The sequence below is a fragment of the Parasteatoda tepidariorum genome, chromosome 10 (genome assembly GCF_982258835.1).
Source record: "Parasteatoda tepidariorum strain Cologne lab strain chromosome 10, Ptep-v5.0, whole genome shotgun sequence".
Taxonomy (NCBI): domain Eukaryota; kingdom Metazoa; phylum Arthropoda; class Arachnida; order Araneae; family Theridiidae; genus Parasteatoda; species Parasteatoda tepidariorum.
This window is the reverse complement of record NC_141764.1, coordinates 15,762,266-15,834,354: the sequence shown is the minus strand read 5'-3', so window position 1 is coordinate 15,834,354 and position 72,089 is coordinate 15,762,266. Positions and strand designations below refer to the sequence as shown.

Sequence of the window (72,089 nt, the reverse complement as noted above, 5' to 3'; positions counted from 1 at the left end):
TACTAGATGTAAACGGTATCAAAACCGTAAATGTAAAAAATTTTCTTTACCGTAATTTTTACGGTTAACTGGATGGACAGGCTGCTACCGGTTATTTTACCGTAATTTAATAATGAAAATTCTAACAGTGTAGCATGAAGAATTACATTTGGAATAGACAAATATTAAATTGAATAAACTTGTAAAATAAAAATTCACTCTTTGTCTTAAAATCATATTTTTCAATTTTAAATATTAAGAATAAAAACACTACATTACAAAATGGTCAGAAAATCGATTTTTTATACATATAATTCATCAGTTTCTATCTGAATACATTGGAAAAGGAGTTTCTTATAAGTATTTCTAATATGAATAAAGAAGATACTACGTAATTCTTAGGGATATGAATTTAAATTAACTTCGAAAAGAGATTATTTTAGATAGTCATTTCCGTAGTTGTTGACAAGACAACTACTTTTAATTTTCATTCGATGCAATCATAATTTAAACATCAAACATATTATTAATGTAGTTTTCAATTTAGAATTTTAGTTTTGGATATGGGAACCTAAATATTTTGGATTTGAACTATTGAATCAGAATTAAAAACTTTTACAACATTTTTCATACAATATTCTTCTTTTTTCTTTCTTCCTTTTTTTTAAGGTGTGACGAAAACTATTTGATACAGTCATAAACCTTCACACGAAAAATAAGTTTAAAACAAGTGCAGCAAAAAAGTAAATTAGTTGAACTATTAACGCAATTTACATATTTAAGTAAGAGGTGTACGCATCATCTTCAGAATAACCTGTTTTTTTTTTTCAATTTAAATTGTCCAAATATGAATTTCATTGGTTAAAGAGCCACAGCATAAAACAATGACATAATTTCATTTCCTTCAAATAATCGAACCGAAATTATGGCTTAATAGCGCATTTATTGATTAAAAAAATTATTGGAATATTTGGCATATGGTTTTTATCTGTTTAAAAATCACATCATCTTCAGAATAACCTGTTTTTTTACCAATTTAAATTGTCCAAATGCAAATTTCATTGGTTAAAGAGCCACAGCATAAAACAGCGACATAATTTCATTTCCTTCAAAGAATCGAACCGAAATTATGGTTTAATAGCACAATTATTGATTAAAAAAATTATTGGAATATTTGGCATATATTTTTTATATGTTTAAAAATCCCATCATCTTCAGAATAACCTTTTTTTTTCCAATTTAAATTTTCCAAATGCAAATTTCATTGGTTAAAGAGCCACAGCATAAAACAATGACATAATTTCATTTCCTTCAAATAATCGAACCGAAATTATGGTTTAATAGCGCATTTATTGATTAAAAATATTATTGGAATATTTGGTATATGGTTTTTATCTGTTTAAAAATCACATCATCTTCAGAATAACCTGTTTTTATTTCCAATTTAAATTATTCAAATTCAAATTTCATTGGTTAAAGAGCCACATCATAAAATAATGGCATAATTCACTTTCTTCAAATAATCGAACCGAAATTACGGTTTAATAGCGTATTTATTGATTAAAAAAATTATTGGAATATTTGGTATATGGTTTTTAGCTGTTTAAAAATCACATCATCTTCAGAATGACCTGTTTTTTTTCCAATTTAAATTGTCCAAATGCAAATTTCATTGGTTAAAGAGCCACAGCATAAAACAATGACATAATTTCATTTCTTTCAAATAATCGAACCGAAATTATGGATTAATAGCACAATTATTGATTAAAAAAATTATTGGAATATTTGGCATATGGTTTTTATCTGTTTAAAAATCACATCATCTTCAGAATATCCTGGCTTTTTTTTGTTGTTTCTTTTCCAATTTAAATTGTCTAAATGCAAATTTCATTGGTTAAAGAGCCACAGCATAAAACAATGACATAATTTCATTTCCTTCAAATAATCGAACCGAAATTATGGTTTAATAGCGCATTTATTGATTAAAAAAATTATTGGAATATTTAGCATATGGTATGTTTAAAAATCGAGTCAAATTCGAACCATTAAAATTACATTTCTGTTAATGAAAATTTGATTAATAGATAAAAATTCCATTAGGAGGACTTTTTTTAGCCTTTTCTGTCATTATTTAATAGTGTTTAAAACAATATGGTATCTTTCATTTTTATAGCTTTTTTTTCTCTTCAAGACTAATACTTTCTGCTTGCCATCAAATCAGAATAGATTCAATCTATAGCTTAGATGATGGTTTGAATTATTTGATGAATAAATAAATGCAGATGCGAAAACAAAGCTGACAGGATGAGCGTTCGGAAGGCTAAATTAAACTTAATAACTGAAATCCTTTGGCTACTTCCTATATTTTAGGTGTGAATCGCCGCTCTTTGATGCTTAGTATTTCAGTTACTGCAATTTAATTCAATGTTTCATTCCTTTGTTTTTGTGACATTTTATCAGAAAATTAGCAACCAAAACGAGACGTTTTGGTTGCTAATTTTCTGATAAAATATTGTCTTGGATATAATAGAGTGCAATTTTGAATGTATACACAGTTTAAAAATTTTGTACAGATCTTATAAATATTCAGACGGCTTTAGTCTATGCGATATGTAATTTTAGTTGCATGATCCTTAAAACACATGATATTTTGTTAAGCATTCGTACATTTATGCTTTATTTTCAATATCTTAAATGCCACCTAAGGACCCAAAAATTCCCTAGATTTAACCATAACAGATTTAGTTCAAGCAAACTTTTGTTCATGTAATTTTTTGTCGAGGCGGCTTTAGTCCATGCGTTATGTAATTTTAGTTGCATGATCCTTAAAACACATGATATCTTGTTAAAAATTCGTACATTTATGCTTTTTTTCTTCTATATCTTAAATGCCACCTAGAGACCCAAAAATTGCCTTAAATTCCCAAGATTTAAACATAACAGATTTAGTCCTAGCAAACTTTTGTTCATGTAATTTTTTGTCCAGGCGGCTTTAGTCCATGCGTTATGTAATTTTAGTTGCATGATCCTTAAAACACATGATATCTTGTTAAAAATTCGTGCATTTATGCTTTTTTTCTTCTATATCTTAAATGCCACCTAGAAACCCAAAAATTGCCTTAAATTCCCAAGATTTAAACATAACAGATTTAGTCCTAGCAAACTTTTGTTCACATAATTTTTTGTCTATGCGGCTTTAGTCCATGCGTTATGTAATTTTAGTTGCATGATCCTTAAAACACATGATATCTTGTTAAAAATTCGTACATTTATGCTTTTTTTCTTCTATATCTTAAATTCCACCTAGAAACCCAAAAATTGCCTTAAATTCCCAAGATTTAAACATAACAGATTTAGTCCTAGCAAACTTTTGTTCATGTAATTTTTTGTCCAGGCGGCTTTAGTCCATGCGTTATGTAATTTTAGTTGCATGATCCTTAAAACACATGATATCTTGTTAAAAATTCGTACATTTATGCTTTTTTTCTTCTATATCTTAAATGCCACCTAGAGACCCAAAAATTGCCTTAAATTCCCAAGATTTAAACATAACAGATTTAGTCCTAGCAAACTTTTGTTCATGTAATTTTTTGTCCAGGCGGCTTTAGTCCATGCGTTATGTAATTTTAGTTGCATGATCCTTAAAACACATGATATCTTGTTAAAAATTCGTGCATTTATGCTTTTTTTCTTCTATATCTTAAATGCCACCTAGAAACCCAAAAATTGCCTTAAATTCCCAAGATTTAAACATAACAGATTTAGTCCTAGCAAACTTTTGTTCACATAATTTTTTGTCTATGCGGCTTTAGTCCATGCGTTATGTAATTTTAGTTGCATGATCCTTAAAACACATGATATCTTGTTAAAAATTCGTACATTTATGCTTTTTTTCTTCTATATCTTAAATGCCACCTAGAAACCCAAAAATTGCCTTAAATTCCCAAGATTTAAACATAACAGATTTAGTCCTAGCAAACTTTTGTTCATGTAATTTTTTGTCCAGGCGGCTTTAGTCCATGCGTTATGTAATTTTAGTTGCATGATCCTTAAAACACATGATATCTTGTTAAAAATTCGTACATTTATGCTTTTTTTCTTCTATATCTTAAATGCCACCTAGAGACCCAAAAATTGCCTTAAATTCCCAAGATTTAACCATAACAGATTTAGTCCTAGCAAACTTTTGTTCATATAATTTTTTGTCCCCGCATTATTTCCCCTCCAGACAAATGACTCGTTCCATTGCAATAAAAAAAAAAGTTTGAACTCTTTTTAACAGTTTGATCGATTTATTTTTTTTGATAATCCACAAAAGGCTTCAAAAGTGAATAAAAAGCTCAACTTGTTTTCCTCTCAAAGAGGAAGAAAACGAAGGGGAAAAAAAATCGGGTTTTGGCGATAGCAATCGTGATGTCGTAATGGCATATTCTCCAAGAAACCGACTTCGTTTCTAGTTCAGGAACTGTATTTATCCTCCAAAGAAGATAGAGAAGAAAATGCATGTAAAAAAAGAGCAATTCTTTCTTCTTCATTCCATCCAACAAACAGAAAGAAAAAAAAGAAAAGATCATTAAGGCAGGCCTTGAAGAATTCCTACTCGGTTGTTTTCTTCAAACCTTTTCTTTCCGCAGTCGCAAGTAATAATTTCATTTCTTTCTTTGCCGAATTTCCAAGCACTGTCATTAGAAGCACCAAGTGAGAAATAACAACCCACCAAGGGCAGAGACTCACGGACAACCGCTTGATTCTTTTCAAGTTTGGATTTCACATCATTCCCTGATTCGGCCCTTTCTGAAATACGATGGGTGGGAAAAAAATACGCCAGCAAATTAGCCAGTACGGAGTTGCCACCTACTATCCCAACTTTGTTTTTTTATATATATATATCTTCTCTTGAAAAAAAAAATAGAGTGCTTGGAAAATTATGGGATTCCTTTTTTAGTTGGGATTCTCTGCTTCTATTGGCCACACTTACCTCGAATCAAAACAAGCAAACAAAGGAAAAAAGGAGGATATAAGTTTAATGCGTTGTTTAAAGAAAGAATCATGTGTTTATATTTTGTTCTTTGTATGTCAAAGATATTTTATGCAATACACGTGCTTTTCTTAATAAATAAGAGATCCTGATTAGCGAGTAGAAAAGTTTAGATGCGTGTGGCTTAAGCATAAACGGTGTTAAAATTACATAGTCACAATTTTTCATCTTGCTTTAAAAAAAAAAGTAAAAAAAAACATGTGCCTTTCTTATTTTAGTAAAGCATTCTCGCAACAAACCAATATGAGCCCGTCATGGAGGTTATGTCTCCAAAGTTTCGTGTCTAACTACATGATTGTGGTAAAGTGGTCTGCACTGCGCACAGACCACCTTTAGTTTCCAAACAAGCAGGTATCCATCGATCTGAAGCTGAGAAGCGAAATGCATGTTTTCACAACGGCTGTTCAGAGCTTTACCCACTGAGCCATCCTGACTTTTTTGTTACTTTAACGATGTTTTTCGAAGCTCTGTTCGAAGAAAAATATAAAAAAACATAGTTTTTTAAGTGTCTTACACTTGAAGCAATTCAAATGATTTTTAACTACATAGGTAATCTTGCCGTGAAGAATTATCTAAGCATTAGAACAGACAAATAGCTAAAATATTTTAAAAGTTAATAAATTTTTTTAAAAATCGCCATTGGTGATATTTTCCGGAAAAAATGTCACCAATGTAAAATGTCACCGGTAGTGTTTTTGCTAAATTCCATCGAGGTGGGAACCTCGATGGAATTTAGCAAAAACACTACCTTATTCTCAGTTTTTTATGAGCCCTGGTAATGTAACATCGGAGTAAGTTTTTAAGATATTGAAAAATTAGACCACTAAACGCTTTTCATTTTAACAAAGCTGTGGCTTTTCTCCGTATTGACGTTTTGCACCATTTTCAAAATAAGCGCAAGCAGCGCTGGCTTTAGATAGGCCAAACTTGACCTAATAGTCATTAGCAACAGTTGCAAACTCACAGTAATATGTTATGCGCAAAAAAGCATTATTTCATATTACGACGGACCCTTCGAAAAGCAGCTTTAAGTTAAGAAAAAATGCAGAACTTGTATTTACTACTAACGAGGATGGTCATCAAAGCTTTACTCGTCCATGGGACAGATTTTTTTTTCCATACAGATAGGTGTTTGGGTTCTGACATCACACATAAAATTTATTTTGTCTATTTCGAAGTTCGTAAGTGATCAAAAATTCAATTTTTTCTTTGAACTTGTCGCCAAAGCTTAGTTCATTTGGCAGGCGACGAGCATTGGTGACTATAAAGGGTTATAAAATTTACTGCTTCGAGTTTAAACAAGTTCATGCATATTTCTTCATTCTATATGCATTTTTTAAAATGAATGAGAAAGCATTTAAAATTTTCCTTTTTGTTGGAATTTTTAATCCGATTTTTCCCCCACTGTATTTTCGACATCGTGCGTTTGGCAAAATTTCTACGATTCTGTGCAAAGTTTTTTGCTCAGTTTTTTGCCAAGCTTACAATTTCAATAATTTATACCTGCAACTAATCCGAAATAGACAGAATGTTTTACAAATATTTTGTTTCAAAACCAGAAAAAAAAAAAACTAATGGTATATATAACCGAAGAGCCATTACATTATGACCACCCTCCATCCATAATAATGGGCTAGCCCAGGTTTTCATGGTTTCTCGAACAGGAACAATGTTTTCATGGGGCACATTAGGACCCATAATCCTCATAGAACAATCCCTGACATCTGTAAGCTACTTGAACATAGTTGCAGACCAGGTTCACCCATTCATGGCAGCAGTTTTTCCTGCGGGGGAGGGTGTTTACTAACAGGATAATGCACCATGTCATGAGGGTCGAATCGTCATGGATTGGTTCGAGGAACATTCCAGTGACTTCGCCCCCAAATTCACCTGACCTTAATCCAATAGATCATTCGTGGTCCTACTTGGAAAATCAAATTCGCGCTGCCACGCTACCCCCGCAATGTCAGGGAATTGCAGGACCAGTTGGTAAGCGCTTGGAACCAGATACCTCAGACTACCTATCAGCACCTTGTGGAATCAATGCCACGGCGGGTCCTACATGTCATTAGCAGGATCGGTCATAATGTAATGGTCTTCGGTGCATATATATCTATATATATATATATATATATATATATATATATATATATATATATATATATATATATATATATATATATATATATATATATATATATATATATATATATATATATATATATATATATATATATCAGAAAGCACTCGGTTTTGCGGATATAATCGTGTGGGCTGAAGAAAAGATTATATCTTTTTTACCGGCTTTTAAATAAAATTTAATCCTTTTTTTTTTTTTTAAACTGTTGTTTGTTATTTTTTTACTTTTTTACTTATTATTCCCCCCCTTTTTTTTCATTTGTCTATTATTTTTCTTTGTTTTATTTTTCATTTTGAACATATATATATATATACATATAAATCAGCTTGAATTGAGAGAATCCTTTCAAGTTCCTTCCTTGGGAGCTCACTAGAAAAATCGTCGCTACTAAAGTAATTACAGAAACATGATTTAGTTTCGATAAGTCTGCAATTTTTGAAGCTGTCTTTCGTATTATGAATTGGTCCCACTCATTCAGGGGACTATTAAAATGAAACTGCATGTTAATCTTAAGATCCCGGGTAATTAGGTGATCAAAGTCTCTATTAAAATTTCATCGTATGCTGTTGAAATTTTCGAGATGACAACAGCAAACTTCATGGGACAGCTTCCAGTCCTATGAATGAAAATAATTCAATGTATGAAAAAATGTAGTCTATGCAAAGAAAAACGAGGAAGAAAAAAAAAGCGATTTTTCAATATGCAAGATTAAAAATTTTAGTGAAATAAATTTAACATCAGTTTAAATGTCTGCACTTTTTTTGTATTCATTTTTTCTCCTTCAAGTTTAGGTTGAAAACAGGAAAAAAAATAACTAAAAAAAAATGAATAAATGAATGAATAAATGAAAAATTTGATTTATACAAGAAAAACATTATTTTTACAAAATTTAAAAATAATCAAAATATTGTCGGTATGAATTAAACATAAATTTGAAATACTGAAAAGTATACTCAATTTTATTGTATTCTGATTTTTTACTGTTCAAATAAAGGGCGGTAAAACTTTGTATTATTGTGACATCAGTTATTCGAATAAATTTTTCAGTTAGAGAAAAAGTGATACTAGATAGCCTTACATTTCATATTAGTAAAAAAATTGATAGCTAAAAGCGAAACTTCAAATCAATAATTTAAATTTGTATAAAAGTAAAAGTAAAAAAAAAAGGAAACAAATGTTTCAAGAGTCTTAAGTTGCTTATTACTCATGTATTAATGATTTCAGAAATATTATTAATTATTGTAATTATTATTATTGCATGAATTAATAAAAACAATAACAATAAACTTGAAAACATTTGTTTGCAATTTTTGTAAAATTTCTAATTTTTCGGTTTATTAAATAAATTTTAATGGTGCAAACAATAAAAAAATTGAATATGATTTTAAAAAAGCTCTAAATGAGAATATAAAATAAATATAGTTTATTTACGACTTACGGGTGTCTACTGTGGAACCCTAAAAGCATTTCCTACAATAAGATGAAATTATATAAGTAAATAAATAAATAAATAAATAAATAAATAAAACTTCTTTTTTAAAAATATTCGATTTATTTGTCTAATTAAAATATAACAGTATAATATAACAGTATAATATAATATAGCCTAATTAAAATATAACAGTAAATATAACAGTAAGAAAATGTACTTTTCTGCTTATTTCTTGAAATTTAAAACAGGAGTGGTGAATCTGCATTGTTCGTTTGTGATTTATAGTGTATATCATAAAAACAATATTAAAATAAAGTTTAAAAATAAAGTTCTAAAAGATTTGCTAAAAAATTTGCAAGAAAAAACGATTTACTATCTAATTAAAAGTTTAGTCAAATATATGTCTTTTTTTTTTAGCTTGTTAACACACATTCAGCTTATTTTTTTTCCCAGCTTTATATTCGTAGAAAGTTTCCCTTTACACTAATAATGAAAAAACCATCATTGTGCCTTATTGCAGATTTAATCTAGCTGAAAGAAATAGTTTAAAATTTAAATCAGAAAAGATTTAATTTTTGCTTGAAATTTAAAATGGGAGTGCGAAATACATATTTTTTATTAGCGAATTATAGGTGTGTATTACAAAATAATTGAAACAGAACTTTACCGTGATAAGATATATTTCTAAAAAGATTTGTTCATTTTTTTTAAAGATTTATTTATAGATTTTTAACTCTTTTTTTAGCTAATTAAGTAAAATAATTGTTTAAATATTTCCAACCTGCACTAAAAGTTATATAATGCACAACTGATTACCATCAATGTGTGTCATTGCACTCGATGCGGATTCATCCTATCTGTTAAAAAGAAGTTGAAGTTAAAATAAAAATCTATTTATTTACCCAATTAAAAGTTTAGTAAAAATCATTTAATGTTTAGTAAAAGCAGAAGGGAATTCCTCTCTTTTTTACTCCGATTTATTTAACAAATTTGTTTTAGAACAGTTCCAACTTTCACTAATAGTAATATAATGCACAATTGATTATCATCATTATAACTTATTGTACTCGATTCAGATCCAACCTATCTGATAAGAAAGAAGGTTTTTCAATTCTTCGCTTTATCTTCAAAAACAGTTTTTGATTGGACACAAAAAGCAGGTTTTTATGACAATGAATTTGCTTATGCGGGATCGTTTTATTCTTTTTTTCCTTTCTCTTCTTTTCTATGCCAGTTCCGATCCCTCCCACCAGAGTACTTGTTCTAAGCTTTTTCGCTCTTTGAAAGACACAATGGCTCAAATTCACGTGACTATAGATTGGTGAAAAAAAACAGAAAGAGGAGTCACCACCATCCCCACGTGACCCTTTCTTTCCCACCCTGCATCCCACCCACTACACATAGGACCCGATGCCGGATTTTGGGTTTTCTAATTTCCTGTAGGGCCTAGGCCCTAACCAAGACAAGGACCTTGAGTCATTAAAACCTTCATGGTGCCGGAAAGGTTCGAAAAAGACCTTTTTTTTCGTAATATAAGGGGTGGGCAAGTTTGCGTATGAGGGGGTGAGTCAGTTATCTGTAAGGAAAGGGAAGTTTTTCCTATTTTTTTTTTTTTTTTTAGTCTCTTGCTTAAATAAATTATAGTTTGCGTAATTATGCGTCTGAAGTGAAGTAAGGAATCAGACGAAGAAAGGCGGCAGACAATCGCACAAGGTTAGAATTCCCGCCTTTTTGGGTGAAACATTATTGGGCGGGGGGGGACGTGTAAATTGGATTTAAAGGGGGGTTATGTTCATTTCCATTTATTTAACAATTTCTCGTCATTAAAAGTAATTATGCATTTATATCTTATCATTTATAAAAATAATTTTGATTTTAATTTGTAATTGTTTATTTCTAATGCAGATTTCTATAAAGAATGGCTTTGAAGTGTCAATCAGAATAAAATTGCATGAAAAAAAGGTTCACTTTTGTAACTGCATTAGTTTTAAAGTAAACTTTAAACATAAATAACTGAATTTTAAAATTTTTATTAGGGTAAAGGTTAAGTAAACTAGAGTGTATTCTCAAGTTAGCTAAAGAATGAAATATAGTTTGAATTTGGAGCATTTTTTTTTTCCATTTTGAAATATGTTCTGATTATTAAAAGAAAAATAAAGATTTAAATTTTTTAATTTGTTTAAAATTATTTTACATATTTTCTTTTCTTTTTCTTTTTGAAAGTGCTTAGCAACTGTACTTCTAACTTGAGTAGATCAAAACTAATTTGAAAATTTAAAAATCAAATAAACTTTGACTCGAAACAATTTTCTATAAAATTTGAGTAAAAATTTCTTTTTTTTCCTTTACATTTTTTAGTTTATTAAATAATCATGATTTCATTATGCATTTCACCCATTATAACTTCTAATGAAGTTATGGAAAATTTAAACAATTCTACCAAAATGAAACTGCATTAATGTAAGCTTAATATGCCTGTCATACTATTCTCGAAAAATATTTTGTCGATGGAATAATGTTTTGCTAACAAAGGACAAAGGTGTTAATTTCAGAACGTCTGTTGACTTCAGAAAAAACATTTTTTGTCAATTGTAGTAGTAAATATAATTACTAAATAAAATATTTTGTAAATCGCCAAGGATAAAATGATTTAGTAATCTCCCGAAGAAAATAATTTACCAATTACAAACAAAGCAATAGGCTATTACAATTGCGGAACAAATTGTTTTGTACATAATAATCAAGTATTTGAATGAATGCAAAATAATGTGTGAAAAGATATTAGCACAAATGCTGTGCCAATTGGAAGAGAAACTGTTTTGCCCATTATGGGACTTTTTTTGTTCTTTTTTTGTCAGTCTGATGACAAAATGTTTTGTTTACAGTTGCTGGAACTAGAAATTGAACACGAAAATCTTTCATGAATTACATCACAAAAGTTAAACCCAATTGTTTTGTCAACTACAAGAGAATATGTTCGTTCTTTTAAGACAAAACATTTTGTCAAAAATAAAAGAAATAATTTGTCAATTGCCGGCGAAAACTCTTGACAAAATATTATTCTTTTACACGGTAAATAATTTTGTCACACATCTTTACGACAGTTGACGAACAAATTATTTTATCAGTTTTGGGATGAAAATCTGTCCAATATTGATTCAAATTTAAAAGTTTCAAAACTGCTTAAAATTTATAAAAGGTCCAATCCCGAAATTTTAAACACATCTTTTTTCAGATTTTTTGGAAATTCTGATGCCTATAAGGAAGATTTTTAATGAACTCATTTATTTACATACGTGAAAAAGAAAGAAAGTAAATACATTGAAATTTCATAATACTGCAGAGAAATGAAATATTTTGTATTTTGTTAAATGTTTTAAAAATAATATCAGTGATGTTTGCTAGCTTTTCGATCTGATCAAAAGTGTTGCTTATTGCACGTTCTGTAATACATAATTATTTTCTATCCGTTATGCAAGATTATTTGAATGATTAACTTGATCGTGTAACTTAGTCGAACTACAACGATCCACCAATAAATTAGTCCTTGTAAAGTCATATGATATCACATGTTTATAGCTCACTTTCCAACATTCATGTTTGATACTTTTCTTTCCAATGTCTGTTCTACCTGGTGATTCGATTACTGTCATCATGGCATTATTTGTAAGAGCAATCAAGATTTGAAATCAAAGTGTTATTTATTTATTTATTTATTTTTGATAATAAATAAGGATTTCAAAATTATTATCAGTCGAAGAAATTATTTTGTAAGTCTGTTAAAATAATATTATTTTTCAATAGAACTTATTGTTAAATGGGTTTATATGATCACGGATGCTTTTAAAATTAGCCTATTAAATACTGATTGCGTAACGCTAAATCTGTCGCAAGTATCAGCCGACAACTAAAACAAAACAAAACAAAACAAAACGAAAAAAAAAAAAAACGAAACGAAACAAAATAAATTAAAGTAAAATAAAAAAGAATTAATAATGGACAGTAGGGGAGAGTGGTGTCAATTGTAACATTTTTTACTTAACTATTTTTAACTAACAAAAAATCCAATATATTATTAGTATTAATTGACAGACGAGTAAAGTAGACTATCCTCTACTAGAAAAAAAATTAAATACCTGATTTTAAATATTATTATATTAGTTATTAACAATTTTTGACAGTCGTGCACTTGTTACAATTGTCCCCACTTACGGGGTCAATTGTAACAGTTCATAAATTCAACTAAAACATAGTTAATTATACATATTATCATAGTTGTGATATATTTTTTTATTGATCAAAATAGTAGTGATATTTTAGGAGTAAAAATAATAATGAGCAGAGACCTAAAGGGTTAAACTTTTAACTTTAAGGGGTTAAAAATTTTAATGTATGCTGTGAAAGGTGACAAATAAAATGATGCACATGCAACATAATATAAATGCTATAGGAAACTATTGGTGGTTCTTAAAGAGTTAAGTAATGGTTTGTAAACATAAGATTATTTATTTTCAGCTGTTACAATCGTCCCTTTACTTATTGTTACAATGGTCCCCAAGACGCCATTTCAGCTTCATTTGTTAAAAACAATGCTAGTTAATTAACAAAACTAATCTTTTTTTTATTGAAATGTTAATTAAGGTGTCCACTTACATATTCCGTTACTAATTTTTATTTGTTTAAACAAAATTACTTTGTTTCAATAAAATATTCTAATACCAAAAAAAGTACTTGCGTGACGTGAAAATATCTTTTGTGATGTAACTCTTTCAAAAGTACATAAAAATGATTGCCATCAGGGGTGTACATGTAGATTTGTTAAATACACCTTGTGCACCACCTAGGAACCAAATCTAGAACCCGACACTTGAAATTTTTGCTCTGTTACAATCGTACCCTGTTACAATTGACCCCACTCTCCCCTAATGTTTTAACACGAGCACGCATTACTGAGAAAGAAATCTCAAAATTGGATCATGCGTTACTTAACAGATATAAAGAAAAACTAAAAAAGTTTTAGTTCAATATTTTGTTGTTATTATTATGAGTTAAAAAGTTAAAAATTCTCGAACTAATTGTGGAATCTCATTATTTTTCAATTCTGTTGTACCACCTGTTCTTTTTTCTAAATGAGTAATTTAAAGTATTTAAGTGTTATAGATTTTGTACAGCAAAACATATTAGAATATGGAAGGAGAAATATGCTTCTTCGAATAATATCGTACCCTCTTTAAACCTTTTTAGAACTTACTAAATGTTGTTATACAGCAATATGCGCCTTCAAATAATATCGTAATTTCTTTAAACTTCTTATCGTACAAAATATTACGATGCAACAATAACGTCTTTGAGGAATATCTTATTTTATTTAAAAGTTAATATCTTAAAATTTAAGAAAAAGTCACTTTAGAATCTTATTGCTTGTGCATAGCTTTGTTGATGGCAGAATTAAAATTACCATTTTGAAATTCAATTACTAGGCACTTCCTTGAACATGCGTGCCGCTGATAAATAATAATAATAAATGAATCAAATAAAGAAAAACTGAATAAATAAACTCACTATAATATAACACATAATTATTCACAAGTTTTCAATTAAATGATGTACGACCTGTCAGATTAATTCCAGGAATATATGCAGAGTTTATCAGTGATTATATCCGCTAACAGCGGAAACAGCACACCGTCTTCCGCTGAACGAAGTCACACGATAGATTTTTTATTTATTTGTTTATTTTATTTAAAAAGTCAAATTGATTATTTTATTGTTGAAATTTTCATACTACTTAAAGTGCAGATGGCTTTGTGAGAATAAGTGTCTCTTAGTATATTTAAAAATCTGACTTTTCTTATAAGTTGTGCGATTGAATCGTGCTAATGAAAAAATTTTAGAATTATAGCAACCGAAGTAATTTTCTTGAAATCTAAGCTTAATTTAATTTTTGTGAAGAATTCCTTTGATGTGTAAGTACTCTTTTTTTCGTCAGCATATTAGTATTTATAAGAGAATATGTAAAACTTATTTTGGAATTTGAGCTATCGAAATATATTTCATAAAGAGGCCATTTTCCTCTCGAATGAACAAAACTGTCAAAGGGTGGAGAAGAAGAGAGAAAATTTTAAATATGCTTTTAATTCTTTTAATTCTATTTCATTTTCACAAATAAACTTATGAGGAATATTTACTCTATTCGATAAGTATTCTTTGTATTCGATTTATTCAATAAGTATTTTTTATACAGGTATATTTTGAATAAATATGTAATCATTTTTAATACGTCATCTAAATAAAATTTGAGATGCAAGGCATGCAATATTTTAGATTCTCTATGCAAATTTTTTTCTGATGAATTAATATTATTGCAATTCTGTAATTAGCTTTCGCATCCCAAGGGGGAGACTTAGGTTCTAATACCAGCGGTGGTAGCTTGACACGAAATCTGCTCACTCATCGCACTGACCAGAGAGCTGTCCTCACACATTTTCAGAGGTAGACGGATCATGGGTAATAATTCTCTTGCCGTCGGAAAAACAGTGTGAGGTTTCGTGGTTTTCCTCTCCATGCAACGCAAATAAGGGTTTTGCTCCGCCATAAAAGTCCTCCACGAAGTCTAGTTTATCACAATGCTTTATCCATGAGTTCAGTTGTCTACTGGGTTGGATTCAAAATTACAAGGACATGGAGTTAAATACTGATTGTCGTAAACTCTAAAAGAAATAAAAATAAAATACGATTATAATAAAATTATAATATAATAAAATAAAGTAGAAAATAAATTATAATAAAATTATAATAAAATAAAATATAAATAAAATTGTAAAAATGAATATAAAATAAAATAAATTTTGTAAGCAGCATTTTTTGAAAGGTTGTTAAGTATATATCATACATTTGTTTGTATTGGGGTAGTTGAAAGAGTTCTTTGTTTTTGGGTCATTTATATATATAAAAAATATTTTTCAGCGTTATTTAAATCGGTTTTTGTTTATTTAAACTGTAATACAATTAAATTTGAAAAAATCTGAATGCTGACAAATGAATAGTTTTAAATGTCTTATTAAAAACCACAAATATCAAAATGTTATATATTTTTGGCTTTACATTTTAAGAGAAAAAATCTGCAGAAGTTCTGAAAACTATCGGGATCATCAAATGTATACTTTTTTACCCTCTTTTTTGTTAAGGATTCTAAAAATGCATAATAACCCTTTACTTAAAAGCATGAGAGAATTAAATGAAGGGATTAAGAGTGGTCTTTATGAAACACCCTATATAGTCGATATAAAACTTATACTATTGTGAGGCCTTTTTAAATTGGGGCAACTGAAGTATTATTCTTTACCCGTAATGCTGCTTTTTAGAGACATTTTTTTGTAGTGAAAGTACATATTTTTCGCGCAAAATGCAATAATTCTGTTACATATAGTAACAAGGAGAATATTGTTATCAAACGCTGTTATATGAGCATAAAATTGTTGCTGTTGGCACTACTATTGATCTTATATGAAATATGTAACGCTGTTTAAAATTAAAACAACATAGTAGTTTTCTTTTCTCTTTCAACACTGCTGCTCTTTAAGTACATTTTAAAATAGGAAGTAAAAAAGTAAACTACCGCTGATTTTGAATTCTACTTATATTATTTACACTTATTATTTACTTCTTTTGTAATATACCTTACTATTTAGTAAAAAAAAACAACACTCTAAAAACATTTTTCGTAGAAATTTAGATCATTACCTAGTCTTAACAATAAATTTATAGGAAAAATTATCAGTGTTTCAATTATTACGCAACTTGATATTTTCACTTTTTCATATGGTGGCCGTTTAAATACTAAGTAAGCACGGAACAGATGGATAATGCTTCTGATTTGCTTACATTAATTAGCAAGGGGGTAGGGGGAGTTTCCAAGATAAACAAAAATATGCTTACGTAATATTTGAACGACCCAGTGTAAGAAAATGGCCTTTTGTTGTTGAGATTATTTCATAAAAACATTAGAAAGCATTAAAAAAATATTTTGAAGAATGATAGATATGTTTAGAGCACTTACTTTAATCTGTTTTTGTTAAAATAATATGGTGCTCTGCTTCGATGATTATAGTCAGACGTGTATCAATGCACCAGATTACTTTTTCTAAAATTTTATTAAGCAAAATACAACACAGCTGATGGCTACTATTTCTTGTGGATATTATCAATCCTCCATTTGAAATTTTATTAGTTTATTTTCATTTCTAAATATCGAAAAATTATAAGAAAATTTTTTAAAACAAGTAAATATTCAAGTTTAGCTTTTTTTGTTAGGGGAAAAAATAGTTTTTTAAGGTATTTATAGAAAAAATTTGCAATAATTTTTTACCTGAAATAAAGCAGAATTGTAAATTTACTTTCAAATTTTTTTGTGAGTAAAATTTAAGCATAAATGTTGCAAAGCTTATGTTCTCCCTTTCAGAGTTCTGACCAATTTTTATAAGACTAGGATTTTCCGTTCACCAGCTATCGCTGTGGCATCTCATTCACCTTTATTATTTCATCCTTAAAAGTCAATGCAGTCGAACCTCGATTTAACGTACTTTGATTTAACAAATTCTCCGATTTAACGAGCATTTTCTCTATCCCGACAAAAATTGTGCTAAAATGCTTTAATTTAACGAATTTTTAGCTTTGATTCAACGAACAACAATCGCTGGAAAAAAAATAGCACATAAAACTAAGACTTTGAATTTTTCGCAATTAAAAGTTTGAATATTTCGCACCTTATTCCAATTGTATAATTATATGTATGTGTTACGCATTAAGTTTTAAAGGCAAGTAGCTTTAAAGATCATTTTAAAGTTGATTTCCTAGCGCATTACTTATAATTTTTAAGCTCGTCGTCAACAATAATAACTTTTTTTCATTATCTGCATATCTAAGAGTATTTTAGCTTGATATTTTATACCATACTTTTCACAAAAATTGATATTCGATTTAACGAACTGATTTGTCCGTCCTAATCAATTCGTAAAATCGAGATTCAACTGTATATTATAAAAAAAAAAAGATAATTCTGTTTATAATATATGTTATTTCTATAATTATATGTAAAAACATATTGCTGGTGTGTTTATCGTAACAAAATGAACTACTTAGATTTTTAAAAAAAATGGTCAGTTGAATTTTAAAAACGAATTATAGGAACACAGAATGCCAGACGCAATAAGAAATAATAAAAGAGAAGCATTTTTACTTGCTGTTGTATAACAATTCTATGTGGAAAATTTTTTTTTAAGTTTTTATGCTTTGAAAAAAATTCTGTAAATATGTTATCGGGATTTATATCGGGCAACATTGAATCACTTTCTAGTATTTCCTATTTATTTATTCATTTATTTACTTAGTTTTTGTTGTTGTATTTTTGACATCAAGTTAATTGTGATCTTGCAAAAGGAAAATCTTGGGAAAGATAAATATTTGGCCACAGTGGATAAATAATCTTTATCTGAAGTAAAAATTGAAAAAATAAGAAAGTTAAAAAGCACTTAAAATTGCAATAATTTTCAAATAAATTAGACTGTCGAACAAAGGAGACAAAATCTTACGTTAAAGTTATAATTAAAAATGGCCCATTCAACACTATCCACAGTTGCATTTCAGTGGGCAATAGATCAACCAAAACAGTTTGTAACTTGAAGTAAAACAGTTTGCTTTACTTCAAGTTTAACTGTTGATATTTCTAATTCTAATTATCGAATCATAATTTCCTTTATTTAAATTTTTTTGATTTCAAATCTGACTTCGAATTTGTAAGTCTAAGATTTTGCGTAGAAAAGCAAAATATAATTTTTTTTTTGAAAAAAATGGTTAGAAACAATTGGCAAAAACGGCACTTAAAGTTAAAACATTTTTCAAATAAATTAGAATTTTGAAAAATATTCTGAGTTAAGCATATAAACAAATGTGGTTTTTTCATCATGCTAAATTTCACTGATATTGCCTTCGGGCAGTCTATAGAGTGGCCATATAATATTTTCCCCAACAAGTTTAACAGTTAATAAATCTTGAACTAATTAACAAATGTTAATTTTTTATTTATCTTCTTGCACAATTACTTGCATTCTTCTACAACCTTGTATTCTCTACAAGCAATGTTGCTAAAATAACATTTGAATTCAAAACAATCACTCAAACTCAATATGCAGTTATTTTTTGAATTTCTTTACGTTTTTCTACATTTCTTTTCATCTGTTTTTCTATTTCATGTAATAAACAGATTTTATGAAAATTATTCCTAATTTTCAAAAATTTTGTGTATATCTTTTATGTTTAAGCATGAACCAACCTTTGTTATCAAATTTAATAAAGGGTCTGTTAAAAAAATTACAATGTATAATGTGTTTCACAATTCTATAAATCAAACGAATGATTTTTTTACTAACGAATTTCAAAAATTAATATTATCATTTTGAAATTCAATTGAACCTTACCAATACAGTGTTTAAAATGTCAACACGTTTATTTTCAAAAATGTAAAGGTACATACGATGGAATTTAAGGCATAACTTTATTTGAAAATTGGAACTTAAATATCCAAATTTCAGCATTATACTTCACATGATCGATTTTTTAACAACTAATAATTATTCACTGCAAAAAAAGTAGGGTCGAAACTATTTGAATCTGGTAAAATTTACCATGTTTCTAGCTTGATAGATACCCCAAATAGCTCGGTAAATTTCACCGAAGCTTTGTGGAGAAGATTTTTGCAAAATTGACGATATAAATGTAGTAATATTTGATAATTTTATCATGGTACCTTAGAGCATGTTATGAAAATCATTTATTCGGTATTAAATTTATTTTTCAATTTCATATTTTTTCTTAATATAATGAGCTGCGCCTCCTGCTCGCTAACGCTTGCCAACCCCCGAAAAATGCTGCGCAATCTTATATGGTTTGCTTCGTAAACCAAGCTCGCTTCGCTCGCTACTAACTTGAGTACATTGTAAATGCACAAAGTTCTAAGAATTTAAAATAATTATTCAAATCCATATAAAAACTTTAAAAAAAAAAGATTACATCTTTTTAGATAATGCTAAGTCATTAAAATAAATTTGAATTCAAATAAATGACATGTAATTCGTTAAACCTATTAGAAATGTGCTATAGTATAATTCGTAATATAAATCAAAAATCGTCAAATAAATTCGTAATATTCCTGAAAAAAAGCGCTTTCGACAAAATATTAAAATAGTGATCTATCGACAAAGACTGCTCACTTCTGCCTAGCTTAATAGTATGAGATTGCCGCAGCTGATGTGGTCGATTCGCCGTGTAAGAGAAATAGTAACGTAAACAAAACAAAGCAAACGTTGCCACCGGCGGAAAAGAAATACAGCCAAAATTTGGGAGCCACGTAAGAAAATTATATATATTAGATGTGTGGTAACAAGAACTATAAATTTGAAAATCAATATTTCTTCAAACTGATACCATATGAATGGAAAAATTACCAAATGAATAGTTTAAATATCATATATTTTAGTTTTATAACCATTTTTTTTTTTTTTTTTTTTACGAAAAATGCCATTACTATACAGTTCGGTAATTTTACCAGAATTTTTTTCCGTGCAGTATTTCTTATGGCTAGTGATGTTTTGATTGGAAATATATCTCGTAGTTTTTTGCTAACATTACAATACGCTAGTTTTACCAGTATGTTTTCCTATGTGAAGCGCATGGCATGAAATAAAGAATAATTTTAAAAAAGAAGATTTTTTTCGTATGTAACTGCAAATTTAGCATGCAAATCAATATTTACATGTCATATGAATTAATTCAAATAAAGCTAATATCGATCGCCTGCATTCTTCTTTTCAATATGATTTTTCTTTTCTTTTATTGCAGATAAAAGTTATGACTTTTTTTTTATCTGACTACGTTACTTTTTGCTAAAGATTAATATAACTATTTCTTATATTTTCCTTAAAATCAAAATTTCATTGTAATAAAACATTATCTTTTACATTTTTTATCTGGCAACCAAACTAGTTTTGATATTCTTAAACCCGCCTCTCTTTACAATGGTTGTTCAGATTATGATAATGTTTTTATTTGTTCCTCCTTCAAATATATAATTTGAGTTCCCTAATAAGCATTTGTTTTTAAAATATCATTTTTGACGAAGATTGTAAATTTATGTAATACACCCGATGATTACTTAACACTCTGTATTTTAACTATATTTTAAAAGTTTTTGTTTAATTAATTCATAAAATCTTTTCATTATGCTTCTGAAAATGGTATGAATACCATGCATATTTATTCAAATATTACAAATCATACATCATTAAAGTACAATGGGATTCAAATGTGATTTGGAAAGCCACAGTTAAAGTTAAATAAATTTTCCTCAAAGGAGTTGAATGATAATTCCTTTCACTCTTACAAATAAGTAGGATTTATTTTCTACATCCGGGACATTCCGGCCACTCCGAAATCATTTTGTCAATCTGGGAGGAATGGAATTTCGTCCTCATTTATTTTCCGAAGTGTCCGGCGTGCGAACCCCGGAGGCAAATGGTTAAAGTCTCCAGGACCAAGAATGGTGGATACATATGCGAATGATGAACAAATCCATCAAATGTCCTCTCCAGATTATTTATTACTCCAGGAATGAAGTTGATGACCTCCTTTGGATGTCCTTGGGCACACACTCTTTGCATTCCTCCTTTGTCTTTCCATTAGTTAATCGAGTTGTCGAGTGAGGGCGCTGCTGTCGCTTGATTTGATTGTTGAAGGGAGGGATGCTTCAGCGAGAAATAATCAAATTCCTCTCATTAGTCCGTTATAGCAGAGACGGGAGAATGATTTATGGCACTCAAGAACTAAGAAAGGGTTGAAAATCATCCTCTGGCGTCTTCCACCCTTTTCCCGGTTTCGGGAGAGCTTCAGAGTGGAAGAAGGTCCAAGGCATGTTCTAGAAGGAAAAGGGGTAGAAATTATTCGAATTTTAAAACGCGATTATGTACAGAAGATTGCCTTCTGGGGAATGTGGGGTATTTCATTATCTGGTCAAGTGATGCGCAGAGTTTGGTGACTTTTTAAGATTTTTATTGGGAAGAATCCATCAAAATCGTTTGCATACTTGAAAGTAATTTGAAATTTCAAGGTTGCAGATTTAAGTTTGATAATTTATAAATTGTTATTTTGTTTTACATTTTGAAAATTTTTTAAAAATTAGTATAATGGAGATGAATTTGATCAAATTCAATTCCCTTCTCTGTCGTATATTTCACGTTAAAAGTATAAATTCCGGCAATTCCACCTTTTAATTAATATTTTTAGTGCAATTCTTATTTAACTGTAACCATCAAGGGATTACGTATCCCCCGAATGTTCTCTTAGCGTCATTTGATGAATATGCGTGGCCTGTGAAGGTGATTCAAAATTTTAAATCTTGAATCACCTTCACAGGCCAGCAAAAATAACAAAATCTATATTGATTTTTTGTTGGTAATTAGTTACTAAGCTGCCAATGATGTATGGGGAAATGATTATGAATTATATGATGATGAATAACCAGCTCTGTATGGAGATAAACATCATTGCGATAATTCCTTTTTGAATTCTTCAGGGTTTTGTCGTTATTTATTATTTACTAAGCTGCAAATGTTTTCTACTGAGATGATGATTCCTATGATAATGAATCAATGAGTAATTTGCACTGTAAGGAGATAAATATTATAGTGATGATTCTCTGTTTCTTATATTGCGCTTTTTTTTGTTTATTAGTTACTAAGTTGCAAATGGTGAAGTGATGATGAATTATATAATAATAAATAATCGGCACTGTCTGGAGATAAATATCATTGTGATAATTCATTTTTCCTCTTATTATTGCCATTGTAAATAATTAAGACAATAATATACTTAAGACACTGATATAATTAAGACAATGATAATGTGTATGATTGTCATGAATAATTGACATATTCAGATAATAAAGATCGTGGTAGTCACTTTTACTGTTGAAAGATTAAATTCATAGTAAGGCACGTGTTCTGATGAACTTTTCCAACTCGGTGCAGTTTACAATTTTCTCCTCGTAGATTATAATGAAACGGAACTTTGACTACTTTTACTGATATTTTCACGTTGTATTTTGTGAGTAATTACGTTGAGTACATCATAAAGATTTATTTCGTATACATCCGTGGAAATTATTTTTTATCTACTTAAATGATTGTTTGTTAAATATGTTAATTTTGTTTGGTTATTTTCTTCATTATTTCCGCTAGGATTTTCAATTTGTTTTTTACTTACAACTGTTGTGAATGGATCCAGTATTTTTGACTTTCTGTTGTTACACAAATATCAAAAATAAGAGTTAAAATATTCCAATAGTGCATTATTTATTTATTTACTTGAAAAAAAGAAGAGAACTTTATGTTTTAAACTGGTAATGAAATGATGGAATTTCGGTAATTTCGAAAATATTCCGTTAATACATTTTAGAGTGGGACAAGACAGACTACATGTAGAAATATTTTGATGCTAAAACTTTTTTTAATTGGTGCAAAGCAATAATAATAATAAAAAGAAAAATTGAGCAGGATTAATGCAATTTCAAGTTTAAGTAATATTTCTCTTTTTTGTTGTTTCTAATTTCTTAAATATCTATTGCTAGGAATTCAAAAAAAATCTCGAGCAATTTTTTTTTACTTAAAAGAAAAAATTTAGAAATTCATTTTGTTAGGAATTGTTTGCAAAATGAGAAATTATAAATTGCTTACAAAATGAAGCGTTTCAGACAAAAACAAATATTTAAAAATTCATAAGAAAATGAAGAATGCTATGAATCTGCAGTTTAAAAGAAAGAAACAAATAAGAAATTCTATCCTACATACTTCGGTAAAGGAATTTCACATGCAAAATTTAATTGTATAGTCAATCAATAAGAACCGATTTGATAAATTAAGCTTTAAGAAAAAAAAGCTTTTTAAAGATTTCCGCATAATATTAAAAAAAAAGAAAATAACAATTCTAAAAATTTACGGAAAAAAGTACTGGCACTCAGTTGCCAGTACTTTTATCCGTTAAATCCATTCTTACCGTAAAATTTTATGGAACAAAATATCTGTTGTTCCATAATTTTTACAGTAATATTTATTGAATCAATGAGATCCAGTAAATATTACTGTAAAATTTACGGTACAAAATTTTGTGGTAACAATTACTGTAATTTTCAATTAATTGTTTTATAATTAGAAGGCATGCGGTGGACAGTAAGAGACTGCGCCGAAATTTGCAATTCGAGAATATAAATTTGTTTTATTTTTTTCCTGCTCATAAATATTTGTGTACATTGTTTAACAATATGGCTTAAAACAATATGGTTTAAAAATGTTTAACAATATGGTTTAAAAAAGCTGCTCTAAAATTTTAGAATGTTTCAACCCAAGGTTCAAGAATTCCCTAGTCATACTGATTGACAGTTCATCGATTGAGAACCATTTTCGATTCATTTTTTATTCGAGAAGAGTAATTTTTTTAAAAATTATTTATCGCGTCTGAAGAAATTTGCAAAGAAATAATGCAAAATTGTTTATTGATATTTTTATTAACATATTGGTGCTAAAATACTTTTGCGTTATCGTGTTTGTTACTTTTACAATGGTTTTCGTTAGATTATTTTTAGACTATTCGTTAGACTATATTTCGTGAAGAATATATTAGTCAAAATAATGCATTTATATTAATATTTTTATTAATGAATTGGTAGTTAAATACTCGTAAGTTAAATACTCGTATCGTTTTCGTTACTTTTACTATAGTGTTCGTTAGATCGCATGTTTGAATGTATTGGACATAAGATATAATTATTTATTAGTATTTTTATGAATGAATTGAGGCTAATATACTCATACATTATCGTTTTTTGTTACTTTTACAATGGTTAACATTATATTTCACTTTTGGCTGCATTGGATATAACATGTTGGTTATTGTTTTTTGTTTTTTAACAAATTGGTACCAATTCGTTTTTGTTACTTTTACAGTAGTTTTCGTTATATCGTACGTTTTAATACATTAGATACACAATGAATTGTTTATTGATATTTCTATTAACGAATTGTTACAAACATACAATAATGGTAGCATGTTATGGCTTTTGTTACTTTATTAATGCCTTTCGCACTTTGGATATATCGGACTATTTTTTGTTCCCCAGGAAGTTCAATCACAGTAAGAAGGTTAAAGTTTTCATTTCACAATATTTTCAGTTAAATTGAACAGCGAGAGAAAACGAAAATTCCTTTCTAAACTGATAAGGTTTATTTTTAACCATTTTTTTTACATGGTTGGCATAGTTTTATCGGTAAAAACTGTCACATTTTTTGCCGGTATATATTTCATCTATTTTCCCTTCTAAAAAAAAAAGGAAGGAATTTTCTGTAGCTGAACAGTTGGGAAAAAAAATCGATTAAGATGAAGATACTGTTACGGTCCGTTTCCAGTGAAATTAGAGAGTAGATTCACGAGTCAAGAAAGTAGAGAAAACACTTCGAAGTCCGTCATAGGTTCTCATCACCCTCCACTGGCGGAGCCACCAGTCCATACATCAGAAGGCCCGCAGCCTGTACTTAGCGATGATGTATGCAGTGCAACTCTACACCCATTTTTTGTCATCAAATTGTCGTTAGCGCACAACACGTAACGATGCCCCCGCCTTTTTACGCCGAATATCTCAACACCCAGAAAAGTTTTTCTAGTTTTTTTGGTTTATTTTGGTTTGTCCTTCCCACGATGTTATTTTTTCGTGTCATCATTATGTTGGTTTATTTAGTTGATTTTTGCTTTTTAATTTTTAGTTCGAGTGAAAATGCTTGAGTGATTTTTCAGCTACTGCGTCGCTCTAACCACATATATCATTTTCTGAATGTATACAAAGAAAATAATAGTATGTCACGTTTTGGTATTTAGAGAGGAAAAATAGAGCTATAAGCGAAAATTTTTTAAAAACATTAAAATAAACGCTAGACTTCGTCTAATGACGGATCTTAATCTTTGTTTATGTGTATAATATAATCATTGAAACTCTAAAAATCTTAAAATAAACATGCACATACTGAAAAAATATGCATGATGCCATTCTGTGAATTTATGGATCTGTTTTATGATCAGAAAAATAAAATAAAAATAAAATAATATGAGCTTTATTCGCCGTCTAATAACAGACGTTATTCTCTGAATATCTATTAATAATCATTCTTTGAAATGCTTTAAAACATACACAATGCATAATTGTATAACGTATGTAATTTTCTGAATATTTAGCTCAATAATATTATCTACTGTTTTAAAAACTTTAACATAATGAGCCGTTTAGTAACAGATGTGGTTCCATGGATATTTGTATCTGTAATAGGACCATTTATATTTTAAAACCCTGAAACTAAACTTAATGGGTCGCTTAGACGCAGATGTCATTCTCTGGATATCTGTATCCATAATATGATCATTAAAATTTTAAAATCTGAAAGAGAGAAAAAAGGAAAAAAAAAGAACACATAATTCAGTGACAAAATCACGTCATTCTATAAATATCTGAATCTGTTTTATGAGCATGAAAACTTTTTAAAATCTAATACAAACTTAATTTACCGTCTGATAAACGACGTCATTCTTTGGATATCTGTATTTATAAGATCATTAACGTTTTAAAAGCCTTAAAATAAACATAATGCTTTGTCTAACCACAAAAGTCATTCGTAGGATATTTAGAGTTGTACTATAGTCACCAAAGTCACAAAACTTTAACGTAAACATATTGTACCGTCGTAAGCGTCATTCTCTGTATATTTGAATTGATAATATGATTGTGTAAGTTTTAAAAAACTTTAAAAAAAAATTATGTGCTCGAAACCATGGATTAAAGCCCCCTTACAGTCAAAATTACAGTTTTTTTTTTTTTTTTTTTTTTTTTGTAGTTTTCCTTTCTATGTAACACAAACGCGGGTTAGTTCCATGAAAAAGTCCTCCACGAAGGCAAATTTCTTCCAATATTTGATCCTGGAGTTCCCTTGTCTTTTGGATAGGGTTCAAAATTACAAGGTCAAATATTGGCGTCGTAAACTCAAAATTGAGAAATTGAGTCGGCTGTTCAACAACGATAAAAAAATAAAGAAGAATATTAAACTTTGCATATATATATATATATATATATATATATATATATATATATATATATATATATATATATATATATATATATATATATATATATATATATATATATATATATATATATATATATATATATATATATATATATTGCAATAATCTTAATTTTAAGAACCTTAATCTAAACAAAAGCGCAACTAGCCGCATAGGTTATGCTCTGAATGTTTAATATGACCATTCATTTTTTTAAAAGTCTTAAATTAAACATAATACGTTTTTAAATCACAGATGTCAGTTCCCTACTTTTAGTATTATAATTAATTACAAGGATTGAATTTTAAGTGGTTGTATTATAATTAATATACGCCTCTTTCGATGGATCTTTTCGGGACTTGGAAGAAAAAAAATGTTGAGAGAGAGGAAAATTCGCCAAGAATTGGAATCAATCAAAAAGTCCAAAATTTTTTTTGACCACGTTCCTGATGTTTCTATATGTTTTGTAACTTTACCTAAATCATCATTGATTCTTACGTTGATATTTGATATTTACGTTGATATTTATGAGATTTTTAAGGCAATCGAATTTTCGGTCGTTAAATTTTTCAGCTACATTTTGATGTAATACATCATAATTTTTTTTTTTTTTTTTACCGTTGGGAAAGCTTAACATTATTGTAACATGTGAATGTGTTCGGAATTATTGGATTAGTGATTGAGAAGTTAAAACTTAAATAAATAAAATATTAAATGGTAAGGCGAAGAAAAAAGAAATCAGTTTATAAATATATATTCTATTTTATTTTTATAATTAATTCGTCTTTATTTTTTTTTATTTATTGATTAAGCTATTTATCTGCCAACAATTTAGAATCTCATTCTTATTACTTTTTTTTCCTCACTTTTTATTACTTTTATTTACATTCACTCTTTTTATTTACTTTTTTGATAGCTGAAATCGATTATCGTGATGTTTTCATTATCTTAAACATTTTAATTAACAATTCAAATGTTTGAACGTATGCTTCAATGCTAAATATATATTTTAAAACTTAAATGTTATAAATTAAAAGTATAAAAAAACACAGGAATTTAAATTTTTTATTAAAATCTCTTTAAATTTCATATATAAGAGAAAATAAAACAAGAAAAAAATTTTACGCAAAAATTATTCCATGGAATAGAAAATAAAATTAAAGTAATTTGAAATATTAAAACAAGAAGCAAGATAATTCTACTTGATCACATAAGTAAAATCTCTTTTAAACTTGTTTATTATAAGTTTTTCTTTTTTAAACTTCATTTTGTTGAAATTTAACATAAATAACTATACGCTAAATCACATAGGAAAAAAAAAACTTTTAAACGAGTTTAATTCGTTTTATTTTTGCATTTCCAATACCATAGAGGAATCAATCCTTTGTTTAACACATACATATTTTCAATTTTCAATGTTAAAATATTCACTGTAACTAAAATAACAAATTTTCATTTATAGGAAAAAACGAAACACGTCTTATAGATACTATGTTAAGCATAGCGTGAGAAAAGCAACTAAAATAGCACGTTCAAGTCAAAAAGTGAAAGAAAAAAAAAGTTTTTAAAAATCTATTCTGCAGTTGTCAATAAAAAGTACTTAAATCACACTAAAGTACCGACTATGTTAAAGAATTCTTGAATGGAACTCACTAAACTTTACAGCTTTGCTAGGTATTAATTATTTTATTCGCTTTTTTTTTAATTAGATAATTAATTTGCTCACGCAAAATTTTATGTTTCCCTTTGAAGAATAACTGGGTTTTGTAGCATTTTATTTTTTGTTTCCTAAAATAGTGCTGAAATTTTTAAATTTTATCTTTTGGAAGTTATTGAAACGTTTTAGCAGGTGCAAACTTTAGACATTATTGTCTCTTTTGAAAAAATCCAATTTGATTTCAGTTCACATGTTTAAGATTTTAGAAATTCAAATGTAAAAATTTCATTTTTGAATTAACTCTATTTTCGCAGATTGATAAAACTATAAACCATTGAACTACTTTAAAATTAAAATAATTTACGTTTTTTTCAGTTTTAGAATTAAGAAAATTTATTGTGTTTAATTTGGTTATTTTTTTAAAAATTAATTAATTAAATTAATTGTAGTTTTCTAAGTGCATTTACTGTAGATTCTAATATATTATTAGAGATTGATTGTTGTTCGATAGTACTACACTTTTCAGAAAAGATTATTATTTTATTAGATCAGTAGAAAGTGTGCGTGATCATTGCTAGAATTTCTTGAAATTTATCTCAAAATATTTTAGCAGTAAAATTATGCGACTTGTAGTTTTGGGTAAGCAACTGCATATTTTTCTGCTTTTAGAATTTTTGAAATGTTTTATTTTAATTGTTTAATATAATAAAAACTATTTTCATATTGCTGAACAACTCTTTTTTTTTTTTTATTACCACTGTTGAACAGCCGACCCAGTTTTGAGTTTACGATTATCAGTGTTCAACTCCGTAGCCTTGTTATTTTAAGCCAAATCATATATTGGGAGAAATTCGCATTTATGGGTGTCTTTTTTATGGAACTATCTCGCATTAGCGTTTCATGGAGAGGAAAACTACGAGAACCTTCCATGGTTACCCTGATGACAAGGGGAATCAAAACCATGATCCGTCTACCACTGAGGATATTTTATGTTAGCACTGTGGTCGGTGTGAGCCGGGGGTGGAGCTCGTATTAACTAGTCATCCCTGGGATTCGAACCCGGTTCGCCTCATTGGAAGGTGAGCTCTCTATACCCTAGCCGCGGCTCGAACAATTCTTTTAATGTTATTTTCCTAAAAATAAGGATATATATTTTAAAAGCCTTATGACAGACAATTGATAATATTAAAATGCATTTCAAAGTAGGCTGATTTTCGAATTGTTCAAATATAATTTTGCGAAACAAATTCGAATGAAATTCTGGCTATACATCAGCTATGTATCTTTCATTCTGATTGAGTGATGACACTGTATTTTACATGTTTTGAAATATATTGCCAAGTACACTGAATATCCATTTTCAGTTTAAACTAGAAACTGAATGGAGAAAAACTAATAACTAAATGGAGATGATTAAAAGTATATGTAACATTTTCTTCCTCTGTCTACACCCATAAGATGGTTGGATTCACCTACAAAAGTTAAGACAACATAAAGCATACAATTGAAGTGCCAACAAAAGAACAGATTTATCTGATTTTTCTGTTGCAAATTGTTTTAACTTTCAAGAGTATCTACTCAATGCAATCGGATATTTTCGGATGGAAACAAAGCCGGAGATGGCAAGTGTGGGATTGGAGTTTCAAAACTAGAAACCCGGATCAGTCTTCCGCTTGGAACTTACAGCTTTAGAGGAACGTCTCAAGGCTTAAGGTCCCGCAGCGGACTGATCGTAAGGACACGGTTCCCAGCAGATCACCGAAGTCAAGCATCACTGGCTGCGGTCAGTGTGCGGGTGGGTGATCACTTGGATTAGTCTGGGTAGGTACCGAGGTTGTGCAGTATTGGTCCTCGTTAAACTATTCTACCGTAAAATGCTCGAATCGTGTGTAGGTCGTTGTGCTACCGAAGCGGGGTGCCATCCCCTCTGCAGAGGATCAAAATTGTGATGGTATGTCTTAGGATCATCCTCAGGGATGTTTCCCAGACAGTCGCTTATGGCCCATTGTGCAGCTCTAGTGCGACGTATAGTTTGTCTAAGCTGAGAACTCCTCCCACCACAAAGTCTAAGGCCGTCTGGTCCTATGGAAACAAGAAGAGCGCATTTTAGGGAGGGTAGCTTCACTCTAGGACTAACACAATAAACAGAAGAAAGAGATTCCCTTTCTCTCGCCGACCCGACCCCGCACCCCTATTTGAAATAGTCATACCTCGTTACCATGGTCACCACCACAGATCCAGACGAATGTCTGGGGGAGAAAAACTATAAATGAACTACAGCAACAACTCAAGGCTTTAGCTTCTTATTCTGTCAACATCTGGATTCTGCCTGACAGCCACTGTTCTATCCAACATTTGAAAAACTGGTACCGTTTTGGGGATTCAGCCTTAATTTCAATTTTGATTTTACGAAAACAATTTTCCCTTTGCCTTGATGCATATTTCTAATGGGTACCTTCGCATGTTGGTCTTGGGGGAGATGAGGTAGCTGAGGAAGGCTATGCAAAGAGTTGGTAGCCTTAGCTAAGGAGATTAGAAGCCCTTAGCTAAGGAAAGAAATGGAATAGTTTCAATATTTTCTGGAAATCTAGATAAGAGTAAAATCTGCTGTTGCTTCATCCTTGCTCTTTTTTCCTGCACAAGACTGGAACAGTGGCAAACAGCTTGTAAGTGCTCTGAATTCCACGCTACACCACGAGAGAAACCCTACAAGGCAATATTTAATTTAAAAACTTGAATTTGAAAGAGTGATATCAGGCTCACCAAGAATAAGTTATGAAGTTTCAAACTCTGAACAAAACATTTCAAAATGTCGTAATGCAAACAAATTTTGGGAGGATTACTTGGAATTACGTCATGGGAAAATTTTCTTAAAATAATTTGTTACGCTTTGACGTTTAGAAAATCATTTTATTACGTTTGAAACTTTACGACTTACTCTAGGTTTGTCTGTGATAACTTTTATCTTAATTTTTAAATCTTGATACAACAATACTGATGAAACAAAATTCGTGATAAAAAAGTTTTTCCCGTTTTTCTAAAAATTTAAAATAACAAAGAAGGATAGATTTAAAAAGCGTTTCTCCATTTGTTTTGAAATGGCTTACAAACACCTGTTAATAAACTTAATAGTTTAAATAATTAAAAAAAATATTTTTTAAAAAGCTCGTTATTAAAATATTTTTTTACAAAAACTTGTTTTCAAAATTTCGAATACCTTAAAAATCCTTATATAAAGCAATTTTTGTAACCATAAATTTCGCAAAATTAATAAATAAATGAATATAAATAAATAAATATAAATAAATAAATAAAAATAAATAAATATAAATAAATAAATATAAATAAATAAATATAAATAAATATAAATAAATATATATAAATATATAAATAAGTATAAATAAATAAATATAAATAAATAAATATAAATAAATAAATATAAATAAATAAATATAAATAAATAAATATAGATAAATATAAATAAATAAATAAATAAAATAAATGTATAAATAAAAAAAATAGTTTTATTTGTTTCCAATTAGTGCAGATTTAAAAATGAATTTGTTTTATTTCTGAAATTCATCCCTGTTTTAGAACAGAAAAGAAATAAATGAGGATATAAATTTTCAACATCCGTTTTTCAAGTACGAATCTTAGGCAGTTTATTATTATTTTTAAAAAAGGAAACTAATCTTTTTTTTTTTTTTAACAGTCGTCCTCTTTTTTTTTTACCATTGCTTATTAGCGCATGAACTGTAAAATTCCTGCGCAAAAGGTTCTTTGAAGCTTTTTTATGTATTACAACTGCAAGGTAAGTAAGTATATTTAAAAAACGTGTTTAGAACGTGTTCATAAAACTTTATGATATATGTTTGCAGAAAAAAATCTAATTGTACAAAACCATCATAAGAAAAGAGTTAAAAATCAATGTATCACAAGTACACTCGTACTTAGTCCCAAAAGATTGATATAAATTTTTACATAAATTTTTTATAATTTTTTAATATAAATTCAAAAATTTATATAAATCTTATTACACTGGTTGAAAAAATTAAGACAACATCAGAATTGGACACAGCTTCAATGGGCTAATGTCCTCTTCACCGCTGAGTCCAGATTCAGTCTACAACCTGATTCTGGACGGTTATTGATGTGGAGGGAACCTGGAACCCGATACCATCCCAGCAACATTATCGAAAGGGACCATTATGCTGGTGGAGGACTCATGGTTTGGACAGGGATCATGCAAGATATCCTCACACCGCTCCATGTGTTTTATAATGGTTCAGTGAATGCCCAGAGGTACAGGCAGGAGGTCCTAGAGCCCTATGTGCGACTTTTCAGGGGCGCTGTTGGCCCTGAGTTCAGTTTTATGGACGACAATGCGCGACCACATAGGGCTTTCATGGTTGATAAGTATCTGGAAAGCGAGGATATTCAACGAATGGATTGGCCAGCCAAATCCCCTGACCTGAATCCCATTGAACATGCTTGGGATGCTCTAGGGAGAGCAATTGCGATGCGCCAACCTCCCCCCAGAACCATTCTGGAGTTAAAAATTGCTCTGGTGGAAGAATAGGAGGGTCTTCCACAAGTCCTCCTTAACTCCCTTATTAACATAAGGGTGCATACTCGTTGTGCATGCTGTCTGTCTGTCAGTGGTGACCATACACCATACTAGAGGCAACACACACTGTACAAGCCTCACTTTTATTGTCATCTCTTATCCTTAAGTTCAGACTACATTGGATTTATTGGCAATAGGTCTTGTCAGTGAATGACACTTTCATTCTTGTTTTGCATACTTTATTATCATGGAATAATCTATATCCATACCAAATTTCATTTATTTATATTCAGTTATTTTTGAGATATTTGGGAAAATGTCTTCCATCTCTTAATTTTGTACACCAGTGTATATTACAAATCATCGATTTGCAGACATATTATTGCAAAAAGATTATTTTGCGAATATCCTGGCCTATTCATTCGCTCATCTGTTTACTTAATTCCTTCAATAGGTTAAATAAATTTGGTTTTGAAATTTATGTACTTTTACAATCAAACACTGCAAAAATTTCCGACGCAAATTCCGGCAAAAAGCAATGCACGTTTTTCCCTTAAATACATTTTACCGGAACATGTCACAGGGAAAAATATAATATGCTCTAATTTTTGCAGTAATAATTACTGTCAAATCACTGTATCAAATCACTCTAATCAAATAAACATCACAGTAAATATTACGTATAATATTTTACTGCAAAAATGGATTTTACAATAAAATGGATTTTACCGATGATGCCCACAAAGGGCTGGTTTTTTATACCGTAATTTGATCCGGAATATTTTACAGTGCAGGCTTGAAAACTTTTGATTGTGATCAATTTTATTTATGATAAGTTATAATTTATGCATTTGTAGCACTTTTTACTAAAATTAATTTAATATGAGTAATGTTTTATAGTAATCTTCAGAGTTAAATTTTAGGGTCTAACATTTAACCAACCAAAGTTGCAGACGAGCAAATTTCTCAGATTCAACATCCAGTAAAATAGCTTGACGAGTCAAATATGCAATAAATGAATCTTCTTTGTTCTATAATGAACTCTTTTTTTCCCACTTGATAGTACGTATTTTATGATATGGCAAAATTTAAATGTATTAATTATTCATGATACACTACGTTATGTAAATAAACAAAATTTTACCATTTTTTATTTCTCGGAGATTTTTTTCTGACAAAAATTGGCATTGATAAATAGATAATTTCTTATTACGTTTAAAACATTTATTGCAATACATGGTTCACAAAAAATTTGTGTTATATAGTTTTTGTTCGTTGCAAATTCGATTGTTTTTTTTTTGTTTCCTTTTTTTATGCATCAAATATAGTTTATTGAAAAAGCATTTTGAAACTTGCTTGCGTGTTTGCATTTTAAATAATTAATGAACGCAGGGTTAAAATGTGATTCAATAATTAAATCAATATGACATTATGTTTACACTGTGAAAAAAATTTGGAAAATTACCGTATTGGAAGGCAATGACATTTCTGAGGAAAAAAAACATAATTTTGATAATAAAAACCGAAATATACGGTATTTAAATTATTCATTTGGTAATTTTTCCGTTCATATGGTAAGAATTTACCAGAAATTCTGATTTTCAAAATTATAGTTCCTATTGTCACATTTAATAAAAAATATTTAACTGAAAATTACTTAACTGAATAAATTGTTCTTATGTCATTCTCTAGGAATCATGACAAAAATTATCAAATTTTATCACAAATTATGAAACCATATTTTAATCTTAGTTTTATCAAAATCTTTTCCGAAGTTGGTCTATAAAAATTAACGAGCTTTTTACTGTTCTTATAGAGTAAAAAAATACGGTAATTTTTACCATATTCTGGTAGTTTTGAACACATGTTTTCTCAGTGTATTAAATGAATAATAATAGCAAATACAAACACTTCTTTTTGTTATTTTCTTGTAAATCCTTGTCATTGTGTATCCTTTATTATGATACTTAATGAATCATACATTATGTTATATAATGACTCATAATTATGTTAAGATGAATCATATAAAGTTAAAATCTTCTGTTATTTCCCATTGTGTCATACCTAATTAGAAAGATCGTGTTATAGCCTAATGTGTGACAAATAATACAAAAATCTTCCTTTATTGCTTAATGTATCATACATAAAATTAAAATCGTCTTTCATATAATATGCCAAAATATTTTGTTATAAGCCAATGCATAATAATGTCAGAACATCTCTTCATTTTTTCTATATATCATGCAAATAGTTGTTATTTAATAATCAAAATTAAAAGCAGTTTTTTTCATTTCGACAACACATAAAATGGAATTTTTTAAATACAAATAAATAAATAAACGAATTTGGGAAATAAACGGTTATAGATTACATGATTTAAAAAAATACACCAATACAATATTGTTTTTGTATGGAAATTAAAAATAATTTCCTACATCGTAAACTATTTTAGATTTTTTTCTCCCATAAAAATAATGCAATATCTTCAAATAGTGCAATTTGTATCTTTTCCCTCAAGTTCGATTTAAATCGAAGATTAGAGGACTTATCGGAAATCCCGAAATGTATTAACATGTGCTAGTGTATTCTTTTCCCGACCCTTTTTCCTTTAAAATCATGCACAGACAAGCTTTCCTTTTTTCTCAACCCTCAGATATTTTTAAAAGGATGTTTGTGTTCTCCTAAAAGTGATTTATTTTCGATATATTTTTTCCCCTCCCACATCATAAAATAATCTATCAAGCATTATTTTTCCCTTTTAAAAGGGATTTTTTCTCTCTTGTGCCTAGCTGGTTTGATAGAGCTTTTGTAAGTAAGTTTGGTATTTAATCAATGTTAGATCCCTTATACCCGTTGTAAGGTATAATGATTATTTTCTTCCTTATGTAACATCTATATTTACGAATCTTAAAAATATTTCAGGAACAATTCGAAACGTGGAGCAATGGAATTGATTCATTGATTATTGATGATGTTGCTGATTGTGTATTTTTGCTTCGAGTAGGTATCGCTAAACAAGCAATAAAACATTTAATTTTCGTTGTGATAAGGGGAAATAGTTCACGCTTAAGCTTGTTGAGACATTTTGAAAATTTGGTTTCAGCAAAAATATCTATCGCCATACATCTTAAAGTATTATCTTGCTTATTACACAGTAAGAAGAACTGTAGTGTAATATTTCTTTGAATCCGATGTTGAACGACCCAAAAAAATTGTGTAAAGGAGCACTTTATTTAAAGTTAACTCCAAATCGAGCATTCATTTACAATTTGTAGAGTGTAGTTTTACCCAAACACTTGTAAAGGTTAAAGCTTACACCAATTCCAAGCGCATTCACACCAGAAGTGAACTATTTTTGCTTCCAGATTTACCGATGTTGGCGAGTTTTGGATAACGACAAGGTTGCCTTCAATGCAGATCTACATCTACAGTGACAGGAATTTGACGTTAAAATACGAATGTAAGTTTTTAGGTGCGTAATAAGAATGTTTATATTTCAAATTTTTTAATTTTTGTAAACCATGTTTACTACTTTTATAATCCATATATATATATATATATATATATATATATATATATATATATATATATATATATATATATATATATATATATATATATATATATATATATATATATATATATATATATATATATATATATATATATATATATATATATATATATATATATATATATATATATATGTAATTAAAATTACAGTTCGAATTTGTCTCAATATTCTCTCTGTGCTACGTGTGTGTTCGATTTACAAACTTTCTTTATTTATAGAATTAGTGTATCCACTGAAAGAATAACTGCAGAACTGTAAGTTCTACAGAGTTTTTCAATGAAAAATACAGTTTTTTATTTGTTTTTGTCTTTAACCATTTTTAGCAAAATTTAAAAAAATTATCTTTCTTTTTTCTTCCTTTTTTCTTCCTTTTTTCTTTTTACGGACTTACTCTGTATATTTGACTATTTAAACTTGTTTTCTTGAAAAAACTGTTTCTTTTCTTCTGTTTTTTCTCTAATCATAAACGGATTAAAACCGTCAGTTTATATTCTAGTATTTGCCTTTCAATTTTGCTTACCGTACGTTTACTTTTTTTTCAAATCATTTTCTGATTATTTTCTATGCTTTCTGTTACTTTCAGTAATTATTTTACGGTTTTGAACATCGAATAAATAAAACTGTGAATCGATATCATTCTCAAAATGAAAGTCCACCGGATTATTATGTTTCTTTATAAATAATATTAAGTTTCAAAACAACTTTATAAGGGTCGGTCACTATAGTTGTAAATGTTTTTACCCTTAAGACTCTTAAGATAAAGACAGCTTAAGAATTTTCTTCATAAAAAAACTAGAGCTGCGGTAGGTAATTGGACATTGCACTCGCCTCCCAATGAGGTGACCCAGGTTTGAATCCCAGCATTGGCTGGTCATAAGAATTCTACTTGTTGCTCTTATCAACCACAATGCAGGTATAACTACTCTATCGATTTTTTAGTTTGCTTGTGAACAAAGGGAAATTTTTTTTTTAAAAAAAAGATACTACTTACCTGCTTAAACAGGCTTCCGTTTTTAAATGACAGTATTTTAATGTAAAGTAAACGGTTTTATACTGGCTAAACCAGCTTACAGTTTTTTACATCCTAAATGAATGATTCTTACTTTATATTGTTTTGTAAAAATAGCTTTGCTGACTCTTATGTGCATCTTATTTTACTGTAATTACAAATTTTAGTATAACTGAGCACCAGAATTTACACTAAGTAGTGTAAAAGAACGTTCGTGGTTTAGTGTGACGCCTAGCCCCAACAGTTATGTATGATGTTTCAGACTGCTTAGCTGTAAAGTAATTATCACCAGTTTTGGTGATAATGAAGATTATGAACCTTGCGTCGTTCGACCACACCTGTGTCAATAATTTCGGTTTATCATTACCCACTTAAATTTGTTTTATAAATAAGTTTTCAATCTTATATTTTATTTTTGATATTGTAAATTTTTTTTGCGTAGATAAATCTTTACGAGGCTAATCCTAAAAATAAGTTCTCCTGTTTTTTAAATATTCAAAAACAAATTTATTTTCCAGAACTGCTGTCCTTATTCTAAATGCTGATCATCTGTGTATATTTCAACATAATCTCTCCTCAAAATAATTGTTTTTTTTTTTTTGTCGACGTTGTGTTGCAGTTTTTGCACGCCTTTATCATACCAGCACCACGGCATGCCTTTGAGAATGCTTTGAAACCCCTCTGTAACCTTAGAAAGCATAAGCGATTTTAGTTGGAATTAAAAAATCCCATGCCTGTTGGAACCATAATGAATTATAATAGATCTGGGTAATTTAGAATCAAAGAAAACTGTAGCGCAAGGGCGTTTAAGGGGTTACTTTTTCTTGCAACAGTTTTGAATGAGCATTAGCGACCATGCTCCTTATACTCTGGCCTTATCTTCTAGTACCAATCACCTATCCCTGAATTTTGAACCGAAGGTGATTTAACTCTTTTGACGAAGTTAAAGATGAACTTCAACCCGTTTCTGCCCAAATGTAGAAAAGAGAAGTTTCTTGACTGACGGCATGATTCAAACCAAGAACCTCCAGGTTCGCTGTAATCTCCATCGCTGTGCAAGGCAAGTGCAGAAAAAAAATGACTACATTGAATAACTTTTGATCTAATGATCAAATCTTTACCTTCCAGGATTCAAACTTAATGGTTCGAAGAAGTGACCTTAACACTAGATTGCCTAAGGAAGTCATTTTGACTGCTTTTAATTTCAATTAGAAAAAAAACGATGTATATAATGACACAATTTCTTAGAATTTTGTACAATGTATAGTTTTTTTGTTGTTAATATTTAGTAATAACTTGTTATATAATTGTAAATAATCTAAAAAATATAAAAAATTAATTTTAAACAAATTTCTTTACACATTATTTATTCTTTTACAATCTAGTCATTTTGACTGCTTTTGGGCAATATAGGTATATACTAAATTTCAGTCTTTCTAGTGTTAAATATGCTAATTAGGCCATTTAAGTAGGGCAGACGATATTTAAAGTTACGAAATCAGACACAAAAACGTACTTTCTCTAAATAAACATACCTTTTTTTTACGACTTTGGATTTCTGATTCTCAAAATATAGGGAGTTACAGTGATGTGGGAAATTATATTATTATCCCCATAGTTTACTCAAGAGAGCGATTTTAAGTTTGATGGCTATAGTGTTAAAATTTACTTTTTATGTATTTCGCAATATCTCGAGAACTTTTTGAGTAAATTGAAGATTTTTTGCACTCAATTATGAAATTCGTTTACCTAAAAATAATTCCATGCAAAAAATAAATATAAGTAATTATTTATTATTTTATTTAGTGGTAGTCGAAAAAATTTTGAATTACAAGCTTTACGATTTTTGCACAATTTTAAAGTATGTAATTTTACAGTGCAAAATATGAAATTCGATTGAAATCGGTTGAATAGTACCTGAGAAATCAAATTTTTTAGAAGTATATATAAATTTGATTTCTCAGGAACTATTCGAGAGATTTCGCTCGAATTTTTCATTTTGCCACGTAAAATTATATACTTTAAAATTATATAAAAATTTTTATACCTTACAATTCAAATTTCTTTCGGCTTTTAGTAAATAAAATAATAAAAAATATTAAATATTTATTTATATTAATTTTTTGCATGGAACTACTTTGGATAAAAGAATTTTATAATATTGTGCAAAAAATTTTAAACATCCGTAAAATATTTTCGATATATAGCGCAATGCGCAAAAAGTAAATTTAACATCATGGGATCCAAACATAGGATCGGTTTCATGACTAAACTATGGGGACTATATTTCCCAGATTGCAGCTACCCCCTATATTTTGGTTGTCAGAAATCTGAATCCGTTAAAAAAAAGAGGTATGTTTTGCAGAGAAAAAACGTTTTTGTGTCTAATATCGTAACTTAAAATATCGTCGGCAATAATTCATAAGCTTATTTGAGCCCCCCCCCCCTCCTCGAACCATTAAGTTTGAGTTTCACAAAGTTAAGTTGAGTACAAAATTTCCACATCAATCGAACTTTAAAACTTTAAATCATGTTATGACTTTCATCCATATGATAATTATTGAGCCGTGGATGCTCAGGGGATAGAGCATTCGTCTCCCAACGAGGTGAAGCTGATTTAAATTCCAACGATGGCCGGTTAATACGAGCTCCGCACCCGGCTCTCACCGACCACTGTGCTGACTTAAAATATCCTTTGTGGGAGATGGATCATGGGTTAAGGTCCTCTTGCCGGTAGGCTAAAGGAGAGAGATTTTCGCGATTTTCCTCACCGAGTAACGCAAATACGGGTTAATTCCAACAAAATTTTTCTCTACAACGGCAAATTTCTCCCTGTACTACTTGATCCAGGAGTTCCCTTGTCTTCTGGGTTAGGTTCAGAATTTTAAGGCTACGAATTTCAAGGCTAGTTCTAAACCCTAAATTGGGTCAGATGTTCAACGACGGTTTTAAAATAAAATAAAATAATAACTTACGTCTATTGTAAATCTGCTGGAAACTGAGATCATTCGAGTTTAATTTACAAATTAAACCATCCTTTTATTGTAATGTTCTCATATTTTTGTGGAAAGCCTCATATCATTTACAGTTTAATTTTAAAAAATATAAAATCTACTTTGAAAATTTCTAGAAAATTTTTTGAAATTTTTTCATTAGTTACCAAATACAATTCATTGAATGAATGAATCATTAATGAAAAATGAATTATTAGATGAATGAAAAATGAATCATTAATGAAAATTGAATTAAAAAGAAATTTCCACACTTGCGTAGTATGAAAGGACTACTTGAAATGCTCGTATCGCTTAACGATTTTTTCCTTCAAAATGGTTTAAATTTTTAAAAAAAATTTCCTTAATGTTTTATAAGTTATAACTAAAACGCATAAGACAAAGAAATTTGTTTTTTTTATAAAATTATCCATAAATGCTCCAGCTAGATTTACGAAATTTAATACAATTTATTGTGAATAACAACTAAAGTAATCAATACAAGTTACTAACTTATTGCTATAAATATTGATTAGAGTATTCAAAAATTGTTTTCTTCGCTCGTAATTTATAACTGATCTTTCAAACCTCCGAAAACTTGCAAATTTATTGGTAAGCAGTAAAAAAATTGCTCTACCTAAACACCTCTTAAGTTACAAAATAATCCTCAATACTTTTATCAAAATTTTCAATCTCAATATTTTCTCAATATTATTCCCCCCCTCTCTCTCTCTGTATATATATATTTATTTATATATATATATATATATATATATATATATATATATATATATATATATATATATAATATTAACCCTGAGAAATTTTTTTAGCCACAAAATGTATAAATGTTGTATAAAACATTAACTCCTTTTTTATTAAAATAATTTCAACAACAAATGAACAGGGAAAAAAAAACATTAATTTAATTTAGCTTATCGTTGTCTCAAAGGTGAAACGTAATTAACAGTGATGCTTTTAAAGCTGATTGTATTAATATATTAATTTGCATAGCGTGCCCGAGTACAATTTAGTCATGTCTGCTGTTGACACATCTGATGCAATTACAGTTGGACCGTACCCGGGCATTATTACTATATCCCCTCATCTCAAACTCCACAATTTGCAGCAACCAATTTGAATTTCGTATCAAATTCCCCAGAGTGTAATCAGATGGAAAGGTAGCTTGTCTCTATTAGGGGTTTTAAAATTCCTAGACTGTCACTGTCGACAGTGATTAATGCGATTCTCGTACTGCCATCTATGAGAGGTTAATGTAACTAGATTTTATATACATAGTTACTCATGACGGCGATAGATGGCGGTTAAATGCCAGTTTTTGAATTTATTGCTTCTTGTCGGATTTGAGAAGAAAATCGATTTGTTCAGATGCATTTAGGAAGAAAGGAATGAGAAAGATGCGATGTGTATTTTGTTCGTTTATTTTTGAAATTTTGAGAGGATTGCAACCTCAGCCGATGGGAAACAAAATAATCTCATTAATATTTTATGTTACAAAAATTCTTAAAATTATAATTGAAGATTCTTTGATAGCAGAAAAAAAAGAGCATAATAAAATAATCGAGAGGGTTTTAGAATTTAAATATTTATTACAATTTCTTTAATTAGCAAAGCTATAATTTCGTAACGTTAATTTTTTATTTTTAAAAACAGAAATAAAGAAGTAAAGCTGTAAGAAGCTGGATTTTTTTTCTTTTAAATCTGAGGGATTTGAATACTTTTTAAATATAACCCATTTGTATACTTCTGTAGAAAAATACGAACTTAATTTCAAAACGAACAAGTATTTTAAATGCTTAAAAAATTGCTAATATTTTTTTTAGAGTAGTTGCAAATTAGGCAGGATTTTTCTACCAAAATTTATGTATAATTTATTAGGAACCCAAACAATGTCAGTGAAACAGAAAATATCTCTTACCAGAGGCACGTTATGTTTTTAGTTGTGTAATAAAGATAATTATGTTCTCTTAACAATATTTACAAGTAACTCTTTCTATTGTATTAAATAATATTATTAAATCTAGTTTTTATTTTTTTCTGTTCGAATTCTTCTTTATATTTTCTCTGTTCTGTGTGTATGTTTTTAATTTTAGTGTTTATTTTGATAGTGTATGCAAAATACAAAACAAAAATAGCGTATATAAAGGGTATGCAAAAATTAGTGCAAAAATTAGTGCCTCCTAAATTAATGATCCTTACTTTATAGTATATCGTAAAAATAACTTTACTGTACACCACTTTGGGGGAAAGTAGTTGCCACAGCTTTTTGTATTTAAAATCACTACAATTTAGTTACAGTGTACCTTATTCCCCCCCTCTCTCTCCTTTTTAATTTTTTCGTTTATTTCATTTTTTTCATTTATTCATTTTTTTTTTATTTATCGTAGCATTTTTTTCAGTGTTTTCAATTTTTTTTAAACATTTCTTAACATGCTCTTAATTTTCATTACTGTTTTCTTACAAAAATGTTTACGGTTTCCATAAAATTTTTATTTGATTTTTTTGATGGTCATGCACGATTAGTTACTTAATGTGATATTGTTCTTTCTTTACCTCTTTTATTTCACTCCTTAGTAAATTAAGCACTTTCATTTTCTTTCTTTTTTAAGTGAATATACATTTCAAACCGTTCTGTAATGGACTGATCGTAAAGATACGGTTCCTGGTTGACCATCGAACTCAAGTATAACTGGCTGCTGTCAGTAAGCGGCGGAAGACAAATTTTATCAACCTCCGAAGGGACCGAGGGTGTGCGGTGTGCGACATCTCTCCTCGTTAAACTGCTCGACAGTTAGGTTCTCGACCTTAATTTTGGTGATCTCTTTTTTGTTTGTTTTGATTTTATCAAAATGTTTATGTCCGCAATAACATTTTCATTTTATCTATTTATTTTTATAGTTTTATAGGTTTTGTCGCGAAATTTCATTACATTTCATTACATATACTCCTTGACAATAAAAAAAAATGGTAATAAAACTTTTTTTTATACTTTTATTATTATTTTCTTTTAAATTCCCATGCATGTATGCACCTTTATTGAATAAAATATCGGATTTCATTAGCCTGTTTCGAAAAAGGTGTGTTTAAAAAAAAATAATAAATCTTAGTTGCAGTTCCTTTTCTTGAATAATCTCTGGAAGGGAGGGAAGAGAAATATTGGCAGTTCTCTTGATGAATTATTGCTGCTGCGGAGTTATTAGAGAATGATGCAAGAAAAGTTCCTCCCCACCTCCCCAGAAACTTCTGCAGAGCAAGTCGCCGACGGCTGATAAGGCGCTTCTCATCCTTCGCTCTTGAGCATCTCGAGAGATGCTTATCTTTGTCTTCGCACCGGATTCATCCCTTTTTGATCTTGGGCTTCATTTTTTTTTAAAGATGAGTGCATCTGCGAATGATTCGCTTCGGTAGCGTTATAGTAACTGAATTTATTCGGAGTGTGTTGCAGTTTATTGTCGGTCGCGAGTTATTGGTTTTTTTGAGTTTTTCCTGAATCGACTCCATTGACGAGATGAATTATGCATGCGATATTTTGTCACTAAATGCGATGAAGTTTAGCAAAAATAAACCTCAAATCGATATGAGATAGAAATATGTTGAATGCAGTGCAAGTGGTGGGATGTAAGTAAAGCAAAGAAAAGGTGATGACAATGATTTTGAAACAATCAAAACTTTTTAAAAATGAATTAAAAATTAAGCATGCATTTGAGTGTAATATATTTCCTCCAGGTATAAAAAATTGAAGATATTTTTCTGTAATTCTTTAGATATTATGCTACAGATATAAAAATTTACTCCAAAAATAATGAAAAGGTATAAATTATTACATCACCGAAAACTAATGGCGCTCAAAAATTATTTCTGATTATTTGAAATGCATGCTTAGAGCATGCTTAGACTCGTTTCTAACTTAATAAGAATAATGCTATTCTAAAATTAGCTCTAGCTAAAATTAGTAGCTAAAAAAATATTATTAAATATTAGTAATTAATAGCTGGAAAAAAAAACTTAAAGTTTCAAAAATATCCTAAACTGTAAAAAAAAAAAAAAAAAAAAAAAAAGTAACTTAACACAAAAAATGTTTGCAATTACATTACACGTAAGTGGTGCAGCGAAACAAAGTAAGATAACTTTTATATCTAGGTGTTTCACTTAACTAAGAATGTTCCTTTACACCATTTGGTGTAAAGTGGTCGTCACTATTTTTGTTATTAACACCAAAGTTTATAAATACAGTAAGATATGATACACTTATCAGTATGTTACACATATATATAACGTTATTTTTACGATACCATATATAGAAAGAATAATTAATTTAGGATACATATATACAGTATTTTTTAAAATAAAATTAATTTGTTGATGAAACTGACATGCAGCACAGAGAGAATATTAACGTGAATTCGAACTAAGCTTAACAAAACCGAAGTGGATAGAAATTAAATATTGCAAAATCACTTAATACAACTGACAGATTAATGTAAATTATGTAAACTCAAGAGATGAATGAACCGGTGAGGTGAACCTGGTTCGAATTCCAGCAATGGCTGGTTGATACGAATACGGCATCCGGCTAGCACCGATCACAGTGCTGACGTAAAATATCCTGAGTAGTAGACAGACGGAGCATGGGTTAGAGTCCCCTTGCCGTCAGGCTAACCATAGGAGGTTCGTGGTTTTCCTCTCCTTGTAACGCAAATGTGGGTTAGTTCCTCCAAAAAGTCCTACAGGAAGGGAAATTTCTCCCAATACTTGATCCAGGAGTTCCCTTGCCTTCTGGATTGGGTTCAAAATTACAATGCTACGGAAACATTAGTTGTCGTAAGCCCAATGGATTGGGTCGGCTGTTCAACGAGATGATTAAAAATATGATTAAAAACATACATGCCTCTTTTTAACAGTTTAAGTCTATTTCTGTGGAATGTTCAGTATCGTGGGAAGTGAAAACAAACTTTCTACTTCCCAGCTCGGTTGTAAATAATCTATCATTGTAGTCTGTCTGTATTCAAACGTGTCCCAAAAATTATTGAAATTAATTCATGAATGGAGTACAGTTTAGTCCCGACAATTCGAGGTAGAGGTGACCAAGTCTACTTCGAACTTTTGAAAACTCGAATTATCGAAAACTTAAATGGTTAACTTAAATACTTAAATAAATGGAGAAAAAAATAGTTTTTGAAGTTGAGTATTTAATTGAAAAATGTATTTTACTTAATTTTTTTTTATTTGGATTAGATGATCAGGGTATATTTACTGCATTACAATAAGTTGCAATACTCATTATATTACTGCATTGTACTTTAAAATAATTGTCTAATTTTTTTTTTACTTAAACACACTGTTCCAATGATTCATTGTTTTATACACAAATTTCTTTTTCACTATTCAGTAATAGCAATCGTTGTGAAACCAATCGTAGTAATCATTCCACGTGTTGTGCGCGTGTTAGTCATTGTTTAGGAGCGGAACTAGTTTTTTTTTTCACTAGCTCGGATTTATGGGGAACTCAAATAATCGAAACTCCATCGTAAATACATCTGATTTTGGCATAAGCTTTATCGATTATTGGTGTTGAGATTTAACTACACCTAATAAAGTGTGTATGGACGTATTAACTTTAAATGAAGTTACACAATTATTCACAAAATTTTTGAAGGTTTTCAACATCAAATTTGGATTGATTTTACACCACAGTTTTTAAAGTTATATTAACACGCATATATTTGAAGTAAATCCATTTGATATGAATATATAACGAACTTAACAGTTTACAGTATGAATATATTTGAAAGAAATCGGTTGAATTGAGATATCAAATTTCAAAAATACGGCTTTTTTCAAATTTGATAGCTTAGAAACTATTCAGTAGATAGTACTCAAAATTGTATTTTGCTATTTTAAATTACGTTTTTTAAATGCAGTAGAAAATTTGTTTACCTTATAAATTATTTTTTTTATTATTATTTAATAAAATAATAAAAAACAATAAATAATTTTTAAATTTATTTTTGTTTTTAATTATCTTTGGGCGAATGAATTTTATAATTTTTTTTTAATAACGGCAGGCACTGAACTTTCGTTCTTCGCCTTAGAAGATGCCGGAAGTGTTGCTCATTTATCGTTACCCAGTGGGCACCCAGGGCTAAAGAGAATAGAAGGGCTGGTTCATTCCTTTGAAGTAACTCTCGCCGCGCCAATCCTCCGATTTTCTCTAGTGACGTAACTTTGGCGCAAAGCTCGCACTTTTACTTCAAGAACGGAGCGTTCGGCCTTACTAGCTCTAACTAATATTGGAGCATTTCTTTTTGTGACATATTCTAAGACATTTGTTATTTTCTATAATGACTTTCCACAGTTTTTGCCATGAATTTACAAAATTTTAAAACTATTAACGAAATGCCAGTTTGCGCGATTGCAACTTGCAAAAATTCTGATAGAAAAACAAATGGAAAAAATATAATTTTCCGCGTGTTCCCTAAAGTAAATGAGCAACTATGTAAAGAATGGACTCCGAAATGACACAGTTAATATAAAACAGCAATACGTTTTTTCTATCGTTAAGAATTTTATAAAATTTCGTTATCTAAATAAAAACCGCCTCGTTACTTCAAAAAGAAAGGCACGTGAAAAAAATTAAAAAATGGATAAAGTCAAAGAAAATTTTAATTTTCTTTGTAAAAAGTATACGTACAAGTATTACGTAAAGTACGTAAGTAAAAAGTATAAATAAAATATCTAGTGTGCAGTTGAAATTCTCCTAATTTCATAACATATTTTTTTAATGTAGTTATTGTAAATATTTATGATTCTTTTAAAAATTATATTCTCTTGAATTTAAGCATCTATAAATTATATCAATCTTAAATTTAAATATTTTTAAACAATTGTAAAATTTCTAATGTCATTATGAACCTAAATTATTATTTTGTTTCAGTAATTAGCGTTTAAGGTTAATGTTTCCTAAAGATTAAGTATGAACAAATTGCTATTAATGGCATATTTTAAAATTGGGGTTTCTAAATTTAACTCAACTTATCGTTATAAAAGAATATGTAGATAAAAAAGTGTCGATATACGCTTTCATTTTTCTTAATAATTAAAGTTAAAACTGAACTTTTTAAAATAAAGTGTTTATATTGTCATTTTCGCCAACTAGTAAAATATTTTTATAAGTTTAAAATGGTTTTTTTTTTTAATATAATGGCCAAGAAAGTTTTTTTAAACTATGTTTATGAATGGAAATAATGTGTTAATTACGTAAAGTTTGAAAGCTAATAACCAGAAAAAGTCTAAATTATTTTTACAAAGAGAAAGATGCAAAGTTATTATAATATCTTTGCGTGCGATCTTCCGAGATCTGTGGACACAGTGACGTCATGAGGAGGGAAATCGTAGCTTCAGCTCTAAGAGCAGAGTCAACTAGCTCTTCTATTCTCTTTAGCCCTGGTGGGAACCTGTGAACCAAAGTCACGGAGGCGAGCAACATTACCCGCGCCACACTGCCACAAATACCCGGTCATAGGGTGGGCCACATTCATACATTCAATCATCAGAAGACAGCAGAGAGAGAGAGAGAGAGAGAGAGAGAGAGAGAAACATCCATGCCCAGAGCGTGATTCGAACCCGCAGCCATTGGCTTTGCAGTCAAATACGCTAACCACTCGCCACCTGGCCGGCATGATTTTTGTAATAGTGTGCGAGATGATGTTTGATTCGTTTAAAAATTTTTTAAGATATCTAATTGAAAAGTAAATTAAGATTAGGTGGTTCAAACTTTTGGTGGCTCTCCTGACCAAATTATTGTGACCATATTCTCTAGATTGCGGTTACACTTCCATATTTTAAGGGTCAGAAATCCAAATTTTGGGAAACAAAGCATGTTTATTTAACTGAAAATATGTTTTTATGTTTGATTTTGTAACTTGAAATATCGTCTAATAATTAATTAACATATTTCAGGATAGGTACCTGGGCCATTAAGATTTAATATTCTTTTTATATTATTTCGGTTTCTCAGTTAGTCGCTTTAGCCATCTTTATTGTTTTCCCACGATAAGGAAACCGTCATTAATAATTTTCTAAAATTGTTATTTTAAAGCATTGATGAGGAGGTAGGGTCATTTAGCGACCTCACATCAAAATCTAATTTTTTTTAAAAATTTTCTTGAAGTAATCTACAACATCGGAAATATTAATAAAATACTCGGAAACTCAACTAGAACAATTTTAGAACTCTATAAATTTTTTTAAATTTAAATATACACCAATATTTTTCACTTGAGTAACTTAATGATCCCATATGGTCATTCGAAGGTTAAGCGAAATACATTTTTAGAAGTTCATCCAATTAAAATTAAGTTAAAGTGTAGCAAGATGCTGTTGCTCGAGGCAAACTCACGACAGTCCAAGTATACCATAATTAAGCAATTTTCTTCGGTACGGAGAGGTAAGGAACCTTTTACTACAGAACCAGTATTATAGTATATTTGATACCTATTACCATGATATCAGTATAACCTATTTCCGAAATTAAATAAGCATCATGGCGTCAAAAATTGTACAGTTTAACTGTTCCGTGAAATTTTTCATGGTTTGCCCTTTAGTGCTCAGATTGTCTTTTCATTTTAACTATCGTTCATTGGGTACTTGCTCTTCAAGAAAAGGAACATCATGTATACCCACACATGTGACCTATGATGTTAGCAGCTGATCGTTTTATATCCATCGCTGAACATCCGACCCAATTTCTGGTTTGTGACTACTAATATTCAACTACGCAGCCTTGTAATTTTGAACCAATCCAGAAGACAAGGAAAATCCTGAATCAGTACCCCCGGAATGTATGATTTGTTATGGGAGCATGGAGGACTTTGAGACTCGATAGATTTGAAGTGTATCAGTCACCATTTTCTACACAGGGAGTCTTCGGCCGGCGGGGTTTGAACCGATAACCTCTTGGACATGGGCCCAGTGCCCCACCAACCAGGCTATCCAGGCCCCCAGCTGATCGTTTATAGGAAAAATGACGTGTCAGAGTTGAACAAAGTTTCTCCATATAGGTTAAAATGTTAATTAAGGCGACGTTAATTAGATACCGTGCGGTAATTAGGTACCGTATCACATATCGAATTTATTAAAATAAAATTCTTTCTCTTCTACATCTTTTATTTAACTTACATTTATTTTCTGTTTATGTATTTTATTGTAGTCGTGATATATTTTTGTTTTGTGTATCTGGCAACTTTGATGCATAATTAGTTAGTTTATGTCGCTTCGTGCTTGTGTTTGTGTTAATTAAGAAACATATAGTGAAAGAACAAAAATATTTGATACGAATATAGAATATTTGTATACCAGTATAGAATGTATCATTTAGGAGAAATGATACTTAGCGGGTTTGGCTTACTCGAAATATAATAGAAAAAAACAGTTGCTAACGTAAACAAATGCCACGTTTCAAGAACCAATCAGGATCAAGATACCCACATTACGTCCCTTACAGGTATCCCATTTTAAATTATTTACTAATATAGAAAAACGTTTCAAAAGTTTAACTATAAACAAAATAAATACGAGGTTTCAAATAACTTTAGAAGACCTCGGTGATGCAGCCCGCATATGTCTGTAGATATGAAAAATAATTAAATATTGAAGAACGTGAAATAAAATCTTTTTAAGATTAAGTAAAGTTGTGAGCTATGAATTGAAGTTATTTTTTTAAATATATAAAAAACAGAATCTTTCAGAATTTACTTCATAACAATCATTTATGTTAAACCTATGAGAAAAATTAGCTTTCAAAATTTGTTCTCTTATCTAATTGAAATTTTGAAACTATTACCAGAATCGGTGGCTAAAATTCCTACTTGTACCTACTGTCTTAACTTCCTAGAACCAACCTTTCTAGAGTAATCGGAGAAACTTTTTATTTTAATAACAGGGAATGTATTAGAAGGTAATATCAAAGTTCAACCTTCAATTATTTGAACAGCATATTATTTGTTCAGTTGTTAGAAAAGATTAATCACGAAGTGTATGTTTCGATTTAAAAAGAAGTATAACGGTAATAAATTTTTTTTATCGATAGTACCTTTATTCGTTTTCTGAAAAATAATGACATCTTTTCTATTTAAACAGCAGAAAATTTTCTAATGAAATATTTTTTTAAAAATAATTTTGCTTGCATGATAAAATTAAAATGTCAAGCCTAGAGGCTGAACTATATCACTTGACTATTATCATTCAATCAATTGTCGTAATATTACGGTTGTTTACACTAGATTTGTGGTTATTTAAACAAGATTTCTTCGAAAGGAAATAGTTGGTTGCTAATAGTGATTGATTGATCATTGACACATTTTAGAATGGTAAATGAAGTGACGACAGCAAAGATATCTTAATTGTTCATGAAATTAAAAGCATTATGTAGTGGGGGAGCCTAAATTTTTTTTTAGAATATGTAAAATTCAAAACTTGAAAATAGGAGTTGTCAAATAACGCAAATGTCATGTAACGTGATGTAAATTATATAGCCAACAATAGGCACGGGGCGTGGTGCTAAATAAAAGGCTCATGTAAGTGAGGTGCCACGTAAAAAGCATTGGTAAATGAGGTATTAAATAGCAGGTATATGTAAACGAAGTTTCAAATGATGGGTACATGTGATAATAAGAAGTAGATACTATTTTTCTGTACTTTTGGTATTGATTATTGATTCTGAAGATTACTAATTTTTTTATTATTTTTTATTTTATTAATTACAAATTTGAAACCATGCAAAATTATTTTTAAATAAAATGTTAAAACAGGATGTAGTTTAAAATGAGTAATATACATAGAGTTTCAGTTAAACCAAGGCTGAACTTTATTGCAACCGTCTGTACACAGGATATCTCCTTACCTAACTTTAACCCGTTGTAACATCTCAACTCTACTGATCTAGGGCACACTATCAAGATTACTAATTGCCTGTTCTAGTTGCCTTGGTAACAAAAGAATGAAAACAATCATATTTGGGAATTTAACTTATTTAATACTTTAATGTCGGGAAGAGCGCTGTTTTTATTGTATGTTTTAAACATCTTTTTTTGTACATACGATTTTCTGGACCGCACAAAGATTTAGTATTCAGACTAATAGATTAGAAATTTTCTCCTGGGATTTTGCTGAAACTAAATTGAAAGACACCAATAAATTTTAAACATTTTTAATCTTGCTTTATATTTTAAGCAAAATTCTTATTTCATAAATTTTATTTTATTTTATAACTGGGGTTGTACAGCCAACGCAATCCTAATTTTTTGACTATTATGTTTTAAATTTGAAACCGATTCAGAAGTCAAGGGAACTTCTGGATCAAGAATTGTGATAAACTAGTCTTCGTGGAGGACTTTTTGAGGGAACCAATTCACATTTGCGATACACGGAGAGGAAAACTAGCAAACCCACCCACGGTTAGCCCGATGGCAGGAGGATTCTGATCCATGATCTATCTACCGCGGATTCCGTTCCTGTCAACCATCTCTGGGTTTCGAACTTGGATCTTCTCATTGGGAGGCGAATATTCAATCCCTTGCGTTACCACAGCTCCATTTCATAAATTAGCTTAGTCCAGATATAATTAGAAGCATTGACTAAGTATAGCAAACAACAAATTCAACCATTGTTTGCACAGAGGGTGATTTCTGCCCATGAAAAGCATTGCTTTCGCGACTTTTCATTTCAATATGCAGCCTTAAATGTAACAGTTAAGTTACTGATTCAACTAAGCCATGTTCGAACTAACCTAAAAGAAATAAATTTCGACATTAAAGTAGCATGTTTTAGTTGCTTTGGCAGCTAAGGTTTTTTTAAAACTTATTTTGTATTTTGTTGTAAAAAGCGGCCTTTTTACTATATTTTTAGGACGTCCTTTTATGATAAAAAGTTTACAGTCTGGATAATGCAGTAAATATTTATCACTATAAATATGATCAACCACCTCGAAATCACAAACTGAATGTTGATGTTGTACGATAGGTATTGCACTTTCGAAAATAGTCTATGTAATACAATAAGAATTTTTAGCTCAAACAATATATGTTGCACACTATATTAATTACTGTTAATATTTTAATTGATTGTGTTATTATACTAGATAAGTATAAACACGTAAGAAATAATTAATAAAATCGATAACTGATGAAATTATTGATGGTATATTCAAGGTTTACCTAGATCAGTAACTTAAGTATCTTATTATATTCAAATGGACTGTCCCCCAAAACAATGGTGCTTCTAGTGCCCTCTATGAAAATAATGGCTGAAGCTGTTAGCTATACTTTGTCTTTAGTTCTGATTATGTTTAGAGAAAGTTAATTTATCAAGTGTAACACATGAAAGTTGCCCATATCGTACCACTTTACATATTTAAATTTTTATCAGAAACAAATCACTGCCAATTACATTTGGAATACTTCAATAATAATAAAATACAGTTATTCAGCAAATTTTATTATTTTTATTTACACATTTTGAACTTACATACTAATAACACAAGCCTGCGAAATTGAACTTTTTGAAAAATACAAGATAAGTTATTGTTGATTTATATGTTATTTGATGTGCTGATTTCGAAAATGACCTTCATTTTTCCCAATCACATCAGGGTTTTTTATAAAATCGATATTAATGTTTCTACTAAAATCCTATTTGGAAAGGAATTCTCTCAAACAGTTTTGCATGTACTATCCGATAACTGTTCTCTTCATTCATTTTAATCTGTGTAAAATTTAATCTTGAGAAAGAAAATTGATTTTTGAGCTGTCAGCTAATTTTTTATAGGTTAAAATGAATAAAAAATACTCTTACCAGACCGCGCAAGTCACCTCTGGTAGAGTGAAAAACAATAAGTTCCTTGTGTTCAAACTTTTTACGTCAGTTTCTAAAGGAAAATCACCAACATACCATTTTAAATTGTTTTTATTGAGATAACTTACGTAAAATTGAGGATAAACCGAGAATAACAAATATTGTGTATGTGTATATGAAAGTTTGAAACAAAAAACGAAACAAACAAAAAACCAATAAGAAAAGTTTCTATTTAAGTACATACTCGTTGTCCTCTGAAACTTATTTTTGATGATCTCTTATGCTTAATCTCAGGTTTATCCTGAGCTATCATCCAACAGTAGTCAGCGAGCATGTTCTTGTCCCATCTTCCTTGATATTTACGCTCCATATCTCTGCTTTCTTGATGGAACCTTTTCCCTTGTTCTTCGCTGACTGCTCATAAATTTTCAAGGAAAAAGTCCACATGTGAGTGAAGGAAAGGCAATTTTACACTCATGAAGCAACCCATCGTTTTAAATTTGTCCAGCATTTTCATTACAATTTCCTTATAATCAGGATCCTTGTAATTACCCAGAAATTTACTGACGACATCTTTGAAAGCAACCCAAATTTCCTTTTCCGTTTCTGTCATGTTAGTCTCAAATTCTTTATCCTTCATAAGTTTGCGGATATCTGGACCAACAAATATTCCTTCTTTCAACTTAGCTTGGGATAAACCTGGAAATTTTTTGCACAAGTATTTGAAACAATTGTCATCTTTTGAAACAGCCTTGACAAACTGCTTCATTGCACCTAATTTTATATGTAGCGGAGGTTACATTACTTTTTTCGGATCAACTAAGCTGTTTCGAATAACGTTCTTGGTACCTGGGTCAAGATTTTGTCTTTTCAGCCATTCTTTTTTGACCCAATGTTGAGTCTCATCACGGCTGTCCCACTCACAAATGAAACATGGGAACTTCGTAAATCCCCCTTGTTGACCAAGGAGCATGGAACTAACTTTGAAATCACAGCAAATGGTCCAACTGTGGTCGATATATTTTATTTTGTTCAGAACGAGGGCCAGGTTTTCGTAGCATTCTTTTAAATATACTGAGTGTTCAACTGGTAGTGATTCATACTGGTTCCTATAATGAAGAAGAACAGCTTTGAGGCTTCTTTTAGATGAATCTATAAACAGCCTCAGCTCATCGTTATCGTAGATGACATTAAATTTGCTCATCTATCCAGGACCATCAGAACAATAGACCAAGTTCTCCTCTTCATCAAAGTGCTTAATAAATTCCTTTTCACGATTCCTGTACCAAAAAAAAGATGCTCCTTTGGCCAATAAGTTTTTTTTCTTTCAGTCTGAAGCCTAACAATTCAGCTGCCACTTTCGAAAGGCCTAGATCTCTAGTGAGATCATTCAGCACAACCTGAGTGAAGGGCTGAGGTAAACCGGATATTCGATATCGGAGCCTTGAACTTTTGTATGCTTTGAGTCTTAAGACTCTGAAGAGATGATTGGCAATTCAGTTTAAGGCACAGGCACAGCAGGTCCATGAGGAAAAGGGCGTATGACCGATGGAATGCTATCAGGATAAGATATTAGTCTTTGATTTTTCAGGTTATATCCACGAACATGGCAGGAACAAAAATAACAATCATCAAAGTGGTTTTTGGGGCTCCCTCCGCGTCATAGGAATTCCAAATCGTAAAGCAGTCTTCTTTCCTTGATGCCATAAGCGAAGATCATTGAGACACTGCTCACAAGCTTTATGAGGTACCCAAGATTTGTCCTGATCTCCGAGTTTCATGCGAAAATATGCGAGATAAAGCTGTCTCACATAGTTTGTAATGCTCCTCATGCGATTTTTAACAACACTATATTCGCCGCATATCTAATAAAAGTCATCTTAGAAGTCTTCACAATGTCTCGAACTCGAAGCCATGTTTCACGAAACGCACAGAAGAAAGCAGAGTTTAAAATGACTCCCTATTACGGTTTCTAGTGTTTCTGAGAGGTCAGCGAACCCAGATAAAGATTCTCGTGACGCTATTAAAAGAGAGAGATTGTGACAGAGAGAGGGACGGTGACAGGAAGTAGTGATAGAGGGGTATTTTTGTAGATTTAACCAAAGTAGAATGCCGGTCAGTGAAGAAGGAAAGAAATTCAAAAATGAAAAATTTTTTATGGAAAATTTTCAAAACAATTCCTGTAAAATTGAATTTTCTAAGAAACGTGACGTGATGGACATTTTTCATTATTATTTTCCATTTCAGCACCAAAAAATACATTAAGTTCAGCTATCAGACCTCTTGTATTTTTTTCATTGCAGCCTTGTGTAATTGGTTTATTTGATTAAGAGAAATTATGCATCATAATTTTAAAAATTTATAAAGATTTTTTTCCTTAAAAATTTAAATTAATAACATTACTTGATTTGCGGTAACAAGTAAGCAATTTAAAACTACTCATTGGACAATGTTTGAATTTTTTATTTGCAGCATAAATTAATAAAAAAACGTCTTAAATGATGCTAAAAATTGTCTAAATGCAAGCTACACAAAAAATATATTTATCAAACATTTTTAAAAAAAGCAAAGGTATAATACTAAACTATCTTTAAAAACTGTTGAACGTAGAATCGTATTGGTATTCGAAAAAAGTCAATAGAGAATATTGCACTTCTTCTATCTCAAACTGAAACTGGATTATGACCTTGAATTTTACATGTATTGAATAATGCTGCTTAATAGTGTAAATGTACATCATCAGTTAATTTGTAAAAATCAAATGAAAAAGATTAAAGTTTTCACTCCTTGTCCTCATCACTTCGACAGTTGTGTTCTTTCGCTAGATGAAAGGCCTCTTAACAAAATTTTGATGTCGATTATATTGTGCAATGCATTTAAAAAATGATGGAAAATAAAGGAGTGACTTTATAATTTTAAAAGCTTCCACAGAATTTTCACAAGGATGTAAAGAAATAAAATTAAGTGGTTATAAATTTTCGAATGGTTATTAAATATAATACAATCCCCTGTTTTTGTGTCTTTTTAAAGTTAATTTTTATTACTATTTTGATCGATACATTATCTCTTGACTTAATTAAAGCAAAAATAAATAAAAAATATTAAATAAATTAAGCAAATTTATAATTCAAAACTGACTTTTAAAAACTGCTGATTGTTTAATGGAAGGAACTGTATTGCAGCCGGAAAAAAGTAAAACGCAAAAAAAAAAGTAGTGAATACGAATGAGCTTGGTCTATGCATTTTTCATTATTCGTTTTAAAATTTAATTACACTCTTTAAAGTGTAGAAGAATACCCTATTTTGTATTCTCTTGAAATAAAAATGTTCAAAAATAAAAACAGCAAATTAAGAGAGATATTACATCATTGTTCGATGTACCATTATAGAGTTAAAAACGCTAACTTCACATTTTTTTGCATTATGTGTATTACGTTTTTGCCCAGAAATTTTTTTAATATTTGTTTATTTAATTTCAGATGTTCATACGCTCAGTGGGATCTTAATTCTAAATGTTAGTTTAAAAAAAAGAGAAGTGAAATTCCCCGATTGTTGTGAATATCTTATCTGCCCCGGAGAGGAAGGATTTTAAAAAAAGCTGTGATAATTCTTAATCGAAAATCCATTAGGAAATTGGATAAACTATGTCAAATTCACAAGATTATTTTTTTTGATGAAAATAATGAGCATGAAAATAATGAGCTTACATTCTATGAATTTGCTTGAAAATTTTCATTTTTGTTACTGTGTATGTATTTGTGTGCGCAAACTAAGAATATGAATTGTTTAATAAATATAATTTATGTAATGTTGTGTTCTATTTATTTATTTAAAGAACTCGTCAAAATTGTTATATATTATCGCATTATTATTCCAGAACACAATATGTTAACTTGAGAAAGCGTTTTATTCAATCAGAATTACTTATGATAATAAAAGATTGAAACGCATTTATTTTCTATCTTGGTAAGAAACACATTATTTATCATTACTATCAATTAGGTTTGTTATCCCCTAATTAATTTGAAAATTGATAAATATTGAAATAAAAAGTTTCTTAGTATTTCCATATATCCGATGATCATCAAAATTTTACAATTCGGGGCAAACTACTAGGTCAAAAAGATAAAAAAAATGGATTATTCAACACTGTTGTACTTAGCGAAAAAGTATGATCAAAACTATCAGAATATAGTAAAATTTACTTTCAGGCTCTATGAGAACACTACATAGTTCGGTAATTTTTAATAAAGTGCTTTGGTAATGTTGATAGATAGATTCTATTTATATTTACCCTGTTTTTTTCTCTTATTTCTTTCTGTTGCACTGATGAAGGTTGCCCTTTGAGCATCCAAAACAGCTGTCCGCATTTTAAATATTTTTTTGTGATCTTAAACGTTGTTTTACCTTACTTTCTAATGTTGATTGAAATTACAATAAAATAGTGTTTTATAATATGTGATGAAAAGAGGTAAATATGGTAAAATTTGGTATTTTTAACATAGAGAATGTTATAAGAATCAATTATTTGATTAAATTTACTTTTTCAGTTTTGTACTTCTTACTAGATGTGTGTGTGGCAATAAGAACTATAAAATTGAAAACCAGATATCCTAATAAGTCGTTACTATAAGTATAGATGTATTTTTTAAATGTTTGGTTTTATTGTCAAAACTATTATTATCATCATTATTATTTCTTTTACCAGACATGCTATTACCATACAAGTACAATTTTTTTCTTCGCGCGCATATTATTTTACGCAAACAGTAAAGTTTTCTGATAATTTCACATAATAAGACATTTGATAACTCAGGGTGATGAAATCAAATAGATCTCTCAAATAAGCATAGCACAAAAAAAAATCGATGAAAATAAATGAAAAACATGCCTAAGGTGCTTCAATGTCACCTGAAATCATCTTAAAAACATATTAGAAATTACTATAACTAATGTCATAGTTTTTTTACTCAGTGAGTACACGATACGGCTGCTCAGACTATCTGAGACAGCTAATATTAAACGGTTTGAACAGTTTTATATATGAATACATCAATCTGTTGTTTCTGAAAAAATATCATTGTCGCTTTATTGATTTGTTAATTTACACTAAAATAAATGCAATTTATCACATCAAAGTAAAAAATCGAACACAAGTCATCATTAAGTTTCATAAACAGAAAATAATTGTAACTAGCAACCAAAGTTATTAACCAATCAAAGTTATTAACCAATCAAAGTTAAGAAACCAATCATAAATCATGAATCATTAATTAACCTTCAATCAAATTGAAAGTTGGTTTCAGTTGACTACGGAAATTTAATTTTTTGCTCATTGAGTGTTCATTAACTAAATGTATTCTTGAAATATAGTTGGTTTTTTGGCATATGAAATTTTCATTTTTAATAGTAATCAGTTTTAATTTGTTTATCAAGTTTATCCTACTGACATATGTCTTCCAATTTTGTTTTCTGCAACTGAATCTATATCTGATAAAACACACAAGTATAAAATTTAAATTAGGAAATTTTATCAGATAGAAAATAACGTTTACTTATAGTTTTCATTTTTTACAGCATATTCTACAGAAATATTACATACTGCAGTTTATTTCTATACTTAAAATTCAGAAATTTTATCTCTCAGCAAGCAAAGTTTACTTAATGTCCTGATTTTTTCTTATTTAAAAGCAACTATCGAGAAGGTCAATGTTAAAAAAACTTTTATATATGCATAATATTATTTTATGAGTAAGTAATTCATGATTGACTTGCATTTTAACATCACATTTAAGATTAATTTTTAAAAAAAATTAAATAGATTTTGTGATATTAAAAACGCATAAATCGGAACATAAAATTGGGGATGATTTATAAAAGGATGATACTCTTTGCAATTTGTGATGAATACTTACTTGGAAAGTATTGTGGTAAGTCTTCAAATATATTTTGTTAATTCATATTTTAAAAAATATTTTTTACCTTTATTTTTTATTTATCCTTTACTGAGATATTTTTTTTCCTCTGGCTTCCCCCGTGATTCGCTGCTCTCCTACTTGACAGACATAATATTTAACAAATATTATACATGATAAAATAGTGTTTTAAAAAAATTATGAACAAGTTTTAAATTAAATATAATGTAAGGTACTGTCTAACTATTATGAGAACTCATTTCGACTGAAAGTATTAGGTTGTCTGTTGCTATGGAAGCGATTAATAATTGAAGAAACTATATATAAATATATAACAATCTAAATAACTTATTATAAAACGCTAAGCTTCACATCTTCAAACTGACTTACATTCGTAACTACGGTAACCGCACTTGAGTCTGATTTCTAGAGGAGTTTTCGTGATAGCCAGACAGTAGATGAACTTTAAAGTTTAAATGTGCAATAGGATTCCGGTTCTCAAAATAAAAATATTTAAAATTTGAAACCTTGAAAATATAAGTAGAAAACATTTAAAAAATTTAAAATTTTTTAAAAACCATTTTAATGATTATAAAATAAATTTTTTTTTATTAATTTAGCATTTTGAGGAAAATCTCAATAATAATTCAGACAAGTCTGTTTTATAATAAATTGAATCACGTCACTGTTTAACTGTTACTGACTTTCGTGATTTCCTATTAGTGTAATGTGCAGGTAAAATTCCAGGAATATGTGAGACAATTAAAGGGGGGCGAACTAGTGATAATATTAATATAATAGTACATTATTGAAATGATTCCATTTAAGTTCTGTTATTTGGGTTCGACTGTAACTTTACATATCGATTTGTAAGACTGTAATTTCATTCAAGGCTCTTGTGATGCAGCATTTTTGGCCGTAATACTCAAAATTTTTATCAACTTTTTCTTTGCTTTTAATCAAAACAAGGTAAAAATATATTTGGTTATAACTAAAATGAATTAGCTCATCAATTTCGATTATGTTTTTGGTTAGTATCTTATACTATTTTTTAAATATAAGCTATGAACATTATCATTCGATGATGCTCTCAGCGGCATTATCAAAAGGCTTGTAGCAACTTAATTATAACTAAACAGCACATCTGCGTCAGGCTAATTAAATATTATATTGTTTCAATGACTTGTAGTACAAATTATTCACTATAAACATAAGATAAAAAATGAAATACTTAATGTAGATGATATTGCAAACAATGATTTAATATGTAGGGAAGATTTATCAAACTCTTTGTTTCCCGCTGAATGAAGGATATATGAAACAATGATTCACAACGTGATGAGGGTACATGTCTTACATATCAAATTTAACTTCATATCTGGAAATTTTGCTATCATTAAAACTATTATTTTTATTACAATCTTTTGGAAATTGTTTTAAATTTACAACTTTGCGTAGGAATATGTTAACCGTATTTAATATTTATTATTTTTTTAAAACTGAAACGAATAAACGAAGTCCTTTTTACTCTCATATTTTATGCATGCTAATACAGCAGGAAATAACATATTTATATCTATTTCAGAAAAATCGCTAAAAAAATCTTTCAACAATGTTCCGTTGTACAGCACTTTTAGTTTTCGTTGGATTGGCGCTTGTATTGGTAGCCGCAGAAGAAGGTAATGACATTTTTATCAACTTTTTTTACCAAATTTTAAATTTTGATTAAACTTTAATAGCACAAAATTGTGGACACATATTTAGTTAATAATATAGATAATCAGTTTTTTTCATATGGTGTTGTAATTGTATCTATACTTTGGCAAATAAAAAACTTGTTTTTGAATACGATCTTTCCCTAGTATAAATATCGATAAACTTTTCAAAATAAATTTACTCGTTTCAAAGTGAAAATATTTTGATTGTGAGTTTATTTGATAACTTCTATAAACTTCTATGAATCTTTCAATTTTATTTTAATTAATTAGAAGTTAGATTTCATTATTATTTTTAATTAAGATCATTAGAGTATATAGCGATTTATTTAAATGCCTATATTTGGTTTAGGGTCATTATTTTGGAACGAATGATATTTTTCAATATTTGATGGTTATATATTTCTCTAACCCGAATAAAGTAATGACTATGTCTTCAATTTTTAAAATTTTGATTATTTGTTGGTAATGTTTAGTTTTCAGTTTAGATTATCACTAACGGCCTTGAAACCATAGAAATAACTTTTCATGGAAACCTAAATGACATCTTCTTTGACGCTTTATCAGAAAAATTCCCAAATGGAAGGTGCCTAGGCATTCTTTTCTTTTACATCTCCTATAAACGAATTCCAATTTAATTCCAAATTGACAGAGATAATTCAGCCAAATTAAAACAGAACTCGTAGCATCCAGTCCACCCAGAAAACTTTTGGTGACTAGAGAAAAGCAAATCTTATACCAAAATGACTTTTAAGCGATAGATTTGATATTCTAATAGATTTTTATGTTTTTTAAATCGACAATCGAAATCAACAAAAGACAATCGAAGCCATTCTGAATGGAAAAAACTAACTTTTTCTCCACTAAGTAAAGGTAAACCCTATGTGCTGCAAAGAATACTTGTACAAGAGTTTGCAAATCCTGAGTGCCGTGATGTTTACCTACTGAGTCGTGGTTGCTCAAGGGATAAAGCACTTACTTCACATTGAGGTTACCCAGGTTCGAATCACAGCAATGGCTGGTCGATACGAATTCTGCACCCAGCTTGCACGTAAGATATCCTCAGTGGTGTAGGAGGCAAATTTGTCCCTCATACTGATAGTGGACAGATGGGTGTCGCGAACTTCAACATGGTACTCGAGAACAATACCTAACAAAGAGCGTATCAAATATATCATGGTTAGTTTTTGTGTTGTAATGTTTGGAAAGAAGTCAACCACCACAGGGTCTGTCCACGTCACCTGATCGTGCTCAACATTTCGTGGCATTCTTACCATGATCGTTAATATTCAGCATACATCAAGACTCATTTTCTGGTGGTCGACTTTCACAGCAAATATTTCAATACTTAGTGCACACCGAAGAGCCATTACATTATGACCACCCTGCTAATAACATGTACGGCCACCTTTGGGACTCAAAACTGCTAGCACCCGCCGTGGCATTGATGCCACAAGGCTCTGATAGGTAGTCTGAGGTATCTGGTACCAAGCGCTCGCCAACTGTTCTTGCAATTCCCTCACATTGCGAGGGGGTAACGTAGCAGCACGAATTTGGTTTTCCAAGTAGGACCACAAATGCTCTAATGGATTAAGATCCGGTGAATATGGGGCCAAGACATGACTTGAAAGTCACTGGAATGTTCCTCGAACCAATCCATGACGTTTCGACCCTTATGACGTGGTGCATTATCCTGTTGATAAACACCATCCCCCGCAGGGAAAACTGTTGTCATGAATGGGAGAACCTGGTCTGCAACTATGTTCAAGTAGCTTACAGACGTCAGGGATTGTTCTATGAGGACTATGGGTTCTAATGTGCCCCATGAAAACATTGTTCCTGGGCGAGAAACCATGAAAAACTGGGCGAGCCCATTGTTATAGATGGAGGGTGGTCATAATGTAATGGCTCTACGGTACGTCAGCTGACGGTAAATATGTCCGAGTTTCCCATGAAGTCAATAGAATTCCTCTCTACTTTCTTCTGGAGCATTGTCAATAACTATGATTATGGGGTTACTATATTTCAAATAGGTGTCTTGAGTAAACACTTAGATCAGATTTTGATTCAGATTGAATAGCGAAGTACCAATCGGCTACAAGGAGAACTACCCGAGACACCAGACTTACATGTTGGTTGATATTATGGTTGTACTCTGGGAAATTCACTTTAAATTGTAGCATGAGGTTTCCGTTCGCAAACCGTTTCGGATTGCCTTACGTTTTGTAGACATACAATTTATCCAATTCACAAACTCAAATTTTCTCGAGAAAATGGTTAGTTTTCATGAAAACTAGAAGTATTCAAACCTACCCTCTTGAAAATGCCCTTCTTTTGTTTCCTTAGTGACATGCACCCCCCCCCCAGACTCGGTAGTGAGAGGAGTAATTTGATTCAACAGATCATCCCCTTGCGCACTTCGGTTCTTATTTTAGTTAATATCAATGGGATTGACTTAATTAGCATCAAAATTTGAAAAGTCTTGAAAACTTCAATAGCTTGCTCTTTTTTCTTTATTTTTGTTAATATCAATGGAAATGACTTAATTAGCATCTTAATTTGAAAAATCTTACAACTATGGTCCTATGGTTACAATTTATTTAAGAAATTTTCCTTTTATTATTAATCAGTGATACAGCTTGCTATTAGTAATAAAATTTTTTATTTTTTTTAAAAATTCTCCTAAGTATTAATAAAAATCTTTATTTTAATGTTTCTACCACACAGACGATAAAAACTGAATATGTTACTTTTCCATTACTTATTATGTAATTTAAACAAAGTTAAAGTCCTATAAATAATTTTACTTATTTTTCCACTGCCGAAGTAACCAGAACACGACTTTTAATGCTGAAATTTAATATGCTAATAGACGTTAATGATTAGATAGTTTTTCTATGGTCAGTATAGCACCCTCTGGATCGCCAGAGTTAAGAAGTTCAATTAGATTAAATCTTGGTAATCAGCAAGCCTGTACGGTACAAATCAAGTTCAGACTCGCTTATTCACATTTATTATCTAACTAATAAGTAGATATATTTCTTGTAATAAAAAAATAGATAAATATATGCATAAAAATACAAGGACATTTTGCAGTAAAATTAGAGTATAAGCAATTTAATAGTTTGTTAGAATTAAACGGCATTGTTATTTATATTCGTTTTTGTTTAAAAAAAAACCTGTTTTATTATTATTATTTTAGAGACTTGTGAGTATGCAGGAAAAACATACAAAAAGGGGGAATCATTTCCAATGGAAATAGAGGATGGATGTGGAATAAATACTTGCGTAGGAAACGGTGCAACCGCTGGCAAAGGGTAAGATTAAAATAATAATTTTTCATAACTGAAATAATTCATTAAATGTAATGCGATTATAATTAATTCATTATTTATTATAATTCACTTAAATTAATAAATTATTAATCATAATTTTCAAAAATTACTTATAAGTCAAACTGTACTAATAACTAACTGTAAAATAAAGTAAATAAGAATTGTTTTTATCATTCCTGTTGAGTAATAAATTATTTTTACAAATTTTTAAAACTAATTATTAGCTTTAATTGTAAAATTTAAGTTATTACTTATTATGTTTTATACCAATTAATTATAGCACTTTTTGCTTTGTCAGTTATTTATCATAACTTTTACTCTCTAAATAATTATTATTGTTATAAATTAATAACTTACAAATTTTACAAATTATGTATGCTTTAAAAATTTTAATAAATTTTAGTAACTAGTTATTACTAATTATTAAGTATCAGAAATTAACTAAAAATAATGCGATTACAATTAACAAATTATTTATTATAATTCCCCTAAAATACTAATTTTTTATTTATAATTTTCAAAAGATAGTTATAAGTTAAACTATACTAATAATTAATTATAAAACGAAGGAATTATGAATAATTTTTTAATTGATTTTAACTAGTAAATGTTTATTAAATTTTTTTTAAACCAATTTCATAGTAAAATCTAATTATTAGCTTTCATTGCAAAATCTAAGTCATTATTTATTATGTTTTATACCAGTTAATAATTTATTTCTGCTTTATTTGTCTATTATGATTTTTGCTCATTTAAATAATTATTATTGATATCTTACAATTTTTGCAAATTATATATAATTTAATTACTTTAATAATTAATTAATAAATTTTAATAGCTAATCAGTGCTAATCATAAGTTTTCAACAATTAATTAATTAAAAATTTTAAATAAATTAAAATAGATAGTTCAAAGGAAATAATTCATAAGTTTTCAGTAAATGGGTGGGAGATCAGTAAGTAGTAAGTAAAAATCAGTAATTTTATAACATTTTGTTAAAGAGTTTTTAGAGCAGATTTTCAAATTATTGAAAGGAAGTTGAGTTTTACATTTCAGCGAAAATATTATTTGCTAAAAAGAAAAAAAAATGCATCAGCTGCAATATTATTTAAGTTTGTAATTCAGGTTACGATTTCTATTGTCTAAACAGCGTTTCTTAAAGGCACAATAGTAATGTAGTCAGCGTAAATGGATAAAATTACATTAATAAAAATTAAATAAATACGACATAAAAGTATTCTCGCAACAGCCCATTTTGAAAAAGGAGATCACAGAGCTTAAGAATCTAAAACTTGTGACCAGTGACATGATTTCAGGCAATGCCGTCAGTATTGCGCGCATGCCGCATTTACTTCTCACACAAGCTAACACCCTTCGATTTAAAGCAGTGTGGGATTCAAGTCACTTCTGAGGATAGTTATTCATATTATTCTTCCCCAGTTATTCAAAATGACAACTCAGTGCCTTAACCTAGGAGTCAATAAAAATTGTCTCAGAACTTAGTCGTCTCCTTCAGGTTTTGATTTTCAGAAAGTATCAGAGCAATTTAAATCATGTTTAAGAAAATGAAAACGTTACCCTGGTTTACGAGAAAAAAAATCAAATAAATATAATTTGAAAATGAATAATATATAAAATTATAAGAAATAAAATTTTAATAAAAAATAAAAAAAATAAAAATCATATTTCAAAAGTTTATTTTCTCACCTTTTGTTTTGTTTGAGAAATAGTGAGGGTGTAAAAAAACATAATTATAAAACCGGACAAAGAGACTACTGTTTAAGACATAAAGTAATAACATAAATTGAATTAAAAATTTAAAGTAGAAATAAAACTAATAATGAATTATAATAAATAAATAAATACTCCACTGAAAAAGATAATTTTTCTCTTTTTGTTCTTGTAAGAATAGTAAGGGCGTTAAAAATTAGAGTATAAAAAAAGGTGGATGCCATTTCAGTTAATATTATAAAATAATCAAATAAATAAAATTGAAAAGCAAGATAAGAAATAATAAAATAAAGCAAATAAAAATAACTAAATAAAAATTATAATTAATTAAAATTAAAATAATCCATTCTTGGATTCGTGAAATGGTGTGCGCGCGAAACAAATATATTTAAAAAAGTTTCTAGAGAAAGTAATGAGAAAGATTCTAGAGAAAGTAATGAGAAAGATTCTATAGAAAGTTTCTAGAGTAAGCAAATATTAGAGAAAGTAATCTGGCGTTGCTCAATTTATGTCTTAAACAATTTTTCTTAAATGCTTTTCGAAAAGATTAATTTTGATATTTTCTCAGTTATTAAAGATTTTTTTTTTCATTTATTTTCAGGTGTGGAACATTTCAACTTCGCCCTGAATCTAAATGCAGGAAAGTACGAGGAAACGGAAAATATCCTGATTGCTGTGACCGAGCCGTCTGCCCTGGAGATCCAGATTACTAAAAACTCTACATTAACATGTATATTGTTTAATTCGCAAACGTATTAAAATGTTATGAATTTTCAAGAATAAGCACGCAGTACAATCAAATTACAATTCTATACTTGTCTCGTTTGCTTTAAACAATTAACGTTACGTTAATGATATGTAAATGAAAAAATTGGAAATTTCTTTGATACTAGCCATTTATGTAGCATAATAAATATGCTGTATATGCTTAAAATTAAAGCGAGATTAATAAAATAAATTTGATATGCATTATTTTGTGTTGTATTCATTGAAGGAATATTTAAAATGCAAAGTACAGATTATATTTTATTTTATTGTCGAAGTTAAGCAACTTTTTCCTTTTTTTTCCTTCTTGAAATTCTAAACCATAACTCCAGGAACAAGAATTGAGATAAATATAGATGCAATGTATTTTATAAAGCTACCAAACTGCAATATCAATATTCCGTTTCAAATAGAAGATTATATCACATATTCCTAGTATATTAAATTGCTTATAGCTTTTTCCAATACTTACTTATAATTCTTAAACTTTTTCAGATATATTATATTAAACAACAACACAATAACGCAAAATTATAGACGAATTAGGGACCACACGACGGTACATTATAGAGTGCGATACCGGCTTATTAGCGTGATATACCGGCTAAACAACCAGATAACCATGGTCTCGTGATATTGTTAGAAGCCACCAATTTCCTAATGCCAAGAGATCCTGTTTGTTACCTTGGGTATACTAATGTAGTATGTGTGAGTAAAAATAGATATTGTATATTTAAAACACTATTTTAAGAGTATGTTCTCAATGATATGTATTTGTTCATACATCTAACATTATATTTAACGATTCGTTTGAATAAAATTGAACAGGTTTTTTTGTTACAAAAAACGAACATAAAAACTAAACATAAAAATTGAGGGCTTTTTATAAAAACATGGTATTTTTTCTTTTTGGGTATTTCTAAAAGGATAATTTGAAGAAAAGTTTAGTAAGTTTTACATGCTTTTTCTTATCTTTTTTTTACTTACTTTTTAAAATAGGTTTATTTTAAATGCATGTATAGAAATCAGCTTTTTACTCTATTTTAGTTTTGTAAGATCCGTGGGAGTTAAGCTGTCCGACGCAGAAACTGCTAGATTTAATCAGCATTTTCATTGTTTAATTGCTTACAATGCATCTTTTTTGAGTTGCGATGACTCAAGGGATAGAGCATTCGCCTTCAAATAACGTGAACCGGGTTCGAATCCCCAGCGATGGCTGCTCGAAACGAATCCGCATCCGGTTTGCACATACCACAGTAGTAGACGGATCATGGGTTAGAGTCCTTTTGCCGTCAGGGTAAATGTGGGAGGTTCTCGTGGTCTTCCTCTCTATATAACGCAAATGCGAGTTAGATCCTTCAAAAAGTCCTCCACGAAGGCAAATTTCTCCCAACACTTGATCTAGGTGTTTCTTTTTTCTTTTTTTTTTTTTTTAATGGCGGGCACTTGGAGCTATTGTCCATTGGCCACAGAAAGTGCCAGAACTGCTAATTCTCTTTTCGTTACCCAGTGGGCACCTGTGGCGAAGCCACGGCGGTGGAACAGCGTCGCCCACGTCACACTACCACAACCCGTTTATAGGGCGGGTCACATTCACACACAAAGGAGAAAGGACATAGAACACAGATAGAGAGAAAGAAACATCCATGCCTTGCCCGGGATTCGAACCCAGAACCTTTCTGATGCAAGGACAGTTCCCTGCCCCCTACACAGACTGGTCGGCTCTAGGTGTTTCCTTGTCCTCTGGATTAGGTTCAAAATTACAGGGCTACAAAGTTGAATATTAATAGTCGTAAACCCAAACAATTTTTCAGCGATGGTTATAAAATAAAATATATTACTCTTCAAAATTTAATTAATGCAGTACTTTCTTATAAATGCTTTTTTTTCCAGAAAAAAGAAGAGTCACCCGTTCAGATGCAGATGTTTAGTTTATGGAATATTTAGAAAAACTGGAATTTCTGTGAAAAAGTAGCAGATTATTTAATTTTGTTAGATAATTTAAGAATATTTTGCGCGAAATTCACATACGAAAAATTATCTTCGCCCTCAGCTCAACTTAACTTCTGTGGGCTGTAGAAAAAATACTTCGTATATTGAATCAATCTTTCTCTCTTTTTGTTTAGTTAGAAAATACATCACTGCAATATAAACAATCCTCATCTGATGCATTTTTATCATCTCCATTGGAATGAATCAAGGGTTTAGGTTTATTTATTCATTTACAATTTTTTTATAGATAAAACTGCTTTGTTATGTAAGTTGTTCATACACTTGTCTTTTCTCTTTTTGGTCATATTTTTTTGAAGTTTTCCATTTTTTCAATTATTTTTTTTATTTACTATAAAAAACTTACTCTTCCTCGATTGTAATTTTTTAAAATATTCTATTTTCTTTTTTTAATCCTGAGAATCGCCTTTATGGGGTGATGGTAATGCGTTAATCACCTTTATAGGGTGATTGTCTTGCCACAAAAGCGAGGGTTTTCGAAATGAAACAGAACAATGCTAATTCTTGTCAAAATCCTTTTTTGCTTGCTAGAATTTGAATCCGTAGTAAGTTATAATATTAATCTGGGTTAAAAATATTTTTTAATAACTGTAATGACCAATAAATAAGTACTGTTTAAAAACAAAAGAACATCTGAGAGCTAACACATGTATAAAACTCGACTACATCCATTTGTTTCGGACCTATTTTGACAAATTTTTTCTGAATTTTTAGAAATTATTTTGTGGAGTGTAATATTTATAAATAATAAAAAATATTACTTTATATTAAAAATATTACTGATACTTTTCCATCTGCAACTAATTAAACTTGATAATAATAACTTTTTTTACTTAAAAATATAAATTTTTTTCTCACCTTCCGAAAACATTCTGAATTCAAATTTAACATTTTTCCTTTCTTTTTTCTCCTTTAAATGAAGTAAATAAACATCATCCTCATCTTTGATAGCAGAAAAAAAGAGCGTAATAAAATAATTGAGAGGGTTTAAGAATTTAAATATTTATTTTAATTTCTTTAATCAGTTTTAATCAGTTTAATTCACTTTATTTTTTTTTATTTTTAAAAACAGAAATAAAGAAGTAAAGCTGAAAGAGGCTAGATTTTTTTTCTTTTTTTCTTTTAAATCTGAGGGATTTGAATACTTTTTAAATATAACCCATTGATATACTTTTGTAGAAAAAAAAGATCTTCATTTCAAAACGAACAAATATTTTAAATGCCTAAAAAATTGCTAATATTTTTTCTTAGATAAGTTGCGAATTAGGCATGATTTTTCTACCAAACTTTATGCATATTTTGGGAACCCAAACAATGTCAGTGAAACAGAAAATATCTGTTACAAGAGGCGCGTTATATTTTTAGTTGCGTAATAAAGATAATTATGTTCTCTTAACAATATTTACTAAAAGCTCTTTCCATTGTATTAAATAATATTATTAAATCTAGTTTCTATTTTCTTCTGTTCGAATTCAATCTTTATATTTTCTCTGCTCGGTGTGTATGTTTTTAATTTTAGTGTATATTATGATAGTATATACAAAATACAAAACAAAAATAGCGTATACAAAGGGTATTCAAAAATTAGTGCTTGCAGGCCTCCTAAATTAATGATCCTTACTTTATAGTATATCGTAAAAATAACTTTACTGTACACCACTTTGGGGGAAAGTAGTTGCCACAGCTTTTTGTATTGAAATTCACTACAATTTAGTTACAGTGTACCTTATTCCCCCCCTCTCTCTCCCTTTTAATTTTTTAAAAAATTTTTTCATTTATTTTATTTTTTCACTTATTTTATTTATTTTATTGATTTATTTTTTTATTTATCTTAACATTTTTTCAGTGTTTTAAACTTTTTTTAAAACATTTTTTAATATGTTCTTAATTTTCCTTACTATTTTCTTACAAAAATGTTTACGGTTTCTATAAAATTTTAATTTTGTTTTTTGATAGTCATACATGCTTAGTTACTTAATGTGATATTGTTCTTTTTCTGCCTTTTTTATTTCACTCCTTACTAAATTAAGCACTTTCATTTTCTTTCTGTTTTAAGTGAATATAAATTTTAAACCGTCCTGTTCTGGATTGATCGTAACGATGCGGTTCCTGGTTGACCATCGAACTCAAGTATAACTGGCTGTGTCAGTAAGCAGAGGAAGACAAATTTTATCAGCCTCTGTAGAGACCGAGGGTGTGCGGTGTGCGATATCTCTCCTCGTTAAACTGTTCGACAGTTAGGTGCTCGACCTTAATTTTTATGATCTCTTTTTTGTTTGTTTTAATTTTATAAAAATGTTTATGTCAGCAATAACATTTTCATTTTATCCATTTATTTTTATAGTTTTATATGTTTTGTCGCGAAATTTCATTACATTTCATTACATATACTCCTTGACAATAAAAAAAAAATAGCAATAAAACTTTTTTTTATACTTTTTATTATTATTTTCTTTTAAATTCCCGTGCATGTATGCACCTTTATTGAATAAAATATCGGATTTCATTAGCCTGTTTCGAAAAAGGTGTGTTTAAAAAAAAAAAAAAAAAATCTTAGTTCCAGTTCCTTTTCTTGAATAATCTCTGGAAGGGAGGGAAGAGAAATATTGGCAGTTCTCTTGATGAATTATTGCTGCTGCGGAGTTATTAGAGAATGATGCACGAAAAGTTCCTCCCCACCTCCCCAGAAACTTCTGCAGAGCAAGTCGCCGACGGCTGATAAGACTCTTCTCATCCTTCGCTCTTGAGCATCTCGAGAGATGCTTATCTTTGTCTTCGCACCGGATTCATCCCTTTTTGATCTTGGGCATCATTTTTTTTTAAAGATGAGTGCATCTGCGAATGATTCGCTTCGGTAGCGTTATAGTAACTGAATTTATTCGGAGTGTGTTGCAGTTTATTGTCGGTCGCGAGTTATTGGTTTTTTTGAGTTTTTCCTGAATCGACTCCATTGACGAGATGAATTATGCATGCGATATTTTGTCACTAAATGCGAGGAAGTTCAGCTAAAATAAACCTCGAATCGATATGAGATAGAAATATGTTGAATGCAGTGCAGGTGGTGGCATGTAAGTAAAGCAAAGAAAAGGAAATTATTTTGAAACAATCGAAACTTTTTAAAAATGAATTAAAAATTACGTATGCATTTGAATGAA

At 29.5% G+C, this 72,089-nt stretch overlaps 1 protein-coding gene and 1 long non-coding RNA gene across 3 annotated transcripts; one reads left to right on the top strand and one right to left on the bottom strand.

Moving 5' to 3' along the window:
• Positions 1–14,346: 14,346 nt before the first annotated feature.
• On the top strand, positions 14,347–67,128 carry LOC122268251 (venom peptide MmKTx1). 2 transcript variants are annotated; one of them, XM_087154209.1, is made up of 4 exons: positions 14,347–14,555; positions 60,964–61,057; positions 64,296–64,410; positions 66,761–67,128. In XM_087154209.1, the coding sequence occupies exons 2-4, from the start codon at positions 60,991–60,993 to the stop codon at positions 66,870–66,872; spliced, it is 294 nt and encodes a 97-aa protein (XP_087010335.1). In that variant the 5' UTR covers positions 14,347–14,555; positions 60,964–60,990; the 3' UTR covers positions 66,873–67,128. The 2 variants fall into 2 exon arrangements, with proteins under 2 accessions (XP_087010335.1, XP_042902470.2); XM_043046536.3 differs by lacking the exon at positions 14,347–14,555 and adding an exon at positions 59,343–59,393.
• LOC139426330 (uncharacterized) lies at positions 21,029–50,529 on the bottom strand. Its single transcript, XR_011637572.2, has 3 exons — positions 50,456–50,529; positions 30,909–31,159; positions 21,029–21,556 (listed from the first exon to the last, which is right to left on the bottom strand). It is a non-coding gene; the product is annotated as an uncharacterized LOC139426330 (long non-coding RNA).
• Positions 67,129–72,089: the final 4,961 nt, after the last annotated feature.

Coding starts and splice junctions, on each gene's coding strand:
- LOC122268251 (XM_087154209.1), top strand. CDS start 60,991: ATGTTCCGTTGTACAGCACTTTTAGTTTTCGTTGGATTGGCGCTTGTA. Junction 61,058..64,295: donor ATTGGTAGCCGCAGAAGAAG/GTAATGACATTT, acceptor TTATTATTTTAG/AGACTTGTGAGTATGCAGGA. Junction 64,411..66,760: donor GGTGCAACCGCTGGCAAAGG/GTAAGATTAAAA, acceptor ATTTATTTTCAG/GTGTGGAACATTTCAACTTC.